This window comes from Aedes albopictus, chromosome 1 (genome assembly GCF_035046485.1).
Source record: "Aedes albopictus strain Foshan chromosome 1, AalbF5, whole genome shotgun sequence".
NCBI classification, from domain to species: domain Eukaryota; kingdom Metazoa; phylum Arthropoda; class Insecta; order Diptera; family Culicidae; genus Aedes; species Aedes albopictus.
Window position 1 is genome coordinate 201,657,080 of NC_085136.1, and position 72,089 is coordinate 201,729,168.

General features: G+C 41.1%; 1 protein-coding gene across 1 annotated transcript; it reads left to right on the plus strand.

Annotated features, from left to right (window-relative positions):
* The first annotated feature begins 46,176 nt into the window (after positions 1–46,176).
* On the plus strand, positions 46,177–50,024 carry LOC134285431 (uncharacterized). The gene is made up of 3 exons (XM_062846128.1): positions 46,177–46,577; positions 46,647–47,220; positions 48,194–50,024. Exons 1-3 carry the CDS (start codon positions 46,410–46,412, stop codon positions 48,586–48,588), a joined length of 1,137 nt encoding a protein of 378 aa, XP_062702112.1. The 5' UTR covers positions 46,177–46,409; the 3' UTR covers positions 48,589–50,024.
* Positions 50,025–72,089: the final 22,065 nt, after the last annotated feature.

Consider the following 72,089-nt stretch of genomic DNA (forward strand, 5'->3'; position numbering starts at 1 on the left):
GTCTACCCAATTTCCAGCGACACTGTAGTAAGTTTATATTTATTTTTTAGAAAATTTGGCAACTTTGGGTTAAGTTCACATACAATTTTTTTTGAAAAAGTTTCTTTCAAATCATGTTTAAAGTTTCTTTGACTTATTTGACACATCTTTTGAATGAAACCTAGGGTTTTGAAATCGGACGCAAATTGGCGGAGATATGGGCCTAAGAAAATGACATGTTTTTGAGGGGGTGACCCCAAACTTTTGATCGGGAGTGTATCTGCCTACTGGACACCTCCGGGAAACTGTTGGAACGAATCATTCTGTCGAGGCTAATGGTCTATACCGAGAAACCAGATGACTCTGGGCTCTCGGATAACCAGTTTGGCTTCCGGAAAGGTCGATCGACGGTGGACGCTGCTAAGGCCGGAACGGAAACGGCTGAGACAGCGATCCAGTATAAACGTAGAGGAATTCGTTACTGCGCGGTAGTCACGTTGGATGTGAAGAATGCGTTCAATAGCGTCAGTTGGACAGCCACTGAATGCGCCATCCAACACCTAGGAGTCCCGGATAGTTTACGCCGGATACTGGAGAGCTATTTACAGGATAGGGTGCTATTCTATGACACAGATGAGGGTCAAAAGAGGTACAGCATCACCGCGGGAGTACCACAAGGGTCAACCCTGGGCCCGGTACTATGGAACGCGGCGTACGTTGGCGTATTGAGGCTCACACTTCCACCGGGCGTAAAGCTGGTCGACTTTGCTGATGACATTACCCTCACGGTATACGGCGAGTCGATAGAGGAAGTGGAACTGACAGCGGCGCATGCAATTGGCATAATCGAAGACTGGATGAGGTCTCGTCAGCTGGCACTCGCATACCACAAGACGGAGGTGGTGGTGGTGAACAACCGCAAGTCTGAACAACATGCGGTGGTCACCACAGGCGGGTGCGAGATCAACTCCAAGCGTTCATTGAAGCAACTCGGAGTCATGATCGATGATAAGCTAAACTTTGGTAGCCACGTGGAATATGCTTGCAAGCATGGCGATTACGGCACTATCGAAGATTATGTCGAATAGCTCGGCAATAGTCTCGAGTAAGCGTAGACTTCTCGCGACAGTAGCGGTTTCCATACTGGTAAAGGTGCCGCTGCATGGTCGAGCGCGCTAGAAGTCAAGCGAAACGTAGAGCGGCTCGAAAGTACACACAAGTTGTTGATGGGCCTTAGGGCCATCAGCGCATACCGGTGTCAAAGGACGCGGTATGCGTGCTGGCGGGTATGATACCCATAGCACTTGTGGTGTCAGAGGACGAGGAGTGCTTCACGAGACGTGGCACAAGAGGCGCGAGACGGATTGCCAGAACATCGTCGATGTTGAAATGGCAGAGAGATTGGTCATCCTCCAGCAAGGGCAGATGGATACACAGGCTCACACCGAGCGTGTCCAAGTGGACGAGCAGGCCCCATGGCGAGATGAATTTTCACTTGACACAATTTCTGTCAGGCCATGGGTGCTTTAGGTAGTATCTGCACAGATTCGGACATACAGGTTCTCCTACATGTCCGGAGTGTGCAGACTGCGACGAGACCGCGGAGCATGTGCTCTTTGAATGCCCACGCTTCGTGGAGCAAAGGTCGAGTATGCATACCTCCGGTAGAGATATCACTCCCGACAACATTGTTGAAAAGATGTGTATGGGGGAGGACAAGTGGGATGCCGTTTCTTCCACGGTATCTCGAATCGTCCTTGAACTACAGAGATAATGGCGAGCCGAACAACAGCTAGTTGAGTTGGCTCCCCCTCCCCATCCAGGAGCTTAAGCCCAACGGGTAGTCTATGTACTAGCCAGGGCCCGAGCCTCCGGGGAAGAGCGAACAACTTAAGGCGGTAGCAGGTGGAACGCTTACCATTAGAGTGTACTCATTGTACGAAGTCATCCCCCCTCTCTCGAAGTCGTCCGTAACGGGCGTACCACGAAGGTAAGGAAGAATAGAGAAAGAGGTTTTAGTGTCGACCCCACATCACCTGAGGACCCACCTCTCGGGTATCTGTAGAAGCAGATTTCCTCTTTCTATAAAAAAAAGAGCTATGTTGGACGCTCTCCTTATCGACTCACCGTTTTGCAGCCCAGGTGTAATGGCTCCTACCGCGCAATCTCCACAGATGCTGGTGAGGATTAGCGAGTGGCTCTCTCCGCATTATGATCCGCGCCGTGTCAATTGCCTTCTTTCGTAGCATCGCAAGGAAGAGTACAAATGCAAATACAAATGATGAGAGACCGATGATGAGTCACAATGTGGAGCTGTAAAATCCCTTAGCGTAGGTAAGGCCCCAGGTCCAGACGGACTTCTGAACCAGGCCGTTAAAGTAGCTATTGCAGAGGTTCCTGGGATGGTCGGATCTGCTATTCAGAAACACCTCGTCGAGGGATTCATTCCAAAAGTTTTTAGGTAGTAGAGCCTGAAAGTGGTTAAACTATTACTGAAGGCTGGAAAACAAACCCTGTGATCAGTCGGAATACAGACAAATGCGCTTGCTCGACACAGTGGTGAAGGTGCCCAAGAAGACCATCCTCAACCGACTGTTGAGGCACACCGAGTGTGTGTAGATGATCTCTTGAGTAACCAGTTCGGCTTCAAAAAGGGGTGGTCGACCGCCGGACCGACCCTGTCACTTGTATAAGATTCTCGATAGCTACTGCTCGATAACTAATAATCGAGTGCTAGTATACGACCAGGGATTCCAGATAAATAAAAAAAAAATCAGTATTGCACTTTTCTAAAATTTGTATCTTATGTATATATCTTTGTCAGATATAATGTAAAATAGCCCCTGTAGCTCAAACATCTGTATTTCATATAAAACGTAATCTGTACGAATGCTCAAAAATCTGTATAAAAGAGATAAATCTGTATAGGGTATTGGTTCCCTTATTAGGCATGTGGCTCCCATTTTCATCCTACGAAAAACAAAGGATTGAAGCGCTGTTTGTTTTGTTTCTTATTTTTGTTTTTTTTTTTTGTTAGAAGTAGCACCCATGAAAACAAAAAAGAACGGAATCAATCGGTGCCGTAATCGCTTGTCTTCGAATGGGATGAATATGGGAGCGTGAGATTACTTATGGCACACATAAACAGAAAAAAATATTCATGTAAAATTCAGCGAGAAATCATGCACATAAAGGGAATGCTAGAATTAGTGCATATTTACATGAGATATCATGTAAAATTACGTTACAATCGTGTAAATTTCCGCTAATAGTCACGGAACCGGTTGGAGTCCATGATGGTTTACGCGATGGTTGGCGGAAATTTACACGATGGTAATGTAATTTTACATTATATCTCATGTAAAAATGCACTAAATCTAGCATTCCCTTTATGTGCATGATTTCTCGCTGAATTTTAATTACATATTTTTTTTCTGTGTACCCTATATGGCATCTCTGTATACGGCACAGAGGTGGTTCAGTGCTTTCCCATAACTTTAGGAGTTCCGCAAGGTTTTATCCTGGGTTCGGTGTTATGGAATGTCACGCATGACAAGGCGTTGAGGTTAAAGTTCCGGTGGGTGTGGCGTTCGTCGGTTTGGCGACAATTGGGACTGTTGTTTTGTGTTGTTTACTCAAAATTTTGCAATTATTTTGTTTATTGCAATAAAAACAGAGGATATTAGTATTGCATTCCATGATATATAACAGAAGGTATACCAAAGCACACTTTTCAAGAAGCAACTCTTTCAAATTGAAAGTGTAATATTAACAGTCATAAAAATTGACTCACAAAACAGCTTTCAAGGTAGAAGCTAGTGGGTACACGGACTGATCGACCGATGTACGCTCAAAGCCCAATCTTCCATACCTGAAGGGTTGCTTACGCGCTAGACGACGAGTGAATGAAAATCCCAGCTTGGATTGAGTTGTCTCGTCTGCGCGTCGACGGTCGTCTCCTCCAACTAACTATATACAATCTTGGCGAATTCCGAAACGAACCTAGCCGGACAGCATAATAGTCAATTAGTCACGATGGAAAATATATGGAGCAATTATTATTGTTGTAAATATTTTGCTGCCTTTCCATTCTCCGCTATTAGATAGAGCGCGATCCCGGAGAGTGGATCATTTGCAGTGGCAACGCAGTCACCAGCGACCATCATCATCGTCACTCGGACTCGGACGGAAGGCTTCCGCGCTGCTGCGCTTGCCGGTAGGAGGAACTCGAAGATGACGGCCGACGCTACTGCTCTACAGAAGAAGATATATCCGTTAAGTACAATGATGGTATTCGATATCAATCACTGGGCGCCATTGTGGCCACTACTGCGCTCCTCGGGTTGACCGTTCACGTGAGTATCATCTGAAGCTCTTATTTTTCGGATTTGCTTTGGAGTTTTGCCCGCGATCACGAGAAATCGTCGACCAGTAATGGTCCGAGGACGAGTTTTGCCTTCAGTCCAGTGGCAGGGTGGCGCGCATATACACTTAACGAGGTGATTGAAATTCCTGAATTTGAAATTTGTTCAACTGTGGGGCTGCTTGTGCTGGTAGTAGGTAATGATTGATTTTCCATAGACTCGGCATAAGGAGAATCCAAGCTTGTTGAAGGGTAAGAAAAAAGTTATGGGGATCATTAAAAGGATGATTGTTTGGGAATGAAGCTTGTTATGTTGCATGAAACGGAGTAAAATATGATTTGATCTGTGGATTCAATCAAACGTGGGATGGTAATAAAGTTTAAGATACGTATTGATATTATAAAGTTATGATAAGTTTTTACATTCTTTGTTAAAGAAAACCCTTGTCAATTTAAACTGAAGTGAATAGGAGCGCAAAATACAGGTTAGTTCCACGGCTTATCATTTTTTTTTTCTTACAATTCAAGTGGATCGATCAGATCATACGTTGAACATCCGCCAACAAAACGGAAATACCGAGCTGAGATAAAATGCCAGGCAACGCACGATTGGCACACGACAGACAGCGAAGAGTATCCAATTACACAAAAGGGAGACGGGATTGATGTGGTTTCACACATTATTATCTCATCAGAAGTTTCTCCCTGCGACCTTTCATTCCGCACCGTCTCCTGAAAATCGTCTCCTCTGACACATCGCTTAGTAGAATGTATATTTTATTATTTATTACAATTTTATTACCCACAACGGTTGTGATTGCATTGCACCAAAAGGAAAGCATATATGTAGGACTCGTCCGACTGACTGCGTAGGATGAGAGCAGAGAAGAAGAGATTTTGATTGCAACGTAGGGTTTATGTATGCTGATGTGGGTGTTCAGTTCATTTTCTGGGGTGTTGTGGATTGTAGCATGCACGGAATCGTTCAGCCAGAAAAGGGAAATGCCTCACAATTTCGTCTGTCTCTCTTTGTCAACGGCGGAGACGATGAGTGACGTACTATAGTATGAGGATCCGGATATTTGATATTTGAGATTATGTCATCTGAAAAAGTATGTGTTTCATAAAGCTGGGTATGCGAAAAAAGTAGTGAATTTATTTAGTTTTATCCGGTTCTTCATCATTTTATTTAATACTCTAGTGCTCAATGCATAACAAACCAATCGGTTATCAATAGTTTACTTAGCAATTTATGCAACAAATTGCAAAATTATGTTTTTTTTTTTCAGCAAATGAATGTTTTGTGTCTTCTCAGTCTTGACAAAATCTAAACGCTGTTATTTAATTTTGTTTGACGTTTCGGTCCGTTTGGGACCTTCTTCAGGAACTCAATAGTTACAATGTTCTCTTTCAGTGTGGTTCGAGTTTTTCCGCATAGTTACAGTTACAGGTTCTACCGAACCACACTGGACGAGAACACTGTAACTAATTAGTTCCTGAAGAAGGTCCCAAATGGACCGAAGCGTCGAACAAAATGAAATAACAACATTTTAATTTTGTCAAGACTAGGCAGCCACAAAACATCATCTTCCAATTAGAGTCGAGCACACCAACGTTGCACATTTGTTCAACTAAGCTTGTCGTAGTATTTACACAACTGATATGAGTCCTTTATATCTGGCAGACTAGATACAAGGCCTAATTTGGCCTAGTTAGTAGTTTGGGGCAACAGGAATGGTAGTCCCAGAGCTTGACAACACTCCCCCCCCCTTCTTGGAATGTTGCCGGCTAAGAAGAGGACTACTTTTTGACAATTGAAGGTGTCAAGCGACTCGTGCCGAAGAATGAATGATCCTTGTGGTGAAAAAGATGTTCGGTCGTTAACGGAGCCTGTGGAGTACCTTGGCCCCCCTCCCCACAGTTTCTCGTTCCTTACCGCGTTAATGCAAGCAGGGCTCTGGCGTATTGGACCTCTTTTCCCGTGCTACTTGTGAGATCTAAAATGAGGTAAAACAATACAAATCAGAAATTTAGTGGAAGTTTTGGTGAGGCTCACCTCTTCGCAAGAAGTGGGATGGCTAGGTCTTCGTTAACCTGCCGGAAGTCGCGCGGTTGACCACCCGCACCAGCACCACGCTAATGCTAAGTACAAAAAGCAAGATTTTTTCAAAGCGCGATCGCTCGAAGGTTAAGGAGAAGTGAGGAGTCAGGAGCAGCAAGCTGCGCACGCAGCTCCGGCGTGGGAGTTCCGATTCATTCTCCGGCTAGCCTGCCGGAGGAGATAGCAGACGGAGCGTGGTTGATGAGAAACATCAACCAAAACAAGACGGGCTGTCTGAAATGGAGATGGCTGTGCAACAGCTTGTCGACTTTCCGTCCACGAAGTAAAAACTGCAGCGATGGCAGAACCGGCGAAAGCATAGGTTACGAAGTCTACCCAGACGTGTGCCTTCGTTTTCGCAAGTAGCCTAAAAGAAGTGACGGATGTGACTATTTTTGATAAGCACTCTTAGTGTGTGAAGCAACTTTCAGGCGAGGAGCTGTCTGGCGGTGTCCGCAAGGCTAGACGGTTGCTAACCCCGAAGGTCGCTAACCAAGAAGGCGTAAGAAAGCAGGTGCCAAGCGCGAGAAAGTCGTCAACAAGACTGAACTGTCTTATTACTCGGACGTCTTGAAGGCGATGCGAAGCGACGCCAGGCTTCTGGGTCTGGGAGCTGACGTGCGTTGTATTAAACGCACTAGTACGGGTGAAAAAATCAAGCGCGTCAAGGATCGCAAGGATGCCGCCTACAAAAAAAAAACAGGCGGAAAAGGTCCTTGGCGAAGGAGTCGAAATGGGGCTCTTACAGTAGAAGCGACTCTGAAGGTGAAGAACCTAGACGAAATCACTGAAGTGGAGGAGCACATCACGGAACTGCGGCAACAATGCGAGGTGCGGGTGGCCACCGGGAGGGGCCGACAGGGACACAGGTAGCCTTCATGGTACAACTACCTGTGGCGGACGTAAACAAGTTCGTAAAAATATGGAAGCTCAAGGTAGGCTGGCCAGTATTGCCTTTCTGACCTTTCACGAGCCACTGGAGATTTGCTTCAAGTGTCTGGAACCAGGACACAAGTCATGGGACTGCAAAGTCCCTGACAGGAGCAAGCTGTGCAGACGATGCGGCTCCCAAGGCCATAAGGCACAAGCTGCACGAGTCCACCCATGTGTTTGATTTGTTCCGGGAAATCCGTGAACAACAGGCATCCAACGGGTGGGCCAAGCTGCCCGGCCTTCAAGAATGCCGTAATGAACAAATCACAGTGCAGGTGAGGCAACTGAACCTGAACCACTATGACGCAGCTCAGCAACTGTTTTACCAAGCGGTTTCTGAGTGGGGGACGGATATTGCCATCATAGCGGACCCATACCGAGTACCAGCCGGCAACGGCAATTGGGTCTCGTATGGATCCATAAAATTGGCGGCGATATGGACGACGGGTAAATATCCTGCCCAGGAGTTGGTGCCCACTACTTATGAGAGCTTCGTGGTCGCCACTGTAAACGGGGTCTTCTTCTGTAACTGTCATGCGCCTCCGCGGTGGTCGATCGAGCAGTTCACGCAGATGCTGGACTATATGTAGACCGTGCTGACAGAGCGAAGGCCGGTGGTAATAGCTGGTGACTTCTGGTCATGCTAGATGTCGATCTAGCTAATATCGATACCAAAAATACCTTTAGTCGGAACGGAGCGGAGTCAACTATCGGCGTTACTTTTTGTAGTCCTGGTCTAACGAGTAGTTCGAACTGGTGAGCAAGCATGGGAAAACTCATTCGCTCACCCGAATGCCGGCGATGCAAACTAGTAAAAAGAACGCCAAAAACCCAATACTGAGTGAGAGCACGGCGCACTAAGAACGAACGCAGCACGAACGGCTCGCCACCGACGCCAACGAAGCGAATCAGGAGAGAAACAAATAGAGAGCGAATTGAATCAGCTTGCATCGGTGTATACGAAAAGAACGTTCGCTCTCTCAACTACCGAGTGGCATTCAGCTGATTGAATCAAAACGCACTCACTGATTCAATTCCCAGTACTGAATGCTTCCACTGAACGCTAAATGAACGTTCCAAAACGAATGCTCTCGCACCCGACTCAGAACGCAAACATTCGTTCAATATTGGTTCGTTCGCCTTCGGCACTCAGATTCGGTAGCGATTCATTCGGCCGCCGTTGCTTGCGTCGCCCGGTGCTCGGCGATTAGAAAGAATGGTCAATGAAAGCGGAAAGATTCTGCTTGGCTGGGGGAGAAGCACACTCGCATCAGATTGTGCATGGATGTGAGTGAGGGATACGCAATATTTTAATGATTTTTTCCCATCCTTGCTGGTGAGTAGACGATAGCTACACTTACAGCGATCAGGTGCCGGTTCGCTATAGTATCGACTACAGCAAGAGCAGGCAGAGGGTAGAAGAAGCCAAGATCAAATCCTCGTAGGAGGATGCAGCGAGCCCGAACTGAGGAAGAGCGAAACGAACGGCGGGTGGTATTTGCCACTGCCAAAGCCTCGCTGAAGATTGAGATAAGGGCAAGCAAAACGGACCCAAAAAAAGCTTTGAGGGTCTCTGCCAGAGTGCTATTACCTACAGGATCGTGATGGCCAAGACAAGAGGTGTATTGGTTCCTACAGAGCAATCTCTACAGATGTTATAGGAGATCATCGAAAGGCTTTTTTCTCGCCATGATCCTGGTCCTTGGTCTTCTTTCGTAGAACAGCCGGGGACTGGAGCTGGCGATGAGGAGAGGGTCATCGATGAGGAACTTGCAGGGATAGCAAAGTCCCTTAGCGAAGGTAAAGCCCCAGGTCCGGACGGAGTTCCGCACAAATGTCCCAAATGGAGGATAACGTGCCTCTGGAGCCGGCCATCTGATGCTCAATAGAATGTTGAGGTACACTGAGGGTGTAAATGGTCTCTCGAGCAACCAATTCGGCTACTTAAACCTCAGGGGTCCGGCAAGGCTCCATCCTGAGTCCGGTTTTATGGAATGGCGTGTACGACAAGGTGTTGAGGTTAATGTTATCGATGGGAGTGACACTCGGCGGCTTTGCTGACGACATCACGGTGGAGGTCTATGGTGAATCGATGAAGAAGTGGAATAGACTGCAGGCTCTACTTTTGAAAAGTTGATGATTGTATGATGATTTCTTGAAGCTTTCGAAACTGCTACAGGAAATTTAATGTAATACGTTTTTGATAAATATCCAATAAAAAATGACAATAACATATTCTAGAACCCCGATTTCATACGCCGTTGAACGGTATGTTTGTCTCTTGATGCTTTTAGATTTGACAATTACCTTTTACGTTTATGCCGCAGTTCTCTCTTCTAAATTACCCCTCCCTGTTCTATCACCTATCTCTTATTTATTATTATTAACATCATTCACTGACGACTAATATATACACTGTGGTGCATAATTGATCGGACAAACGCCGATTTTCATACAAAATAGCCAAGTTTGAGATGCTGTAACTATGGTTTGCTTTGATGGATTGAGCTCAATGTTTGACACGGAATTACAAATATGCTGAATTTTGTGTATACAAAGTATAAAATGTTTTCGTTCACAGGTCTGGGCGTGGCAAGGCGTTGAAAAAATTGCAAAAGTGATCGGACAGCGGCACCCGTGTAAATCAAAGGGGTACCGCCTAGGGTACCGCTGTCCGATCACTTTTGCAATTTTTTCAACGCCTTGCCACGCCCAGACCTGTAAACGAAAACATTTTATACTTTGTATACACAAAATTCAGCATATTTGTAGATCCGTGTCAAAAATTGAGCTCAATCCATCAAATCTAACCATAGTTACAGCATCTCAAACTTGGCCATTTTGTATGAAAATCGGCGTTTGTCCGATCAATTATGCACCACAGTGTATGTGTATATAAATACAAAAAACAAAAACTATATTTGAAATACAAGGCAAAAAATGCGAAACAGAAAAGTTCAAATACAGTAACAAAAAACCCTAATTAATCCACCTAGCGGTGATGGTGCCTTTCTCGTGCTTTAAAATATCCTCTCAACAAAACTCGAGCGACATGTTGATGACATTGACATAAATACAAAATGAAAATTGCTTGCTAAATCTACTCAATATGGATACATTTAATATGTATTAGCATAACATCCAATATTCAGAAAATATAAGACAACGATCCAAAACTCAAACCAAACAAGTGTCATGAAGCCGCAAAATTTTGAAACGTCATTTTAGATTTTCCGGTCATCATTTTATGACTCCGGATATCTACTCCAACTAAACTAACCGCCATCTTGAACATTGAGACACCATCTTGGATGTTCTGGTATTCATTTTTGACTCTGCACCTAAAATTACATAAAATAGTCGCCGTATTGAATTTTGGCATGTCGTTTATGATTTTCTGGTTACCAGTTTTGGACGAACACCGGCATTCTTCCCCATTCAAACTATAGTCATATTGCAGACCTTGTGAAACAGCGCACAGCTTGGGTTTTCTGATTACAAATTTTGAACTCTGGACATATTTTCATACAAAATACGCCTATAATGCAAGAATTAAAAATCCTCTAAAATAGGCACTAACTTGAATACTGGGCCATTATCTTGGAATTTGGACCACTATCTTGGATACTCTGGTGGACACCGAACATATTTCCCATACCAAATACACTTATTTTACATAGTTTTAGAGCTCAAAATTCCTTAAAACAGCCACCATCTTCTGTTGACGCAATCAAATTCTTATTTTCCCATTCAACGTTGACCCATCCTGCTATAAATTTACATCTTAGGAATCTGAAATGGTACGATTTGATGAGATCGCTTTAGTTTTGTCTATATTTTGATCTCATATATGAGAACTTAGACCTATTCGTCACTGTTGTTCATACCTAATGTTTATCAGGCCATTAAACAAAGCCACGATTTAACCCATATCCGCCCAGCGTCCTATTTATAGGACAGATGCCCCGAACGCCCAGCGTCCTATAAATAGGACAGTCCTTTGGATGTGAATATCTCCAGAATTATGCAAAATTTTAGAATAGTTTCTTCAGAGAAGATGTTCTCCACACTCATACCTTGCTCATAGTGGATAATATAGTATGTGACTGGTTCACTAGGTGGCGTAAACGATGCTGCAAAGAATGCATATTGTCACGATCTGTGAGCATAATTTCCAATGCGAAAAAAAGTTATTTCCCTGGAATCTTGACAATGGTTAATAATTTACAGTTCATTTCTTCGGCAGAGTTGTTAATCAATACATACAAAAGTCGATGTAAGTATGATTGTATGTGTATATGCTTGTATGTTTAAATGTTTGTATGTTTGTTAATTTGTATGTTTATATGTATGTATGTATGTATATATGTGTGCCGGAACATAGGCATAACTCTGGAATGCGTCAAGAAATTTCGATCAAATTTGATATACACATTCCTTAGGATGTGGAGGTGGTAGCAAGGATATTTAAATTCAAGATGGCGGCTTAGGTTCCAAGATGGCGGTCAAAACTCCAGAATATACTTTTTAACGACAATGCTGCTTCGGATAATATGCAATATGGGTATCTATCGATCGGGCTTCACAAGAAGAACTCAAAAATGAATATCCGACGCCATTTTGAAATCAAATATGGCGGACCATATCCAATATGGCGGCCATGAAATGGCAGTTTGATCTATAATACCATGCAATATGGGTATCTATCGATCGGGCATGATGAGTAGAAGTAAAAAATCAATATTTAACGCCATTTTGAAATTCAAGATGGCGGACCATATCCAAGATGGCGGCCAAGGAATAGTAGTTTAATCCATAATACCATGCAACATGGGTATCGATCGATCGGGCATGATGAGTAGAAGTAAAAAATCGATATTTAACGCCGTTTTGAGATTCAAGATGGCGGCCCATATCCAAGATGGCGACCACAGAATGAGAGTTTGAGCTATGAAACCATGCAATATGGGTATCTATCGATCGGGCTTCATGAGTAGAACACAAAAATGAATATCCGACGCCATTTTGGAACCCAAGATGGCGGACCATAACCAAGTTAGGGTAGATGGTAGGGAAAGGGTAGAATAGGGAGTAGGTTTGAGGGTAGGAAAAATGTTAGGGTGAAGAGTAGGGTAGACGGTACGATTAAGCACAATATAGACTAAAGAGTACGGTAAAGGATTGTGCAGTGGTTATACTAGAGGATAGTTTAGAGGGTAGGGCAGATGGTAGGGTTGAAGGTTATGATAGAGCGTAGGATAGAGGGTTGGAATAGAGGGCAAAAGAAGACAGTAAGGTAGAAGCTAGAGAATAGGGTGAAGAATTGAGATGAGATTAGATGAGCTGAGGTTCTTTTTTGAGATACCTTCAGGAACTCTATCCAGGATTTCTTCAGGCATTCGTTTCGAGAATCTTTTCAGGTTTATTCCCGAGATTTCTTCATATATTGCTTCCGAAATTGCTGTATGGATTGCTCCGGAGTTCTCTTCAGGGATTTATGCAGGCGTTGTTTTGGAAAATCCTGAAAAGATTCTGTTAGTTTTTCTTTTCTGCATTCTTTCAAGGATTTGTGCTGGAATTCCTTCAAATATTCCTTCCGTAATTCCTGCTGTTATTTCTTAAGGGATCCATTAGGAAAAAAAATCAAAAAATTTTGTTTCTTCCGAGATTGTTTTCAGGCAACCCTAGATCATAGAGACATCTTCTATGGTTCTTGCAGGAATGCCTGGCATTCCTGCCATGATCTCTCTATGGAATACATCAGGTATTCTTTACGGGACAACTTCAGGGATTTCTTCCAGAATTGCTTTAGAAAATCCTGCCAGAATTCTTTCAGAAATTTTACCCAGCATTCTTTCACGGATTTCTTCTGGAATTACTTCACAGATTCATTTTAGTATACTTTCAAAATGTTCTGTCGAAACATATTCAGAGAATCTTAATGGAATTCTTTCTATGTGCCGAGATACTCGCTCGGGATTTATACAGCAATTTCTCCCGAGATTTCTTCTGTGATTATTTCAGGGATTCCTACCAAGCTTTCAATTGAAATTCCCTCAGAACTCTACTAGATATGACTCTCAGAATTCCTTTTGTATATCCTCCCGGGATTTATTCGGGGATTTCACATTATCTTCTCGATAGTGCCCAGAATAACACCATTAAATTCACATATTGTTCACGAATAAACAATCATGGAGTAGTACAAACATGAGTGGAGAAGCCGTGAAGAGTATTTACGTATGGTGAGTACGTAAAGAGTTTGTGGGGTGCTGAAGGAAAAACTCAATTACTTTATTAAAAATAAATATCTGTGTAAAATCTAACTTCTAAACAATTTTAACGTTTTCTTCTGCCACACATAGTGAGCTCTCTTTATTTGATTTGTGTAAAAAAATGAGAAATGTTGAACACTGCAGTCGAAACTACATGAAATTACAAGAACCATGCATTGCATACTTTTAGGCGTTTATCGGGCTATATTTCTGCCCCAATTTATAAGTCCTTTTTCTATTCTTTTTGAGTGGTTATCATCTCTCTCACTTGTTTAGAGCTTAATTTTATCTATACGGATCAGAATATAACGAAAGCGTAGAAGTTGTGCTGAAGTAGAACTCGAGAAAATTATCAGATATTGAGGACCTACAATGAAGATTTTTTTGGAACTACACCATAGACTTCCACTTTTTTCATCAAATCATGCTTATTTTATTGGAACTTGACCTTTGATAACAAATTCATTTGAAGATTTGAATTGTGAGACACCTTGGGCGTTAACGGGTTAATTTTTCACATGGACGTTGGTTCTGCTACACAACAGCTACTCTCTAATGTGATCTAAGGCTATTTTCTTGCTAACCGTACATTAGATTATCAAAAAATCTGTGATCTGATGCGTCGTATGTATGGGTTTGGTTCATTTTTATATTTGGTAATTTCCGGTGGGATAGCCGGATCTGATTCCATGAGTCATGGACCATGACACTACCGGTTGTCCCAATTATGGTCTGAGAATATTTTATTGCTATTTATTCACCTTTACCTAATCACCGCAATTTGATATATCGCATGAATGGGTTTTCTTCACTTTTACTTCTAATCACTTTCGAAGCCACAGCTAAACCCGCAACACTACCGGGAATCTAATGTGGTCTGACCCTATTTTCCCATCAGGTTGTCGAAGGTTGAACAAAAATGTCAAACGAATGCACTTCACCACGATAGCGGCTTCGGGAGACGGTTCGGCTTTTGTTATTCCTGTCTTCTTCCATAATAAGAGCTATGTTGCCCATCTGTGTGTCGTATTCAATGCAACATGCAATAATAAACTAATATTAACATTCATAATCGGAAGTGGCTGAAAATCTATGCGTAAAGCTAGAATTAGACATATGTCATCGTGTCAGATGACATTGATTTGACCCTTTCTTATGTTTATTGATCTTCGTTCTACTGCTCGTGTTATGTGTAGGTAAGAGGTAACGATAGCGCACGAATGTAACAAAGCCGACTGACACCCGACTGCGGTAACGAAATGAAGGTAGTAAAAAGTGTCGAATGTTTACAAGACTGGTCGTGATTTGATGTACCGCATCCATGGATTTGGTTAAATTTTACATTTTACTACCCGGATCTGATTCCGGGTAACTACCGGCTGAACCAAATATGGTCTAACATTATTGTCTTGTTAACTGCTCATCGGTTACTTAACCAAAAACGCTGCAAATTGAAGGTGTCACATGCAGGGTTTGACAATTTCGACGGGACTCTCGGAACCAATTCCGGAACACTACCAGTTGTCTTTAGTGTGACGTAAAACTATTTTCTAGCTAACTGTTCATCAGGTTATCGCAAAAGCCACGATTTGATGTGTCACATGCCTGGATTTGGATTACTTTTACATTTGGCCTCTCCGGCCACTCAAAACAGATTCCGAAACATTTGCTGGCCGTTCATTAGGTAATCCAAAAAGCCGCTATTTGATGTGACGCATGTACGGGTTTGTTTCTCTTTCAGATTTAACCACTTCGGCGGGAACCCCGGAACGGGTTCCGGAACACTACTGGTTCAGATATGGTCTGAGATGGTTTTCCTGCCCATTGTCCATCAGGTCATCGATAATGCCGTGGTTTGATGTGTCGCATGTATGGGTTTGGTTCAATTGTATATTTGGCCACTTCCAGCGGGACGCCTAGAACCGGTTCCGGAACACTACCGGTTCAGATATGGTCTGAGATGATTTTCCTGCTCATTATCCATCAGGTCATTGAAAATGCCGTGGTTTGATGTGCCGCATGCATGGGTTTGGTTCACTTGTATACTTGGCCACTTCCAGCAGGACGACTAGAACCGGTTCCGGAACACTACCGGTTCAGATATGGTCTGAGATGATTTTCCTGCTCATTGTCCATCAGGTCATCTAAAATGCCGTGGTTTGATGTGTCGCTTGCATGGGTTTGGTACAATTGTATATTTGGCCACTTCCAGCGGGACGCCCAGAACCGGTTCGGGAACACTACCGGTTCAGATATGGTATTAGACTATTTTTCTGCTTACCGCTCATCAGGTTATCGAAAATGCCGTGGTTAGATGTGTCGCATGCATAGGTTTGATGCATTTTCATATCTGGTCCCTTCCTGGGGTACCGTTCCGGAACACCTAAATGGCCATATCTCCGGAACGGCTGAACCGATCCGAACCATTTTCAATAGGAAACAATGGGACCAGATTCCGCGTCGAATGAACCGTCGGTCATTGAAATCGGATGAGGTTTACTGCCAAAATGTGATGTGAGTTTTTTTGTACACACACTTACAGACACACACACACACGCACACACATACACACACACATACACACACACAGACATCACCTTAATTCGTCGAGCTGTGTCGATTGGTATATGTGATTTGACCCTCCGGGCCTTCTATCAAAAAGTCATTTTTGGAGTGAACATATAGCCTTTCCAGTACACTTAGTGTACGAGAAAGGCAAAACATATAAAATCACAGTTACTGTTTGTAAAATATCTATGGAATATCTGGCGCATCGTTTGGCGGGACAAGTGGAAATCGAGAAGGTGGCCAACGCAATCCACCACGTTGCAATCCAGTCAGCGACGTATGTTGACCGTAATTGGTTCATCGGAAGGGCAATCTAAGCATCGCGTTATTCCGAAGGGCCCTAGGACGAACGTTCAAATTACGAATGGCATTATTCCTATCCAACCTTAGAAGTAGATGATTAACTAGCAAATTATGACTTAAGCATTAGGTACTGGTAGAAAGTTTCATTGAACTTTCTCTCATTATTATCCTTCTATAAAAATATCATTAATCAAATTCCTTTTTTGTCACCACTGTCCTCCTTGAGCGGAAACTTGAGAAGAAATTGAATTTCCTGATTGAGTAACCTTTTCCTCGGCACAAAATTGACCAACTCATAACTAACTTCACAGCTTCCCCAAAAATGGCACTTTGCCTAGCACGTCGCATCAATAAATAATTGCAGTTGAACATTGAATTTCCTTCCGTCCTAAACGCGCTGAGATGTTCTCCCTATTTACTCACCACCACGCTGCTACTAGGACTAGGAGAGATATAACCCCCGACACACTGAACGGAGGCCAAATGCGATTATGATGGAGTTTCCCGGACGGCCACCACCGCCACGCCAACCGACCGTTGTTGAGGGGTGTGTGGTGATCAAAAAACACATACTGTTTGTCTAAACTAAACACTGTTTAATGGAAATACGATACGGGAGACTTATGTTCGAGATTAATCGGGTGAAAGAAATTAAATTTATCAACATGCGAGGGGGAACTGCTTGCTCGGTGTGCAATGCAGGCACGGGTTCAGGTTTTTTATGATTAGAGGTTTGGGAATGAGCCATCCTAAGTTCAACTCTGCCATGGTCTGAACCAGCATTGGGAATGACACAGACAAAGCCATAAAGCGAATGACATATTAATCTTGTGTCAGCATTGATTTTTCTATTGTCGCTCTCGAGGGTCGTGCAACCGTAGAGTATTTATCCCACGGGGCTATTACTGTCGATTAGAAGTTTGGCCGTAGGCAGATGTCCACCCTCCTTCGATAGAGAATGCTAAATTCATAGCCGGTGCTAGCGGTTGGGCTTGCAATCCTGGCCAGCCCTTGCTTCAATTGTGTAGAGAGATAATATCCGTTTAACACAACAATCACACCGAAATTAAGGTGCCACTCATCCTTTTCCTCTCGGTCATACGTCTGATTGGCCTGTTGGAATGAATTCTGCTTGTGCTCATAAATAGGGACACGTGACCGGTCTGTCCGAAGTCGTTCGTCGGGTGCGACCGTAAATTATATTAAAAAATTAATCCTTATTTTATTCATAATTGGGATTTTTGCTTAGTCTACCCATCAGATCTAGGGCTACTAACGTGTGTTATTCGACAAATACAGAATCATGAGCAACTTTTTCAAAGAGGGTGTATAATTCTACGACTGTGGCGTGTTCAGAAACTGGACGATTTACTTGCCTTTGGCATTAACCGCAGACTCTGCATCTTCCAAGCATTGGAGAGAAGACTTCAGATAAGTTCAACGCCCACCAACTTACGAACGAGAACGGCCACCTGAAGATCTTCTTTAGTTTAGTCTTTAGGTTCTTTAGTGACCGTCAGTCAAAGTAGACGCGTTTTTAATTCGGTCCGAGCCGCGCGCTTAACGTTGTTGTTTTTTTATATTTATTTATTTGTGCATACCCGCGCGTATCGTTTTGTTTGCCGTTCAATTAATTAGTCAATATGAGCTGTGAAATTTGCGCCCAAGACTCTGTCGTCGATTCCGTAATGTGGACCTGCGTGGGATGTTCGCGCATATTTCACCCATCCTGCTTGGGCTTAACTACTCAACGCATCTCATTGCGAAAAAAAGGAGAAAAAAGTGGACGCACAGTCTTTTGTTCTGCCTTGCTGCAGTTCGTGTCAAACACTTGTATCACTAAATTTTGAATTCCACTCGCTAGTGAAGCAGCAGGCGCAGCTAGCTGAATTCGTGCATAACAACACAGAGGTTACCCACCGCCTCAGTCAGCAAAACAAAGTTGACGTGTTACACGACGCAGTCGATCGCATGGAGGGGTTGCTCATCGACATAAAGAAAAAGTTGTCGATGCAAACTTTAAATGGAAATAAAGGTGCCATAGCCGCTGATGGACTTGGAGATTTAAAAGATCTTCTAACTTCCCCCGTTACCACATCAATAGAAGAAACTAAGCGGCGAGTTGAAGATTATTTAACAAATATTACCAACGATTTGTCGCACGAACTTAAGACTATATGCAGCGAAGTACAAAATTTAAGCAGCCTGACTATAGAGATGGCTGCTCATTGCAACGAGCATAACTCAAGCCAGTTGCAAGCCGCACAAACGGTTGAAAGCGACGTTTTGAAGGAAGTAAAGTCGCTTGCTAGAGCAATTAATACATTAGACACCAATATCTGCAATGCACGCTTTTCTTCATCGACGAAACCCCCTAGTTTGATGGACGAATTAGCTCAAACTTCGGTGGAAATGGATCTGGCCCAATCACAAAATGCTGAAAAATCTGGTTGGCGCAAGCTAGGTTCCAAAAACGTCTGGCGATCTGACTGGACAGATTATGATGCTCGTCAGCAGCGTCGCGAAAACCAGCAAAAAGCAAAAGATAAGGCCAGAAGACGAAGAAAGGCTAGAAGACAGCGGCACATCAGTTCGGTATATTCAAACGGTAATGCACGCCCCAATTTAAGCGATAAAAATGGTTACAATCACTTGAGCACTAGCAAAAATTCTAAAATGAGCAAAAACAAAAGGGAAAACACTCCCAGCTGCAGTTACTACAATAGGGCTCTGCACGAAATTTTTTCCCTCTCTTTCGCTCTTATTGAGATTTTGTAAACAACAAGGCCAAGAAATGTCAAAATCCCATACAAAATCAAAACAGTGCAGTGCCCTATTACAACAACGACAGCGTTCGCCAACCAGCTACTACGTTTCTACCTCCGGATAAGGATTTACTCGCAGCTGCGAAAGTTACATTCTCCAAGCCACCAGTTAAAAAACAACATGGGATTAGGTTTCAAAAGGGTGAAACGCTGAATCCATATCCGGTTGATGACCAGTTTCCACAAACGAGCCCGACATCCACTTCAAATTGGACATTTGGACCCGCCTTGAGGAATTCTTTCTCCCAGCACTGTACCTCGTGTTCCTGTGAACGTTCGTGTTTTCCCACAATCTGACGCACTCATCAGAGGCAGACCAAGACGAGCCGGACACAGCTGGTAATAAATCGTTATTAATAATTGATACTTATCATGAAATTGACAAACTACCATCGGTTACTACAAATTCATCTGCCACTGAAATCCTGATCTATTGTCAGAATTTTAATCGTATGAGTAGTGCACCAAAAATTAATGCAATATATAATAATATATTAGGTTCAAATTTTTCAGTCATACTGGGCACTGAAACTAGTTGGAACGATGGTATTAAAAATGAAGAAGCTTTTGGTAGCAACTTTAACGTGTTCAGATGTGACCGTGATTTAGTTTTAACCAAAAGACAATCTGGCGGAGGAGTAGTAGTCGCAATTTCTACCAAATATAATTCAGAACAAATAATTTCGCCTAAATTTAAGGAGTTCGAACATGTGTGGGTTAAAGCTCATATTAATGGGGAAACTCACATTTTTGCTTCAGTGTATTTTCCACCTGATCTAGCATGTAAATCAACATATGAGAAGTTCTTTGAAGCAGCTGATAAAATTGTATCTCAGCTTCCTCCTGAATATAAAGTACATGTATACGGAGACTTCAATCAGCGCGGTGCAGACTTTATTCCTGATGCAGAAAATGAGAGTATTCTTCTGCCAGTCGTTGGTGATAATGACACATTACAATTTATTTTTGAGAAAATTGCCAACTTGGGACTTCACATTTGTAACTTGGGACTTAATCAAGTAAATCACGTAAAAAATGGACAAAACTGTTTCTTGGATTTTTTGCTTACAAATATACAGGAAGATTTCTGTGTGACTGAATCTCTTGATCCTTTATGGAAAAATGAAATATTTCATACGGCAATTGAGTACTCTGTATTTGTACATAATAATTGTAACCAGTGCTGAAAAATTCATTTCGTCATATCTAAATTCAATCACCTACAGCTCATTTTAGAAGCTGAACCTGAGAATATGGTATATGAAAAACTTGTGCGGCTAGACCAGTTCTACAAGAAAGTCACGGAAAAAACGATATTTTTCGAATATTTAAGGTAAATGTCACGGGCTACCTTCGAAATATGCCTAATGATATTCACGGTGAATATCATTTGGCATTTTTCAAAGGTAGTCCGTGACATTTACCTTAAATGTTCGAAAAATAGCGGTTTTTCCGTGACTTTCTTGCAGAACTGGTCTAGCCGCACAAGTTTTTCATATACCATATTCTCAGGTTTAGCTTCTAACATGAGCTGTAGGTGATTGAATTTAGATATGGCGAAATGAATTTTTCAGCACTGATTGTAACCCCTTTGACTGTGAATTCGAAAATGTAATGGATTTTAATAAAGCAAACTTTGACAACATTAAGGCTAAGTTAAATAGGGCTAACTGGCAATCCGTTTTAAGGAATCAGACAAATATTGATTGCGCTGTGGATGTCTTTTATACAATTTTATCAGATATCATTAAAGAAGAAGTTCCACTCATGAAAAAGCGACGCAATTACAACTCCAAAACTCCTGTTTGGTTTACCAAACAAATTCTAAATTTAAAGAATCGAAAGCAAAAGGCTCATAAAACCTACAAAAAATGCGAAAATCAAGATAATTTGGCGAAGTGTTTGAATATCTGCAATCAACTAAATACAGCCATTTCTTCCGCTGTTTCAGATTATAACGAAAAAACCGAAAGTGAAATCAAATCCTGTCCAAAAAACTTTTTCAATTATGTAAAGTCTGAACTTAAGTCAACAAGCTTTCCCTTCAAAATGACATTAGACGAGAAAGATGGAGATAATTCAGAGGATATTTGCACTCTATTTGCATCATTCTTTCAAGAAACCTACACAAATCATACTGACAACGATCGCGACTTTGAATATTTTTCATATTTCCCTGATTTTCCAAATGATGTAGGTGTTAGTCACATTAACGTTAAAGATATTTTAGATAAATTAAATGATCTAGACACCACAAAAGGATCAGGTCCAGATGGAATTCCACCATCATTCTTAAAACCATTAGCAATAGAACTTACAACTCCATTATTTTGGTTATTCAACATGTCGCTGGAAGCTGGAAAATTCCCGCTGGAGTGGAAAAAATCTTTTTTGATACCTATCTATAAGTCTGGTAAAAAATCCGATGTTCGAAATTATCGTGGAATTGCAATCATTTCATGCATTCCAAAACTTTTCGAATGCATCATTAACAAAAATATTTTCTCTCAGATAGAATAGAAAATAGAATAACTATTGCCCAACATGGTTTCTTTAAAGGTCGCTCAACGGCTACAAATCTGCTGGAATTTGTCAATTACTCTTTAAATGCAATGGATAATGGTAATCGTGTTGAAGCACTTTACACTGATTTTAGCAAAGCATTCGATAGACTGGATATTCCTATGTTGATTTTCAAGCTCGCAAAAATGGGAATTTCGACTAGGCTCCTCGGCTGGATTGAGTCGTATTTGACTGATCGCCAACAGATAGTTCGATTCAATGATAAAAAATCAAAACCAATCAAGGTCACATCTGGTGTTCCCCAAGGTTCACACTTGGGACCCCTGCTTTTCATTTTATACGTTAACGATATTTCTTTTATACTACATAAACTGAAAATTCTCATATATGCTGACGACATGAAACTGTTCTTAGAAATTAGAAATAAAGATGATGTCCATACATTTATAAATGAAATACAAATCTTCCACATATGGTGCTCTAAAAGTTTGCTGAAATTAAATGTTAAAAAATGCAATCATATAACTTACAGCAGAAAACGAGGTGTATCATATGTTTCAATAAAGTTAGGTAACCAAAATGTTGAAAAATGTGATAAAGTAAGAGACTTAGGAATTATCTTAGACTCGAAATTAACGTTTGTCGAACATTATAATACAATTATTCACAGAGCAAGCAATATGCTCGCATTTATAAAACGTTTTGGCTATCACTTTCAAGATCCATACACTATAAAAACATTGTACATTGCTTACGTTAGGTCAATATTAGAGTATTGTAGTGTTGTTTGGTCTCCTTACATGAAAAAATATGAAGAACGTATAGAGTCGGTACAGAAGCAATTTCTTTTATATGCACTGCGTAAGTTAGGATGGACAGTTTTTCCTCTTCCTTCATACGAAGCTCGTTGTATGTTGATCAACATTCAGACGTTGAAAGAACGACGAGACTATGCTATGGTTTCATTTGTTATGGATATTGTTTCACAGAGAGCTGATTCACCTGAATTATTATCCAAATTGAATTTTTATGCTCCCAGCCGGCATTTGCGAGATAGGAACTTGTTCTCAGTGGAACATCATCATGCAGATTATGCTAAATATGGACCGATAAATCAAATGATGTCCACTTATAATCGAAATTGTGAAACAATTGACGTGAATATGTCTCGAACGCAGTTAAAGAAATATTTCCATAACATTCGAAATGGTAGAAGTTAAGCAATATAGGGCAATTTTTCTATATGTTACCATTATTTGTGAAATGATTATAAAAAAGGAATAGATGGAAGAACAATAACATATTATTATAAAAGATTTTCACTAAAAATATTAATGTATATGTTAAGTTGACGATGTATTTTAAACGGTCTACATTTGATTGACGGCAAATAAATAAATGATCACCACAGCAGACGGAATTTCAAATCAACCACGTTCTAATTGACGAACAGCACTTCTCCGACATCAGGACCGATTGTGGTGCTAACATCGACTCTGACCACTATCTGGTGGTACCGACGGCCGCCTTTGTATAAACTGGAACGACTGAAGCAACCGGAAATCGTTATCGCTTACGCGCAGAATCTCGAGGCACCATTCCCAACGAGGCGCGCTCAATGAAGGCCTCAACGAAGACTGCTGGAGTACGATAAAACCAGCCTGCCATCAACAACGCAACTGAAAGCACCGTTGGGTATGCGTAACGGAGTCGAAGGAACGATTAGTTCGGCAATGATTGTAGAGAGATTTTGGAAGAGAAGAACGCAGCGCGGACGGTTATGCTGCATGATGGGACTCGGTAGAACACGGAGCTAGCAGACCCGTCTTTTTTGGGAGAAAAATCGCTGCCTGGAAGAAGCGGAATTCAAACAAATGAAACTGACGTGCTGTTCACAAAAAAAAACACGGCAGTTCTACCAGAAACTCAATGCATACCGCAAAGGCTTCGTGCTGCTGGCCGAAATGTGCAGAGATAAGGACGTGAGCTGATCAATTGGTGGAAACAGCATCACGACGAACACCTGCATTGTTCGGAGAGCGCAGACATGGAGGATCAAGGCAAGGATGGTATCGTAGCTGAACTCATTGAGATGGACCCGTAAAAGTTGGCCACCTACATGCACGAATTAAAAATTCAGATTTGGGAGATCGGCGTGCCCCTCCGTAACGCTTGTAATTTTTTGTATGGGCCGTAACGCTCGGTCGTAATCCCCACTCCCCCTAGAGCGTTACGTAATTTGTGGACGGCATCATACTGCAACCAGCTCTCGTCAAGAGTTTGAATTTCAACTAGACGGTGGAGCTCAGAACAGATATTGAAAAACCATCCACATTAAAACGCTACGTCCTTAATGGACGGTCCCAGTTGGTACCTAGGACAGTTTAACATGCTATTAATTCCTCGGACCGTCAAGTCCTAATCTTCAAGAAGAACCCTTCTCGGCGTGGCCAATACGGTCTCGTCCGTGGCCCGTCGATTGTTTCAACAAAGAGAAAGCCACCCCAGGCTACTTCCTTAGCGATACGTCATTTCCCAATAAAGCGGTGTGAGGTGTGAGAGGACCAATCCACTATCAGACCATCAGAGGACCAATCACAGTTTTTGCGTCCGTTTCTTTCGCGTAGCACCTCCGGAATACCCAGCAGCATGCAGATCCTCTAACTGACTATACGTCAAGCGTCTGAAACAACTTTTGACCCCGGGAGTCGATCGCGCAGGCCCAGAAGGGGTTGTGCCTCCCCAAGCTGTTGGTACAGCCAACAGCAGTTTCTGGTTTTAGGTGGGATGTGCCCTAAAAATACAATTGATTTGAATTATTGCTGACTGCACCCCAAATTGGACTGACACAATAGTGTGCACACATCTTCAAAGTGTGATTACAGCGCAGGGATACGTCGGATCGAATTGAGGTCTTCGGTGTACTTATTCCTTGTAAATGCAGGAATAAGTGCATCGAAGACGTCGAGACGATCCGAGGCAAATGTGCACTTTTATCACACTTTTTAGGCGTACCAAAAAAAAGTGTGATAGTCCAATTTGAGATGTAGTCTGCAATACCTGAATGGGTCGTCGTGTAGCTGTAGGTGAAGCGCCGGAACACGATCACGTCATTCGTGTCTTCAGGGGGTTAACCGGAAAGCGATACCGGATGAGCGACCGGGTTGCACCGTTCTTTCGGGTCCGAGGCGGCGTGGGCTTGCTGCGAGCTGTAACTACCGACTAGCTCAGGAGGGGAGCCTTCCTGAGACGCCCTGAAACAACACCTCTGGGTCGGCATACTTCTCGACCAGTTATTCGCGGGCAGGGAATATTCGCACTGTCGTACAGAAAAAACTCACGTCATTTAACATTTTTACACATTTATTCCCGGACTTTCCCGGCCTCTTCTTCTTCTAACACTTTCCTCTTTCCCACATTCTTATATTCTAATCTAACCTGTTCTTTCACTTCTTTGGGGCCCCTTCTACCTTCCACCACGCACCACACCAGATCCTAAACGATGGCGGCCTTACGTACTCGGTGCCCCAGTAGCCTTCGGGGTAGCGATGGCGGCATTTCGTAGGCCCTTCTTGACTTCGGGCTGCCACCGAGTGTGTTGACGGACTCAATGGACGACGGAACTCTTCGGATCGTCTCAACGTAGGGGGGCGGGGCCTTGAACTCCTACAGAAACGTAGTTCTGTCCAAAAACAGCGGGGTTCTGTGTCCTTCTCCGTTTCCTCTCTATCCTCTTCAACTCGTCTCTATCTTTCAATTGCACTTTTCACAAGCTCAGTGTTTGGCGGGTAACTTGCCGCATAATACACTACTTCAACCTTTTGAGTTGGCGGTTCTTTCTCTAGTCTTCTCGCCTTATAGAGTGGAGTCTATTTAGGTCACTGGCCTTTGGTGTTCGGACAGTCACCCGAGACATCGCTGCTATTATCGTGTCCGTTAATCCGTTCATGTGCAGTCGTCCTTCCATCTTGGTTCAGCGTCGGAAACCCCTTTCAGGGTACCAAAAGGATTTCGTTTTCCTTCTGGTGGTGGGTTTCGGAAGTAGCGTGGATGGTGGCGTAGTACGGTAGTCTACTAAACTATGGACCAACAGTAACTAACGGAGAAAACTGAACGACACTTACGGACACTACATACCTGCACTATTTTATAACAAAACACGATACAAATTCTAACATAATCTTAAAAACACTCCACACTGAACTGCGAACACTTACAGAGCCGACACGAGTCTGGCCGATTCCCTAGCACTGGCGGGAGATCACCCGATGGAGCGGAAATCTTCTTCGGAGGCCGCCGGGGCCGGCGTGAGGTGACAGTCGGAGGCGGCATGCGAGCGGTCGTGATGCGAAATCGATCAGTTTGGCGGGACGATGAATGATGGGCCGAGCTGCAGCGTGGCCGGCAGGACGTAACGTTTTGGTGGATTGGTGCACGAGAATTCGGCCCGCTAGCCAACCAAGGCAGTGGGGTGGTGTGGCGTGTCACGGTCTGCTAGTTTGGCAAGATGGCCAACGAAAGACCGAGGGGTGACGCGGCCGGAAGGCCGTAGCAGTTTAGTGGATAGCGGTACACGTGGGCTGCGCCTGTCGTACGCACGGTCAGGCGATCGATGAATTCAGGCCACGAACGCATGAAAGAAATCCTGTTAGCGACTATGGGCCAGGTTTTTCGTAGAGGCTTGCAATCTCCAATCGTAAGATGGGGCCTTGGCTTTGGCGAGACTTGATTCCAGGACCAACGGTGCCGAGTTGCGTTGATTACCGGAGATATTCTGGAAAGGTTCCAGTACTAGCAAGTGCGGTAGTTTATCCACATCACTAATGACTCTATTGCCCACAATAGTGGAATTTTACCGACTACTTGCACCAGGCCTAACAACGTGGAAACATCGCATACTCCTCTCCTCTAGCACCGTCACTCACAATCTACTGCTCTCCGAGGATCTCTCATCACCTGTCTCTCAGTACCATTGCAAAGTGTCTCTCTCTTTCTCTTAATTGTCGGTGTTTCTGTCCACATCGCCACCCACTTCAGGTGATTGATGAAACTCATCATGTCTTCATTGCGCTTTGGCGCAGAGTGGCGCGCATTGTGATGATACGTACGACGCACATAGGCGTAAATGGGCCAAATTCCTGGGCATAAGTCGAAACTTTTTTTTTCGGGGTTTTCCATAGGGGAGCATCCATTAAGTACATCACGCTAAAATTGGGAATTTTCGACACACCCCCCCCCTCCCCCTTCGTACGGTTTTTTTTTTATACGTAATACATTGCTTGTCACACTTTCACAAACCCTCCCCCCCCATAGGACCGTGACGTACTTAATGGATGGCCCCTACCATAATTTTTTTTTTTTTTTTCAGATAAATTAAGTAATGCTCCGTCATGTGGAAATCAATAAAATAGTTTGGGATGCATATTTTTTAACAACAAAAAAATGCTGGAATTAGACGATTTTTTCAACTGTTTTTATTTTTTAATTTTCATCATAACTCATCGACAGTTTGAAAAAAAAAACTGAGTATGAAACACAGTTCTCCTGATATAGGGTGTCCCAGAAAGTATGGGCACAACTTTGCAGCTCTGCCATTTGGGAATGGATGCATAAACAAACTTTATTTTCACACATATCCTGCTTTAATATATTAACATCAAATGCCAATCATTAAAATTTGCATTTTACACTTCGTTCGGATGCGGTGGAGCATTCCCTAAAAGACCTTTTAAAGCTTCTGCACAAATTGCTATATTTTTCAATAACATCGCTTAACAAATTGTTTTCTACGCATGAAATTAAGCTCGATAAAAATTTAAAAAAATATATCCGTATATTTCTACATGCGTATTTATTATACAACCCTTAGTTTGAATTGAAAACATATATTTTTGAACCTGAAAAATGAATTCAAACACCAAAATCGATATTTATGAAAACCCGTTTTTCTAATAGTTGAAAACAAGCTTCTAAATATATATCACTGCATGCAGAAAGCTCAAATTAGATTTCACTATAAGTAAAATAAATGCTCTAGCTTTATAAAGTATAGATCAAATTATTGTTAAACTCGTAAAAACATGTTTTAAAACTCGAATGTTTGTGGGCATGTCTTATCCAAAAATAGAAAAGGCGAATTTTTCAGTTTTCTCAAAATTTTAAAATACCCGTGCGCACAGACAACCCGTATTTTTATGAAAAATTCAAATCAACTATCTGAGGAAACATGTTTTCGAATATATCATGCGAAAAAAATTCGAAAAAAATGTTTCAAATTTGGGTATTTTGTCAAAACCGTAAAAAAGTAGTTTGTGCAGAAATTTTAAAAGTTGTTTTTTCATTTTAAATATTCTGCATACAAAAACTCTTTTTAATGAATAAACTTTTTACAGGTATCAATGAAAATACTTTAAATAAAAATACAAAAATATAAAAATTGTCGTTTGTTAAGAAAATGATTGTATTTTCGCTATACAAAGTTGTGCCCATACTTTCTGGGACACCCTATAAGGGTGTATCATTTAAACAAAAGTCTGCACGTGGTTTTATTTTTTTGCTCTCTTGCAGAAGAGTTTTCAAAATCATGTTTTTGTCAACTTTAAACCATTTTCAGTATTCAAAAAGTTTTCAGATTCTGCAGCATTCCGCGATCTGGATAAAATAACAATAAAATATAAGACATATCCTTTGTGAATCGCAAGAGAACTCGTACCAGAGAGTGCCAGACGAGAAAATAAATCATTTCACACCTTTTGACTAGTTTTAAGTTACAGTTTAGGTTTACTTTCGAAAAAGCAACTTCGTTTCGACTACTTTTTCAATAAATGGCCACTTATTCTCGGCAGGTAGATCATAGCAGAAAACAAATCTGGTCTTGTATCTCTTAACAAAATGTGTACCGTAATCCGGGGTATCATTGATCAGCGGGGTAACATTGATCGGCTTGACCCACCTCATAAAATCTTCAAACAAGCATTTTACATTGAATCAGTTTCTACTATGGAATGGTATATCGTAATCTGCTATCATTTAGCTATTAAATGACATGCAATTTATGAAAATTGAATTTCATAAGCATTGAATTAAATTGATTTTTCCATAACTGTGTTTCGTAACGCAATGAGATACACTGTCAAACATTCATGCTTGGCGTGAATACTAGATATAATATGAGGTTCGAAATCACTGTATTACTTCAATATGATATCCTAGAGTTGGATTTAATAAACGAAACTTTTATGAAAATGCTATTTTTCAGTAAAATTTACGATTTATTAAAAGTCGACTATCAACTCCTTAAGCCATTGCCTACCTTTAGGCGTTATTCGTGGTTTAGAGGATTTTAAACCTAAAATAACTTAAAAAGTACATTATTTGTAAGAATTTAGACAACATATTCGAAATCAGCGACCCCGAATTTAGTAAGTAAGGGTATTTTCAACACAAATGAACATTGATCACTGACATGATCAATGTTACCCCAAATCAACACAATCAAAAATTAGATTTAAAAACCCTTTTAAACATGTTTTAAAGTTTTACAATACTTTTTCGAGTAGCTTAACACAAACTCAGAGCGCCAGTACTTCTTTTAAAAATATAAAACATGTAACATTTGCTTTAACAAGAGAATTATTCAAGAAAGATCGAAAATTCTGATCAATGTTACCCCGGATTACGGTACATGTGAAATTCTGTTTGATTCAACAATCCAGTGTTTTATGGCGACTCTTGTGGAAACTAACATATTTCTACTTTGTTTCTAACTAAGTTTTGGCGGAAGTTGGTGCGATTCGAAACAACCTTTCATTAAAAGAAGGGTCATGCGTCGATATGTGTGTTAGTTTTTTTTGAGTTCTCTGCACAGGTAATATAATGAATTCGGCAAAATATGGAGAGTTTCAGAGAAAGTGCGTCGTTTACAAAGGGCGCTGCCATAGTGACGCATCAAGCAAAGTGCGTGTATGCGATACCTGCAAAGCAGAATATAAGCAATTTGAATTCCTTTGATCGCAACGCGTTCACGACCGCAAACAGACTATTTAGTCATCGGCGAGAGGATATCGGGCATCCAATTTGGATATTTGGTGAGATCTTTCTAATTTATCTTTGATTTAATGATATTTTTCGAACAAAGCACTCTTATAGAAAATGTGGCCGGTAGAAATCATACGGCTTACTATTGTTATTATAATATAGGTTATTTAATTGAGCCGGGGAAGGGATCGTTATATATTCTTTTCGTTTCAGAGAGCAAGCAATGGCGCTTAAGCCTAGGCTTTCGAGCCAGGACATGAGGAGCAAATACCTATGTCCCATCCCAGGAAGAGAAAACCCAACGGAGTGGCATTAACCTTCTTAGCAACGTCACTTCCAACGTTTTTGCTTCACATTTATGACACGATACGGAGCGGCTGACGAGATGTCGCCATTCCATAGTTTTGTTCAATTGTATTCAATGACGCTGCACAGTAGGCCTGGCCGCTTCATTACTTGTAATACATCTCCGATGCCTTGCAAGTATTGATAATGAATAGAAAAACGGTAGAAGTAGTCGATTCTATCATTTTCCAGGATTCTTTCAATGAATGGCTGTGTATGTGTAGACTAGACTAGACTAGACTAAATATCATCGGAAGAAGTTTACATTTCAACAGGCATTATTCGCTATTCATACCAGCAACGAAACGAAGAAATGGTTCAGGGACCAAAATACGATTTACTCGACTGGCCGGCGTGTGCACCTGACTTAAATCCAGTCGAAAATCTTCGGGGGATCGTCAATAATCGTCAATAATCGAAATGGCAAAGCTACGGATTATTGAACTTACAATATGGCATGGTACACAAATTACGTAACTCTAAAATCAGCGATTTCAGACTCCCCCCTCCCCCTTGTAACGCTTTTTGTATGAAAACCAAAAATATGTTGTATGGCTCGAAACGTTAAGCTAGACTCCCCCCCTCCCCCTATAGCGTTACGTAATTTGTGTACGATGCCTATGTTGATTTTTATAATTTTTAGTTTATGAAAATGTCTAATATTTGAAATGGTTTTATAGAAAATGGACACCTCGAAAATATAAAGTCTAATTGCAAAAGTACCGTAAATCGTGGTCAAATTGATCAGCGGGGTGAAATTGATCACTCGGGTACTACGTTGTAATTGGGTTTTTAAATTAAGAAAAAATCAATGATTTTTTATTTTTAAACAGAAGATCACCTTTTCTGAGCCGCTATGATTTTTTTTAGATTTTTAGAACTTTATTTTGGTACCTAAAATCAATTTCAAAGAGATTTTTTGAAATCACCTTTTGACAGCTGGGCAACTGCTTGACAGCTCCGTTCAGTACAAAATGCGACAAGGGGTGATTCGACAAATCGCTCCCATACAAATTTCAAATTGATTTTTAAATAGGTTCCCGGGCACCAAAATTGATGAAAATTTGGATTTCGGCTAAGTTTGGCATGCAGATTCAGAATATGGAATTATCTCAACACCACTAAAGAAGCCAATTCCATACTAGGAACTCTTAAGCGTAGTTATGATCTTAAACTCATTACGTCATCTGATTCGTAGATGTCTAGAGATGAGTGTAGACTTCTATTTTTTTGGAAAAAGTTAGTTTTGCCTTATTTTTAAAAGAAATTTGCAATGTATTTCTCATTTAGCTGAAATCATTGCTACTAAACAATCAATTGATAATAGGACTTCCCGTAAATTCTCTGTTTTAACATTTTTGTTGAGCCTTGGCCGGAATGTTATGCAGCTAATCACAACATGAAATAGTTATAAAAAGTTCATTTTATGAGGAAATACTCATTTATTGTGATAGAAATTACTTATTTCAAATGAAATTGCCTACCTTTAGGCGTTCAATGTGAAATTTCAAAATTTAATTTTGCATTTAAAGTATTAAATTCACTAGTTGTAAGATTTTAGACGCGTTATTCGGTTTTAGAAGAGCAAAATTAAGCGGAGAAGGAAATTTTTCTTTCAAACCGATGCTTAATTGTATACAGGTCGGACTTGATTATCCGGAGTCGGGTTCTATCGCTTCCCATAATATCTCGCAAAAGGTATGCTGTAAGAAGCTGAAATTTTGACTGGTCACTAATCAAAGTTGGCTTGGCAAAATGTCAAAATTTCAGATTCATAGAGCATTCCGTCGCCCAGATATATGTTTGAGAAGCATCCGAACCCGACTCCGGATAATCGAGTCCGACCTGTACTGATAAATTTCGCCCCAAAGTGGCATTTCCATTGCATTTCCAATATTTTGATATTTTGAGTTATTTAACTTAAAGTTTAATGTTGTTAAACAAAATTCTGTAACATGGTTCCATGGAGGTCCACAGGGTACTGGTTTTACAGAAACTCTTTTGGCAATATTTGAACAGACACTGATGTTATCCGCAAATTTGTTTTAAAGTAATCAATTTTACCCCGGATTACGGTAACAGAAGGAATTTTTAATCAAAATAAATTTAAGACAAAACATAACTTGCATTATGCAATTATACGCACATTGACCCGAAATTGTTATTATTATAGTTGACTTGAAACAATTTGAGGGTGGTCTAATAGAAGTTGGACAGAGTGTAGTAAGGGTATTGCTCACCTGTCGGGTGCTGGGGACGTGCTGTTTTATGGCCAGGAAGCCGCCTCGATGCTGCGCAACTGCTGGTCGATGTCTTCGCTTGTGTTGAGAACTGCCTTGTAGTTGACGCTGTGGTAGTTCCTCCGGGAGATCGACTGCTGGTTACCCGAGGATGCAACTCCAACCATCATCGAAAAATGATCCAAGCTGAGATCCTGGTGGACGACCGGCTCGGTGATGTTGCCTTCGATGTTGATGATGGATATGTCGGTCGAAAGTTGAGTGAGCCCAGATCGGTTCAACCGATCGTCCAGGTCCTGCTGGAGAGTTGTTCCGTGCCGGTTCCAGCGGGTATTTCCCCATGCTTCATGCCGCTTCAGTCGAGCGTTGAGGTCACCACCAATGCTTAACTGCCCCTAGGCAGCATCCATTTACTACGTAACGCTAAAATCGACATTTTTAGACCCCCCCTCCCCCCTCCGTAACGCTTTTTTGTATGAAAATCTTAAATTTTTTGTATGAGCCGTAACGCTCGGCCGTACTCCCTCCCTCCCCCTAGAGCGTTACGTAATTTGTGGACGGCGCCCTATCGCCGAGTAAGCTTGTGGAGATCTTAAAGGACGCCACCGAGGCGTCGTGAAGTTTTCCTCCTTTAAAAAAGTTCCTCCGACTACAGCAGGAATCGAACCCAGACTCCACGAGACTCACATTGCGCTAAAACGATTGACTCCGCATATTCACGAGGTTTACATAAACAAAATGTAGAGCACTATTTATTAAACAATTTTCATCCAGTTATGGTCTCCGTCAGGAGAGGTACGTTATTCTGCCGCCTGAGTTTCAAAGTAATTAGGTACAGCCGCGGAACATCGTTTGTGTAATTTGACAGAATCGTTTTTCACTCGAAAGTGAAAATTAAGCGCTCCTTCGATGCGCCTACCCTCATAACATCCCACCGAACCCACATGGGCGTCAATAATGGAAACAGCTAAATCACGTTCCCGTGCAGAGAGTGTGTAAACAGTTGTTAGTTTGGAACAAACGGTTTCTAATGTTTCACACGCCCACACTGATTTGCTTCCATCTCAGTTCCGAGGCTGAAATCATACGCCGGCGAAGGAACGCACCGCTGGCTGGCTGCAGCCGGCTGTGATTAATGGCTTGATTTCCAAACAGTGGCTTTCCTCTTCTCATTCATCCGCTAATGAGCCTCCGCCTCCGCCATTTTTGTTTTCCTATACATATAGCTGTGGCACAGCCATTACCGTGACAGCTCCCGCGAGGACCGATTGCCATCACCACAGTGAAAGACCTTAATTGATTCTAAATTACTTTTATTTGCTTTTCTGATTTGAAAATTTGATCACCTTCCCCGGCCGCGGCGGCGTGGCATCCGATACGGCGCGATCAGAGACCCATCCCGAACGCAAACAACACCGAATATGGCGTTTCCTTTCATCGAGTTTACATATTTATTCAGGATTACCGCCATTAGCTGTCAAATTTACAGCCGCTGGCTGCGCCACCATATTTTCTATCTCCACCCGGCTAGCAGACTGTGTGTATTGGGGGAGTAGAGTCGGATGTGCTTCCTGAAGAAAATACTCAGTTTTGGTTGAGAATTTTTGTTCATGTGCGGCCATATTAAAATCTACATACACATCTACTTACATGTGCTTTGTTTTTGACGCAGTCACCACCAGTCGACTGCAGTCCAACCTTAGTTAATCCACATTTCAGGTGGGTGTACAGATCTGCCAACATTCGAAATGTTCAGACGACAGTATCCATGTCGTCTGCAAAGCACACAAATTGACCGGATTTCTTGAAAATCGTACCTGCACCAGCTGTTAAGCCCTGCTCGTCGCATTATTTATTCCAGGGCGATATTGAAGAGTAGGCATGAGAGTATGTTGCCTTCTTGCCAGCTCCAGCGAGATTCGAATGAACTGAATAGTTCACCCCAAACCCTTAAGAAGTTTTGCACATCGTCCATCATTGCTTAAATCAGCCTATCAGGTCAGCTTCTGAAGGTGATGCATTGAGACCTCGATCTGGTTGGTGTTCACGGCATTTCTGGAGGAAGGCCGCACAATGAAGATAACTACTCACGAATTCCTTAGTTTAAGGTGTAGAACAAAAGGTCAAAAGGTCGAAGGGTAAAAAGTCGAAGGGTCAAAAAGTCGAAATAAAAAAAAGTTGGAAAAAAGGTCTAAATGACAAGATGTCAAAAGGTCGACAAAATTTCCCGTTGGGAACGGGAGTCGATTCTTTAGTTTGGGCTTTGTATAAAGTTTACCTGGTACTAGTTTATTGAAGAACATACATCCTTTTGAACAACTGAAAAACATTGGGCTGCCATATTTTGCCTTCTTTAAAAATAAGTGGTTCTTTCGAGTTAAACTATCACAGCCAGAGATGCCAGATATACATATTTTTCTGTATTATACAGGTTTTAGGAGGTCGATACAGACAGGATACAGAGTACAGAAAAAATACAGATTTCAAAAACACGATACAGATTTTTCCTCCACATATTTGTTTTTTTTATATAATCATTTAAAAACTTATTCGTCCATATTTTTCACATTGAACCTCAATTGTAAAACAATTTTGAATTTTTTGGAATACTTTCTTCAAAATTCACAAATTTATCAAATCTCAAACGCAATTAGCATGGATTATGGGCGATTTAATCATTTATTTTTATGTAAAAAAAAACTTCACTTTAGTAAACAATAATATTGAAATCATTCGTCAAATATTTAGTCTTTTTATTGTTTTCAAAATCAAAATCGATCAAACTGTATCTTTTAGATATTTTTGTTTGCCAAAAACTGTCAAAAATCAAACCTGAAAGGTAATAGTTTGTTCACAAGTTTTCTTCAAACAACTAAATTGGCTTTAAAATTGTGTTTAGGGTAGATCGATAGGAAATTATTGCTGACAACATATAATGTTAACAGAAAAAGCGAAAAAATAAAAAATAGCACATAATTTATTTATAATTTTAGAAATTAAAATTCTCAATCTAATGGTCCGAAAAAACAGAATTTTACCTTGGACATAATAATCATCCTTGAAGAGTTAAACTAAATCTCAAGATTTCTAAAATAGAATAGTAAGCCAGATTTTCTAATCCGGAAATCCGATTACGTAGCCATTGCGCGCATCTGAATCTCAAAAGTTTTACCTAAAATTTAGAGATTTTATTATTTAAAAAAAAATCTCGGACACGTTTAATGCTTCCAGTGAACTATTCGCTCTTTGAAGGTAGCACGACACTAGACAACGGACTAGCATGCAACGCCCAGTGGCACAGCCGAAAACTTTTCCTGACAGCTGCAGCGGGAATCGAATCCGCGCTCCTCAGCATGATGCGACTAAGTGCTTGGTGACACTAGCCGCACGACCACGAAGCCACACGAAACTTGAAAAGCCACACAAATTTGAATATTCAAGAATTTTTGAATAGTTGAAATAGTATTATAAAAGTCAAGATTTTTTTAAATATATCAATATCCATTTTATTGTTCAAATATTCAAAGTTTTAAAAATACAAATATTTCCAAATAACATCGCAACGGTACACCCTAAACGGTTTTGGCAAATAACCAGCAAATTTTGCTGATTTTTGGCGTTTTGGAATTTTCTGAAACATCCAGCCATTTTTGCTGATTAAACACAAGTTTGTGCCGGATTCCAGTAAAATATTGCTGAAAATTCAGCAATTCGTTCCATAAATATTTACTTAGCTGCTTGCCAATATTTAACCAAAATCTGAGATTTCAGCAAAAACTATCGAGTGCGACAAGCTGTCCATAAATCAAAACGCATTTTTCATCGGAAACCGGTTATACAAAAAATATATGTTAAAAATACAGATAAATACAGATTTTTAAAAACTCTGATACAGATTTTTGATAAAATCATCTGGCATCCCTGACACAGCAGCTATTTTTAATTTGACTTTAGATTTTTCCAAAGAGATCTACTTCAATGATTTACTTACATATCGAAAGATGTAGATACGTTTTGTTTTTTTTTTCAGTGCAACAGTTAAACATTAGCCGGGCCCGTGGCGTAGTTGGTCACACGTTCGCTTCATATGCGGATGGTCATGGGTTTGATTCCCAGCCCCGGCACTTGCAATTTTTCGTCAGTCGCTTTTCACCCAAGAGCAACTAACACTGACCCTCTTCTGAGCCCCATGGCTCAAACGGACCCGGATACCTGGATATCGGCGAACTGTTACTCATAATGGACCCCCAATCGGACTGGAAAGGAACAACGACCATCCATCATCATCCTTGTGCTCATCATTCTACTAGGTATAGTAGAAAAAGTGAAAGCAGCAGAAAGGCAACCAGTTCGATAAAGTAGAATAGAATCTAGGCGCTGTACAAAATGTAAGTGCAGCTGTCAATTGAAATTACTCACGTAGTGCCCCAGTGGACAATAGAGATGTAAATTAGGTTAAGTGATTAAGAATAAAAAAAACAGTTAAACACTGCATTTTTTTTCGAAAGCACAATGTTTGCGCCGTTAAACTTATAGAACGATACATGAAAAATTGTCAAATGATACATTGATATCTTTTTGAAATTCCATACAATCATTCCAGAAAACCATAAAGCAGTCATTTAAATCCATGAAACATTTTCGAATGCTCCCATCTTTTCGTAAAGTTTCCCAATAAAAAGTACAGAAACTGTTTTTGATTCCGAGAAAATATGGGGAGAACAAGTATCCCCAGGGATCAAGTCTCCCCTATGTTCTATGGAATATTGAAAAGATTTCAATGGATCATTTGACAATTTTTCATTAATCGTTTTATAAGTTATATTTTCTATGGTTCATTTTCTATTTTTTTTATGGATCGTTTATTATTCTTTATGGATCATTCTATGGATCGTTTCGGCCATTTCATGTGGCGGTTCATGAAAATCTGGATTTTTTTTGCTAAATTTTACGAAAAGAAGGGAGCATTCGACAATGTTTCATAGATCCCAATGTCTGCTTTATGGTTTTCTGATATGATTCAATGGAAAAATGAAAAATTATCAAAACTCCTTTGAAACCTCATGTTACGTCCCCTGAAATGTCCTGAAACACTCTGAAATCTTTTGTAACATCGCGAGATCATCCTAAACTTTCCTAAATCCTTCAAAATCACCCCTAAGTCTGAGACCCCTCGCAACTCCCTGAAACGTCGCTTCGACCCCATGGAACTCTCCAGAACCTGCTGAAATCCTCTAAACACAAATTCTGAGATTCCTTGAAATACCTCTGGCAACCTTCAGAAATGCCCCTGGGTCCCCCTGCAGTGATCCTCCGAAAGCACCTTTTTTTTCTTCTAAACCATAGGGGGATAATCTGCTCAACAGACACCCTAACAGAAGGTTAGGGTAGTGTAGGTCTGAGGCCGTCTTCTACAACAAAAGTAAAAGCCGGGACTACTTTCTCCTCGTACCCACTAAACCATTCCTATGGTAGCCAAACCCTACGTCTCTCCGGAACCACCAAGAAGGTATTGCTTCAGAGAGGGGCTAGTGCACATCGCACCCTCAAGGTTAGCTGCGTAGCCTGGCAGCAACGAACATCGATGACTCGCTCTGGAGAGTCCATCACGGTAGCATGCTGGCGCTTAGCCAGTTTCCCGAGTGGTCCTCGCCCATGTCCTCGCCACTCCCTTTGTCCTCGGAAGGCGGGCAGGGTCAACCCCGCCCGCGCCCAACTGCTGAGCGGACATCAAGAACTGATGCCCACGTGTAGGGTAAACAGGTATAATATGCCCCCCCTAAGCAGAAATGGCAATATATCTGAAACTGGCGCCTTATTCCATCTATTGTTCACTGCAAATCGTTGTTACTAAAGTTAGTGAAGTGTTGCATATGAACTTTGCCTTTGGAGAGGTGGCTTTGGAAGCTTTGAAACGTTTTTCGAAAACGTTCCAAAATTTGCCTTTTCAAAACAAACGGGGCAATACGCCCCATCAAAAGAAAAACGTCCAGCCCCGTGATAAAACTGTCCCAGGGGATAATTCCACCACATGCTTATTCTAGGAGAGTCTTTCAACAAGTGTTTAACTGCATAAAAGTTGCAATGTAACACAAGCGAACAGAACTAGCTTCGTTTACAATGAAGTCAGCTTACAAGAGGTAAAATATTACGCCAAAAGCCTCGATGTCAGACTTTTTGATATTTTTATTGCTTTTCTGTGCCAATCCACTAACGGACCAGCTTGATGGCAATTATTCTTCAATATTCGAGATTTCTAATCGATCACGCATGCGAAAAGCGCTTGAATCGCTAGAAAATGAAGGGGGGCGTTTTGCCCCGGTGGGGCGCATTATACCCTTTTACCCTAACCCGAACTGACCTGCCCGTAAGGAAGGGTATCACTACCCTTCAGGCCCTATCAGATGCACCCGTAGGTTGCAGACAGCAGGATCTCCAGCAGGATTCCGAAAGCACCTTGGAGACCTCGAAACGCCACTGAGACCCCGGAATTCAAAATACCCCCTAAAACGCCTATGTTAACCTCTTAAATGCCCCTCAAACCCATTGAAACATCTGAGACTCTTGAAATGACTCTGGAATTCCTCTGATAACTCCTGAAACTTCCCTGGGTCCCACTGAAGATGACCAAAATTAGGACTATGTGGTTAATCAACAGCTCCTTTCTGCTCTCTCATAGCAGTTCAACTGCTTAACTGTCCTAAATTAACACTGATCTGTTACTGAAGTTGCGATGCGTGGCACTTCAAATGAACGATCTATTGGGCCTTTAAGCGAAGAAAATCTGTACAATACATCCAAAATGGCATAAACTACCTCTTTTTAAAGCGCAGAGCGAAGAAAAGGAAAAAAGGGAGTGAGATAGTGAGATAGCAGCGGGAGAAGAAAATGTAAAACTTTAAACATATTTACGGTTCAATTTTCGATAGTCTGAGAATAAGTGTGAGTGATAAGCATTTTATCAGCCATATATTGGTCTGAAATCTGCATTTAAGCAGTACTTGAAGCGCATATATGGCTAATTTTCATTTATAGTGACCTAGTAAAGGCGCATTTCAGCTGCTTATTGGATCATCGAGGGACTTTTTTCGCGTCATGATCCTATTCATTGGCCTCCTAACGTAGGACAGCTGGGGACTGGACTGGAGCTGGCGATGAGAAACTTACGGAGAAAGTCTCTTAGCGTAGATATTGTAGATAAGGTCCCAGGTCCGGGCAGAACTCCGCACTTGACCTAAAAAGTAGCTATTGCAAAGACTCCCGACATGTTCAGGTTACTTATGCAGAAATGCCTGGACGAGGGAGTTTTCCCAGAGGATTGGATGCAGCAGAGCCTGGTTTTATTGCCAAAGGCGGGAAACCACCGGGAGAGCCAACGCCATATAAACTAGCTTGATCGACACGGCGAGGAAGGTGTTTGAAAAGATCAACCTCAACAGACTGTTGAGAAACACTGAGTGTGTAAATGGTCTCTTGAGTAATCAGTTCGATTTCCGGAAGGAGAAGTCCACCTGGTAGTGGTCAGAGTCACTGTTAGAGTGCATGTTGCCCTTCTTCACGATGAACGTTGTTCTCTGCTCGAGCGTGAATCATTATCTCTAATCGGCCGAATCATAGGTCTTGTCCATTACAACTCAAGCAGTGCTACGATAAGGACTGTTCATTTTATAAAGAGGACAACTTTGCAAGGCTATAAAAAGAAAACGCGTAGTTCAAATTTGAGCAGCCTTGGTTAGTTGTTCAGTACATTATATTAGCAGATAATAACCATAAATAAATTGGGTTAAAATTATTAAACTTCATAGAAATGTGGCAAAGTGTTTCGAGAGATCAATTTTTCAATTCCCAAAAACTAAAGATAAACACAAAATTTCTGTAAAACATCGGTGTATCGTTTTTAATTGCATAAAAGTGTTTGCCATGCTGCAGCAGTTTGAGTGATACATATTCTGGCAAATTATAAACCTAATCGGAATAATGGTTGTTGAGATATTGAAGTTACAAGTTGGACTCGATTTTCAGAATAAAATTTATTTGTTAAACAAAAATGTATAAAAATATTAAATTTTGAATGTTTTCAATGGATCTAGTCGAAAGTACTAATAATGCAATTTCAAATGCAGAAAACCGTTTCTTGATAGCATTGTTGGCTTGGTTACTGTGCTTCATGGCAGTAACCGGAGATAAAACCGCTTCGTTCTTTGAAGGTTCTTCTAAATAACGATGTACTCTATTGCAAATACAACTTAACAATGATGTCGAAAATAAAAATTAACATGTAGTTATTTTCAAATAAGGTATATAATCACATAAAGTCAGACCTTGCTGAAAATAAATAATAATAAGCTTCTCTAGAATCAAAAACATGCATTTATGGAGCAAAAAGTATGCAATTTTTCATTATGGCCATCATTAAGTATTAAATTTTTGATGAAGAATGTACTTTAATGCATATTTTTCTTCGGTATCATTTAGAATGCGATTCTCTTCTATACTGGACAAATTTTTAACTGATTGCGTAGTGTTATTGCATCACTGGATTTATATAAGTATTTTTTTTTATCAATTTCATTGATAACAAGGCAACTCACTATATCAAGCTGTATAATGCTTGGTGCATTATTACTGACCAACTATTACACTCTACCTTTAGAAGAATAGTATTAGATCCCAACACATTGATAAGTTCATGAAAATTTTATAGTTATGTATGTGGAAAGTTGTGTAGAATTTTGAGAAATGGGGTTTTATTGAGTTTTAACAAAAACCGCTTCAGTTCCATAACTAAGGACACTTTGTAAAATGTTATATTTTTCCTACACTGTAGAATAGCTATGGAAATTTATGCAAAAAAACGATAATGATTTTATTGAAAAATAAAAAAAGATATCACACAAATAAGGTGTCCTCTTTATAAAATGAACAGTCCTTATCGAACCCGCGGTCCTTCAGTAGATCGGCGAGTATGCGAGTGCTCCCGATGAAGTTGAGCGATGGACAGTTCCACATACCGAGTTTCCAATCGCGAGTCCTTTTTGTTCGTTGTAACCATCTCATTGCTATCGGTTTGTATTATTGCTAACTTTCGGTTGGCTTACAAAGTCCGCCACCAACCTCCTAACTTTCTGAAGGACCAAGGTGCACAGATGGATTTCACTGGCTCTTGGACGTTGTTCATGAAAAGCAGACCCAAATATGAGTCACTCCTATTTAGAGAACAGACGTTCAGGCTTCTTCAGGTAAATTCTTCTCGGATATAACCAACGTCCGCACATACCGCAGTGCGAATATAGATTCGGATCACTACTTAGTCGCTGTATGCATGCGCTCAAAACTTTCGACAGTTATCACCACGCGTCGAAGTCGAACGCCGCGGCTCAACATCGAGCAACTTCGTAACGTAGAAGTGGCTCAAGACTACGCGCAGCAGTTAGCAGTGGCCCTACCAACGGAAGAGCAGCTTGGCGCAGCTACACTTGAAGATGGTTGGAGGGACATCCGATCCGCCATAGGTAGTACCTCGGCTACAGCACTAGGCTTCGCGACTCCGAATCACAGAAACGACTGGTACGACGGCGAATGTGAACAGTTGAAAAACGAGAAGAATGCAGCATGGGCGAGAATGCTGCAACACCGTACGAGAGCGAATGAGGCACGTTACAAACAGGCGCGGAACAGGCAGAACTCAGTCTTCCGGATGAAGAAGCGCCAGCAGGAAGAACGAGATCGCGAAGCGATGGAAGAGCTGTACCGCGCTAAGGACACACGAAAGTTCTACGAGAAGCTGAACCGCTCGCGCAGAGGCTTTGTGCCACAAGCCGACATGTGCCGAGATAATCACGGGAATACACTCTGTCCATTTTCTTTAAGACCAGATCATTTTTGATTGCTATTTCTCAGGAAGCAAACACATCACTTTAATTTATACCACGATATGTTTGTGTGAGTGAAACCTGTGCCATGCATAGGAATAATCGTGTGTGTGCGAACACACCAAGCAGTAACTACTGTTTTTGCGATTTACCGTGTCCATTTTGTATAAGACCACTCTCAGATTCGCGTGTTTTCATTTTGCTGCATCAAAATGCCGAAGGGTAAAGTGCTCACGGAGAAGGAAAAGGGAAGAATCGAGGCATTTCACCAAGAAAAGTGGGAATTAAGGTCCGTTTAGACATGACAAATATTTGGTCAAACAAGCCCAACAAAAGACCAATACAGCGAGAACCGTAGCAACCTTGGATGGATGTCCGGCTTCAATAGCAAATGTTTGTCATAATAACAAACAGCCCGGTCCCATCAAGCAATGATCTCGCTGGTCCTGAAGGGTACGATTGGAATCAAAGGTATCTGACGGCGAGAAGAGAACGGGTAGAATAGCTTAGAACTCCATTAAATCCTTGATGCAAATAAAGCAAACTTTGAATTTAAAGGTTTGCCTGGAGACAGTTTCAAAAGTTTTGATAAAAAACCCGCATATTAAAAGGGCAAAAAGGATTGAAGCTCCTAACCTTACAGCTTCTAATATTGAAAAATAGCTGAATTTTACAAATACTCGCATGAATAGGCAGTGGAATTTGATAAGCTTTTGTTAAATGTTATTTTTCGGACCCCTTTTAATATTCCAATATAAATCTGAAACTTGTAAAATATTCTAGATTGTTTGAAAAAAATTTAGACTATTTTCAGTGACGAAAAGAAGTTCAACTTAGATGGTCCAGGCGGCTTCAATGGATACTGGCGGATTTAGGGAAGGAAGAATATTTTTTTCAACTCGGAACTTCAGTGGTGGCTCATGCATGGTGTGACCATGCTTTTGTGTAATCGAAAGCTGGTTCACGTCTTTCAAAACGAATAGTAAGGACTGCATCAGTATTTTTGAAGGACTTCTCTGCCGTGTGCATCATAGTTGTCCCATGTTAAAAGGGATTCCAATAGAACATGGGACAACTATGCTGCACACGGCAGTTCTTCTCCCTTCCTTGCGCAAATATTATCGGAAGAAGTTTACATTCCAATAGGCATTATCCGCCATTCATACCAGCAACGAAACAAAGCAAAAGTTCAGGGACCAAAAAATCGATTAACTCGACTGGCCGGCGTGTTTACCTGACTTAAATCCAGTCGAAAACATTTGGGGGATTTTGGTTCGTAGGATTTATACTGAAGGAAAACAGTATGTCACCGTTGATGAGTTGAAATCCGCTATAACAACAGAATGGGGCAAAATTGAGAAATCTGTTCTACTGAATTTAGTAAACAGTATGCCAAATCGAATTTTCCAAGTCATAAATCTAAATGGTAAAGCTACGGATTATTGAACTTACAATATGTTGATTTTTATAAGTTTTACTTAATGAAAATGTATAATATTTGAGTTGGTCTTATAGAAACTGGACACCTCGAAAATATAAAGTCTTATTACTAAAGTAATAGAAGGAACTTTTAATCAAAATAAATTTAGGACAAAAAATAACTTGTAATGCATTATACAATCATACGCACATTGACCCGAAATTGTTATTATTATAGTTGACTTGAAACAATTTGTGGGTGGTCTTATAGAAGTTGGACAGAGTGTATTCTCACGAGCGAGCGTGAGGTGGTCGAGAGGTGGCGGCAGCATTACGATGAGCACCTCAATGGCGACGTTGCAAGTACCGAAGGTGGCGTGGTAACAGATCTAGGAGTATGTGCACAGGACGAAAGACTTCCGGCCCCTGACCTTCAAGAGATTGAGGAGGAGGTTGGCCAGTTGAAAAACAACAAAGCCGCTGGAGCAGATCAACTACCAAGCGAGCTTCTAAAATACGGTGGAGAAGCACTGGTGAGAGCACTACACTGGGTCATTACCAAGATTTGGGAGGAGGAAGTATTACCGGAGGAATGGATGGAAGGTATCGTGTGTCCCATCTACAAAAAGGGCGACAAGTTGGATTGCGGGAACTACCGCGCGATCACACTACTGAGCGCTGCCTACAAGATACTCTCTCAAATTTTATGCCGCCGTCTATCACCGATTGCAAGAGAGTTCGTGGGGCAATATCAGGCTGGATTTATGGGTGAACGCGCTACAACGGACCAGATGTTCGCCATCCGCCAGGTGTTGCAGAAATTCCGCGAATACAACGTGCCCACACATCACTTGTTCATCGATTTCAAATCGGCGTATGATACAATCGATCGAGAACAGCTATGGCAGATTATGCACGAATACGGATTCCCGGATAAACTGATACGGTTGATCAAGGCGACGATGGATCGAGTGATGTGCGTAGTTCGAGTATCAGGGACACTCTCGAGTCCCTTCGAATCTCGCAGAGGGTTACGGCAAGGTGATGGTCTTTCGTGCTTGCTGTTCAACATTGCTGTGGAGGGTGTAATAAGAAGAGCGGGGATAAACACGAGTGGGACGATTTTCACGAGGTCCGTTCAGCTGCTTGGTTTCGCCGATGATATTGATATTATTGCTCGTAAATTTGAGACGATGGCGGAAACGTACATCCGACTAAAGAGTGAAGCCAGGCGAATCGGATTACTCATTAATGTGTCGAAGACAAAGTACATGATGGCAAAGGGCTCCAGGGAGGAATCACCGCGCCCGCCACCCCGAATTCATATCGACGGTGATGAAATCGAGGCGGTTGAAGAATTCGTGTACTTGGGCTCACTGGTGACCGACGACAACGACACCAGCAGAGAAATTCAGAGGCGCATTGTGGCAGGAAATCGTGCCTACTTTGGACTCCGCAGAACTCTACGATCGAATAAAGTTCGCCGTAACACTAAGTTGACTATCTACAAAACGTTGATTAGACCGGTCGTCCTCTATGGGCACGAAACATGGACCCTACGTGCAGAGGACCAACGCGCCCTTGGAGTTTTCGAACGGAAGGTGTTGCGTACCATCTACGGCGGACTGCAGATGGAAGACACGACTTGGAGAAGGCGAATGAACCACGAGCTCATGGGCGAAACTACGATTTTTTGTCAGGGGGTGCACTACAAACAAATATTCATTAGTTCATCCATTCATCATTCATCGCCCTATATCTCACAGCAATGCATTCAAATTCTAAGGGGTGCCTGGCACCCCCGGCACCCCCAGTAGTTTCGCCTATGCACGAGCTGCATCAGCTGCTGAGAGAACCAACCATCGTCCATACCGCGAAAATCGGGAGGCTACGGTGGGCGGGTCACGTCATCAGGATGTCGGATAGCAACCCGACTAAAATGGTTCTAGAGAGTCATCCGACCGGTACAAGAAGACGTGGAGCGCAGCGAGCTAGGTGGGTCGACCAAGTGGAGGACGATCTGCGGACCCTACGCAGAGTGCGGAACTGGAGGCAAACAGCCATGGACCGAGTGGAATGGAGGCGGCTACTATGTACAGCAGAGGCCACCCCGGCCTTAGCTTGACCGGTAAGGTAAGTTCGTTCAGGCTTGCAGAAGCAAACTCCTCCTACCCTGTCAATCTACGACCGAAGTTCCAACCGGAACTGGATACCCGATCTTTCCTAAGGTTGCTCGCAGCCCGACCGGTGGAACGGGGAGGTAGTTATAGGGCCAAGAAGTTGTTGGGAAAGACTAATGCCCTCAATGGGTTATGTATATTTTGTTGCTGAAGCTGTTAGTTAGCAGAGTCAAATATTTGTCAATGCTCAAACATCTTGCTTGACTCCAAGGTTGTTAATCGATAAATTATCGTTATCGTCGATAACGTTAATTGTGTTCAACGTTATCGCTCACTGCGATGATGATAAATTATCACAGAATCTATCGGCGTTCGATAATTTAACGTAAGTTAACTAAAGTCAACTTGGGTTAATTTTGATCACGGCAATCTCAGACGCAAATACTTGACTTTTATTCTCACAAGTTCCACAACTCGACTGTGAATGGTGTGCTGCTTCGTAAATTATGGACCATAATTTGAACCAACTTCCTTGGAAGAATTATGAGAAATACTTCCGCTTCTTCAGGCAAAAATCTGAAAATTTTGAGGTGACATGTTTGCTGTGCCCCGCAGACGCAGCAAGCATAAGCTGCGGATACTCATCTTCTGCGAATTTGAGAAGCCATTTGTTGGTAAGTTGGTATTGATTTTTTTCTTATTCTGATTTTATTGACTATAACTGTTTTTTTTTTTCATGCTAGCGAAAGCATAAATGGAACACCGATATGTTCCGGATGGAGTTCCATACTCAGAAGAGACAGCGCCACGATAATGACAGCGAAAAGTCGATCATCACCCAGATGGACGTGCACAATATTGTAGACAGCCTTGTCATCAACGAAGGATTGCACTTCAGTATTGCAGACTCACCGTACTTCAAAAGGGCGATTGAGCTGGGATTGCCGGAGAATCTTTCAGTTGGGTGTCGCCAATCACTAACGAAACGGATGGATGCAAGATTTAACGAGATGATCGAGAAGCTTAAATCAAAACTGATGTCGGTGCAGTACGTTGCCACCACTGCAGACTGCTGGACCAAATTTCGAAGAAGCTTTTTAGGAATGACTTTGCACTGGATCGATGAAAGCACCATGGAAAGGATGTCTTGCGCACTGGCATTAAAAAGGATTAAAGGAAGACATACGGCGGATGCCCTTGCCGCTGCAATCCATGGTGTCCATGCGGACTTTGACTTGCTTTCAAAAGTTCGTCGATGCACAACTGACAGTGCAGCAAATTTACGAAAAGCTTTTCGTGAATATGCATATGTGGATGGTAAGATAATCATGAAACTCAATCAGGGATGGGAACACTTACTTTCAAAGAGTTACACTCACTTGCTATTTTCTCAGCTCAGAAGCGTGCAATTAAGAAACGATGTATGGACGACTTTTGCATTGTGGTTTTGTCTAAAACTTTGCCGAATAAAGTAGGAGTCGAGGACGTATATCAAAGTCGTGACAGAGTTGTAAAAGCGACTCTCCACGAGGTGAGTGTAATTTACATTCACCTCGTGGAGAGTTGCCTTCGCAGCTCCCTCACGACTTCGGTATGCGTGTGCGACCCCTACTCTATTTGGCAAAGTTTTAGACAAAACCACAATGCAAAAGTCGTCCATACATCGTTTCTCGATTACACGCTTCTGAGCTGAGAAAATAGCAAGTGAGTGTAATTCGTTGCAGGTGAGTGTTCCCATCCTTGAACTCAATATTCCTGTTTCTATAGAAATCGTTCATTTTCATCTTTGATCAATAATGTCACTTTTAGTCTTAGCTACCTAAAATTATCAAAAATTTGGGCTAAACTATTTTATTCTCGGTACGATGATAATAAATGGATAAAAATAGTTTATATACAGCGAATCCACATCCTGAATATTTAGAGCATAAATTGCACAGATAGCACCAAAAATGATTGTGCTGACCAGTCAATCATTTTTTCAATGCAACCATTATAACATCTTCAGATTCATGCTCTTAAAAATCGAGGTGTGACCTCGTTATATGTTTACTTTAAAAGCCATTTTTGACACAAAAAGTTTCATACAAATTTGAAGAAAGTCTCAGAAAATAATTAACTACTCGTCTTATTTTTATAGCCTTAAAAGGTTGTCCGTTTTATAAATTGAACAGTCCTTATTATTAATTTTAAAACCCAATTAACATATTCCCATAATGTTAGCTTTTTTTCTGTCGAGTGTATTTATTTTAAATACATTACTACAATAAACGAATAAAATTTTTTACAGGTTCCGAAGAAAGTGATAACGAGCAATCAGAAGCGGATGGTGTGGAATTCGGTATCGTAGATGTAAACACATTGTTGATGAACGATGAAAACATGGAAAAATATTACCGACTACCACCCCATCAGAGATGTGCAAGTCACATTCTCAATCTTGTTGCATCTAATGACGCACAGAAGACTGAGGGCAAGAAATACAATCAGATGCGCGAAGCTGTCTTGAAAAAATTGAAGGTTTGGTGGAGACTGCAGAGCAAATCGTCCGTTGTGGCAGATACCATCAAGGATTGCGTTGGCGTTTCCCTAATTATTCCTGTTAAAACTAGATGGAATTCAGAGTATGATTCGATTGCACAAGTAAGACTATTTCTTTTTTATAATACAGTTAGTTTATTCTAGAATATTTTTGCAGATTTGCAATCTCATGAAAACAGTCCCGGAGAAACTTGAAACCGCAGTGCAGAAAGCAGGACTGCAGAAGCTCGATGCCCAGGACCTTTGTTTTCTGAAGGAATACGTTTGGGTTACCCAGCCCGTTGCTTATACGCTCGATCTGCTGCAACGGGATAAGTATATGTTTGCAGGCTTTCTTCTCCCGTCCGTATACGGACTCCAAAGAAATTTGGAGAACAGAAAGATGATGGACGACAAACCCTTGAAATACTGCTTACCGCTGTTGTTGAAGCAGATTGCAGCATTAACAACAGATCGCCGATTTGGAATAATGCTGAACGAAACAGATCTAATAGTGGCAACCTGCCTGTTGCCGCAATTCAAATTTGACTGGAATGGTGTAGCGCAACCCGAAAAACGAGACGAAATTCGACAATTAATTTTGAAAGAAATGGAGAAAATTGATTTGAATGAGAAGGAATCTGAAGATCTTGCTGCCGAAAATGCGATGGAGAAGTTCCCGGATGAGAACGAATTGGATGAAGAAACGGACTTTTTTGGAATTCTAACACAAAAATGTCAACCAACATCGAACTCAGTGGAATCTTGTCAGGAGGAATTTGATAGATTTTTCAACAGTCCGACAAATCTGTCAATCGCAGCGTGTTATGGGGCGCAAAATCCTAAACCGTTCCGAAGACTACGAAAACTCTTTTTAAAATATAATACAGCGTTACCTACAAGTGCAAGCGTTGAAAGGCTTTTCTCGCTTGTTGGAGCTGTTTTCAGTCCAGGAAGAGCAAACCTAAGCGACACCAAGCTGGAACAGCAATGTCTTTTGTCAGCAAATGCTGAAATATTGTTTTGAAGTTTTTTTTGTTTATAATGTTTATTCTAAGGCGCGTTGAATTATAAATAAATTGTTTTAAATTGTATTTGGAATCTTTATTATTAGCTTGTTCTGGTTATAGGAACCTGCTTTTGAGTAAATCACGAGTTAGTCTCAAGTTCCCCAATTCCATAGTTGGCAGTTTTTCTGAGTAAGTCTTGAGGTTCAATTCTAAGCTATCGTGTTGTGGGTGACAAAACGTCGTGGTAATCATATGCTCTGGAATTCATCCTCCTAAGGTATAACAATGAACGGTTAATTGGTAGAACAGTTAGATTAGTCCCCGACTGGTGTAGCACATTCACACTCTGGTCATACAAATTGCGTAGAAGCTTCAAATTCTACAATAAAAATGTCACATTGAATGTTTTTTCATCAGACATTAAGTCTTGCTTTCAACAGTTAACTCGATAATTTTCGATAAATTATCGAAAGTACGATAGCGATAACGATAATTTATCGCACTGCTTACCGTTATCGACTGATTATCGAAAAGCCGTCAACGAAGTCAAAGTTGGCGTTAAATTATCGACGATAATTTATCGATTAACAACCTTGACTGGAACGAATTTTCATTAGTGTCAAACTGATGTAGTTTCTTGAGGTCTTTCCTTGTCAAATATTTGACTATGTGTATTTCAGGCCTTAGCTTTTAAGTTCCCATGTTTATTTGTGCATTTCTGTACTCATTGTACATTCAAGAGCTTTTTTACTCCAACAGTTCATTTTATACCGTTCTCCTCTGCACCCACTTACCCCTGGAGAAGGATGTAAATCGAAGAAGCTACTCTAGCAGCAGCAACCGGAAATTTCAATTCAATTTTTCGCCGGAGGCAACAGCAGAAGCGATAAACCGAAATCAATTTTCCTTCAGCACGATTGTTGAAAATTTTCCCTCAGTCCAATTTTATATGCGCAAACAATATGGCTGTTCGGTTTCGCTCGGGAGTGAGAGCAGGGCGTCGAGTCGAGAAATAAATTCGTATCAAATTTCAATTTCGATTGAAATTTTGTTGCTTCCCTTACATCTTCCTTTCGCCATCGAACCCCGATTGCGCCGAACGTAGCGCTGAAGGTAATTGAAAATTTGCATACTCCTTGCAGAAGAAATGTCTTCTTTAGGAACGAGGTCGTTTCTCCTCTTGGATTCTGTTCCTCGTATATTGGTGGCAAATTAAATTTGCCGTTTTCTTGGAAACGAACGGAAAAATTGAACCCCGAAGTGTGCTTGCCATGGCGCTCACAGGAGTCACGACAACCCAACGCAGGCAGGCTACTCGGTGTGTGAAGGGAGAAGCCAATTTTCAAATCAGGAAAGATCGAGCGCAGGAGCGAGAAATTTGAATATGAATGGATGCCAATTCCATAAACTAAACAAAGTTTCGATTTTTATGTGTCAAGATGGCGCAGCTTTCTTGAAGAAGGTAGGTACGAAGTTTTGTACGTTCTTTGCATGAAATTTTCTATTTTTTTTTTTTTTGGCAGGCTCCTTAGGAGAGCAGTTCCAGACTATTGTTAGCGAATAAATTAGAGATTGGCTTTCAATTGATTGGCAAATGGAATTAGCATACAAAAGAACGCTGGTTAAGCTACGTTCAGGAATTTTAGATGTATAGCTTTAATAGTCAAACACGTGTTAAAACGCCATAATAAAAATTATTCAGCTGACTACTTAAAATTCCATTTGCAGACAACATTCATCATACTCAAGTGAAATTTCTCACCTCATTTTCCATCAAAACACCTCACGGCTAGCCGATTTATGTATTAGCAAAGAAGTGGAACTTAAGGCATGCCGTGTTCTCCATTCGTAGCAGCGAAAGAATTTTAAGCTCAGTAGTGAACGCTTCTTGAAAAGACTATACTATAAATCCATCAAATTTTTGACAGCCTGTGGCATGTCCGTGGCGCGGTGATTCTATCGGTGGTAGCGGCGGCGGCGTCATGTGCTGCGTTGACCGTTAATCATATAGGAAGCTGACCTGTAGGATATATATATATCTGACGAGTCAGGAACTCATTTCAGTTGTTTTTATCTTTAGGTGTTGGAGTTTGCACTTATTGTAATACTCTTTGTTTACGTGCGGCAAAATATCAAAAAGTTTGGTTTCTTGTAAATGCATGTAGTCATATCATTATTGAGCCCTTTTGTTATTTTGCGTAGTACCATGTACTTTTCCCACCAGTGCGTAGTAAGTTGGTAAGAATTACTTGTTACTACTTTCAGTCCTGAGCACCCACGGTGATGCAGAGGGCTGAGTTGAAAGATCTCCATCCTGGGCGATTGCCAACCCTCGTCTTGAGTTATGGCCAGGTCAAATATATGTCGACTTGCTTGATTTCGTTGTTGAGACTCCGTTGCCATGAGCCTCAGGGTCTGCCTCTGCTGCGATGTCATGCTGAGTTCCAATCTAACGCTTGCTTGCGGATTTTGTTTCCGCCCCTGCGTAGAGTGTGGCCGACTTACCTTCACTTTCGCTCCCGAATTTATGTCGCAGTCGGCTTTTGATGACATCGACGATGGAGCTCCACGTTGGAGATCCAATGGGGCACGTTCGGTGTAGTACTAGATTTGTAGTAATGAGCTGAATTTTTGTATGGTGAGAAGGTCAATTCTCCGTTTCTGCAATGAAATGGTGCAAAAAGCGTGGGTATTATGATTCCTTGCCTAAATTGATGGTAAGGAATCATAATACCCACGCTTTTTGCACCATTTCATTGCAGAAACGGAGAATTGACCTTCTCACCATACAAAAATTCAGCTCAATACTACAAATCTAGTACTTCACCGATCTGTCCTATTGTGAGGCCACCATGCACGAATTATATACCGCAGGCATCTATTGATGGGGACCTGAAACTGTTTAGTGTTCTCCACTGATACATACCAAGTTTCACTGGCGTACAGCAGCACAGATTTCACGTTTCACGTTCGAGTTGAAAATCCGGATTTTGGTGCATTGACATATCTGATTGTTTTTCCATACATTTCATGAACTCGCCAAGGCAGCCCTCGCCTTCTTGATCAGTGCACCTATGTGCACACCTAGAAAATATCATGTAATTTTAAGTGTCTTGAACCTGACATATACGAGCATCTTCAAAAACACAAATTTAGAGGTTATATCATGTAAATTTACGTCTTTCAAGACACCCAAAAAAATATCTTATTTTTCTTAGCGTCTAGCAATCGCTAGAACCGATTTGGCAGATAAAACATAGAAATGTAAAATAACGCCTTGCATGAGATTCGAACACCGGATCTTCTGATCGCGAGCCATATCTCTCACCCCTCGGCTATTTCACCGAGTTAGAATGTGGCTGATGAACGTGATACTAATGTACGTTTCGGGTGAAACAGATTTGTTGACATCTAACCCACCAACCAGCACTTACATGACGCGCGTAAAATTGAGTCCAATTTGTGATTCAGTCTTAAAAACGTTTACGTTTTTTGGTGATTCCGTTTCGTGGAAATTTCAGAATTGCTAAGTGTGTGGATCTTGGTGCCACCATCGGCCGCCATTTGGCTATCAAGATACTGGAAGCTTTCAACATTCTCCACTGATTACCCAGCTATCGCAAAGCTGGAAGGGTTGACCTGTTGACATTCAACGATTTTGTCTTGTTGACGTTGATGGTAAGACCTGCTGCTGAGGAGCGATTGGCAAGATCATCGAGCTTGCTCTGCATATCAGAGCGCCGTTGAGCTAGGAGAGCAACGTCATCAGACAGTTCGAAGTCATTTGGGTGCTCCATGATATGACCTACCACAGCAATCCACAATGTGGTTCACGGTCAATCGTACTTACCAGGATCTCGTCGATTACGATGAGGAACAATAGCTGTGATAGTATACATCCTTGCCTCACTCCAGCAACGACCCGGATGGGATCGGACAAAACACCGCTGTGCAGTACTCTGCACGAAAATGCCCTGTACTGTGGCTTCAATGAGGCCGATGATTTTCTCAGGGACACCCTTGCGCCTAAATACTTTCCACATGTTTCCATGATTGAGACGGTCGAAAACTTTTTCGTAATCAATAAACACCAGGTAGAGAGGCTCTTGGAATTCATTGACTTGCTCCAGAATGATACAGAGCGTGACAATATGTTCGACACAGGATCGTCCGGCACGGAATCCTGCTTGCTGCCGTCGGAGAGTTTTTTTTATCGGTATTAACGAGATATTTAGCATTAGGCTAGTTCATCTCGAGACCCACGCTTTACTTCCCGAAGGAAGAACTCACATTTTGTGAGTTTGTCGGGAGTGTTCTAACCATCCAACCAGGTTCGCTCCAACATCAGAGAGTTGCGTCAATCTTCTCCTGTATCCGGTAAACCCTCTTTTGGCATTAGTGTCATATGTGACCCAAACTGTAGACTAAGTCAGCGAGCTGCTGCCAACGTGATGCAAAAGGAAGGTGAAGGTTCACTTTGCAAAGGACTTCGAGAATGATACGCAGAAGCATGATGCCCCGCCAATTATCACATACAGTCAGGTTACCCTTTTCGGGTACCTTTACTAAGATGCCTTGCATCCCATATATGGCAGAATAATTGATGCAGCAGTTGTATGGACCGCTTTGAACATCTCCAGCCGATATGCGATGGACCAAGGGTGGCCCTGTTTGATTTCATGCTACGGATTTGTTTCTATCTCCTGCACTGATAAAGCTTCGGTGTTGATACGGGTAATGCATCAAACCCTTGGCCGATCATGCTGAGGTGTTGATGGCGTGGCCGAAACTTGAAAAAGGTTTCCAAAATGCTCGAACCAGCGTTTCAACTGGTCAGCCGAGTCGGTCAATAACTGTCCAGACGTGTCTTTCACGGGTATCGTAGCATTCATCTTGGTCCCACCAAGGCGACGTGAAGCATAGTAGAGGAGACGAATGTCGCCAGTGTTTGCAGCTTTCTCGCCTTCGTCGGCTAGAGAGTCCGCCCACGCTCTTTTGTTCCAAATACATGAGTTCTCGAGAGCTGAATAACGCTGACGGGCTTCGGCTTTGGCTCCTCGTGTTTTCGCTCGCTCTATTGCGGTTTTGACGTTCCTTCGCTTCTCTATCTCCCTCTAGGTATCAATCAATGCTTTCTCAGGGTGCGTAGCTCACCCAAATTATTCTCGCCGGTGGTGATGAAAGCATACTTGATGGCGCTTCATTGTTATAGGGTATGTGTACCGTTCCTTGGCCTAATATGCCAGCCGCCTTGACAATTTTGACCATAACTCGTGAAATAATAGCAGTATAAATTATGTGTTCACTCTATCACGCACTCTAGGCAGTGCATGCTTCTGCAATTGGAAGTATACTAGCGTAAATATTCAAGAATTTACTTAATTACGTTGAAAAGATTCGATGCGATGGTATGCAACGTTGGTCTACGGTACGAAAATTGGCCTATTAGTGGATACAACGTTGGCCTATTGCTTTCCAAACGCTAGAACCACTTATTCTATAATTTTTGATTATTTCTGCTGCAGTATTATCACTGTTTGTTCACCAATCTTGCTTTCAAATTACAATTTCGGTGCCAAATTTTCACATAACTATAAATAAATCACTTAAACTAAAGTTCTTTCTTTATTTAGTAACAATAACAATGCAACCATATTATTGTGTTATATTTTTACAGTCACCGCACACAAAATATTTCTTCCCGTTCGTTCTTTCTGGTTCATTCGCAAGCAATGTGGTTGACGTCACTTTTTCGGTATTGTTGACGTCATTTTATTGGTGGGCCAAGATTTGGGTACATGGTGAAAAAAATGTCCTCAATATTCGGCCCACATTTAATTTGTAAAATAGTAATTTTTCGTTGAAAACAAATATAGAAGATCAAAATAGCGTCTTTGACCGTCGCATAAAATGTTCAGTTATCGAAAAGTCAATTCGAAATGTTCCAGAATCAGGCCATTTATGATCATGTGTATAGACTACCCACTAAGCCGAAGAATCATGGCGTCTACAAAAGCTAAACAAAATGACATTTTCATTCAATTTTAATGCTCCAAAATGCTAAAATAGAAACGAAATGTTACAGTTGTTTGGCGCATGGCTTTTCTGATCTCCAGTTATGCGTGTTTGTTTGAGTTTTTGGTTAACGTTAAGATAGGCCGAATGAGGGGACTATGCCAACGAAGCATCCCGATACCCTACTACGCTTCCATCCTCCGGAATATCCGCAGCCCGGTTCTCTAGCTCCTCGACGAAGGACCTTTTCATCGCAGTGCCTACAGTCGGCGTGTGTTGAACCGTTGTCCGATTTTCTCCTCCTGTCAATGCACAGCAGGATCTCGCCGATTAGGAGATGATGATCGGACGCAATGGTGGCGCTAAGTTTGTTCCGCACCTTGAACAGGCTCCGTCTCCATTTTCGGCTGATGCAAATGTGGTTGAATTGATTTTTCGTGACGCCATCACCGTAAAATTACGTCACTTTGGGCAGTAGTCGATGAGGAAAGAACCATCCCTCAATCACCATATCATTGTTGCCACAAAACTCTGTAAACAACTCTCCGATCTCACTCATTTCTCCGAGACCATGGCGTCCCATGACGTGCTCATAGTCCGAGTAATCGGAACCAACCTTCGCATTGACGTCGCCCATGAGGATTTCGGAATCCTATCTACGACAGCATTCAGTTGACTGTATAAGTTCTCATTGTCTTACATTTCGGCAGCATCAGTTGGAGCGTAACATTGAACCATGATGAGGTTTCGAACCCGTGTTCTTAATCTGGCTACAATTATTCTCTCATTAATAGGTTCCCACTTCATGAGCGCAGCGTGGCCGAGAGAGCTGAGCAAGAAACCAACTCCACTGTGGCGAGGACCGTGTTCCCCTCGTAGTCCAGAGTATAGCACAATTTGACCCGATGCCATTCTTCACAGTTCGCCCACCGGGCTCCAAAATTCGGCCAACGGACTTCGCTAAGGCTTCATAGGCCGGCATGCCCCATTGGGTAGTTGTGTCAGTATACCCTGCTGGGTTAGAGTTAATAATCCCAATTCTTGTTCGTTGTTTCGCGCTTAAAGTCGTTGCCGATGAATCAGATCGAAATCTTTCATTTTCGAATTCTGAAATGGTTTTGGGGTTTCGGGAACAGTAGGTTGTTGACCTAAGGTTCCTTTTCCACTGTTGTGGGGTTGCCTTCTTAAGTATAGCTGTGGAGCAGCATTTCATACTCAGCCGCTGGATGCTATAACAGACGCTGTTTGCATCGTTACTCCTTGGTGAACAGACGTTTTCGGTGAGTATTAGAGGTATGCATGCTTTTCATATCGTAAACAGATCACAGAGGGAGATAAATACATATCAACATCGTTCAAATTATCACGGAATATCTTCATCGACGAAAATGAACACAAGACTTGATCTTTTTCTTGACGTAACGTCTCAACAGGGACGAAGCCTGCTTCTCAGCTTCTCGCAATAATTGATTCCAGTGACAACGAAATACAATTCGCGGATAGGTTTGGAAAACTCGGAACTAATGCAATTTTGTTTATACGGATATGTAGTTCAAAAGAAGTTTCCGTATGCGTGAAAGTTTGTTTCTACGCCGCATTGCAAGAGATATAGATTTGATATTTCCTACAGACAAGATGAACTTACCTACATACTTGAAAATTCTGAAATTTGCACGTGACGTAAATCATCAACGTACATAAACATGTTATGACTGAATGGTAAATATGGCTAAATTTTACATCTATCCTGTAAGTTTGAATTGGTTGCACAAAATGTCAACAAACCTGTCTGACCAGGTACGTAGAAACAGTTTCATATTTATCGTTTAGCTCTCAACTCGGTGACACAGCGGACCAGTGTTCGAATCCAGTTCAATATTTTACTTTGATATGTTTTATCTATTGATTCGGTTCTAGCGATTGCTAGACGCCAAAATAAAACAAGTTTTTTTTTGGGGTGTCCTCGAAAACGTAAATTTACATCTTTTGACCTCTAAATTTGTGTCTTTGAAGACGCTCGTTCAGGACACCTAAAATTACATGATTTTTTTTTGTAGGTGTGTAGAGAAATGCCGAAGTAAATCTCGTACAAAATTCCAAAGAAGCTGGAGCAATCTCTGAATTGACTTCTAAAGTAATTCCTAAGTGTACTCGAGTTCAAATCCTTAAAGGAATCGCTGAAGGAATTCCTAAACGAACTCCTGAATAAATCCCTGAAGGAGCTCGTGAGGAAATCCCCGGACAAACTCTTGGAGAAATCACTGGAGAAACTCCTGGAGGAATCTGTCCGATCACGGACACTGCACAGAGGGTGGCCGGCTCTTCCCACTGAAGAGGGCCGCAGGTACAACTGCTGCAGACGATAGCACGACGACGTAACTTCTGACTAACTCTCAAGTGTTAGCCTTGTAAAAAACTGAAAAAACACTACGATGTCTTAACTAACGATGTTTATTCTTCAAAGGTTATACAATGACTGACTCTTCATCCAGCAATTGCCATGACTAACATATGATACCACCCTGCATTCCCATTTAACCATCCACCAATAAGCGCGAGCCTCGCTCGCATTGGTTGATACCCAGAATCGAACATGTTGTGGCATGTTCTTGGCGTCTTTTCTCCACGTATGATGCAGGAATGTTCTCGAATCGTGTCCCGTTGGTGGCGGCGTCGACGCAGGGGTGAAATGAAGTGTACAGGGACTTCGCTTCGAGAGCGAACAGAATCTGATGGAACTCCTACAGAAATCACAAAGGAAATTTCAGGTGGAGTCGCTGGTAAACTTTATGAGGAACCTCTGAAGAAACTCCTGGAGGAATTCCTGAAGGAACCGAAGCAGGAAGTTCTGGAATTAGTTTCTTGAGGAATCCCGTGATGGAGTTCATGGAAGAGTACCTGTAGAAGTTCCTTGCAAAATCTTTTATTTTTCTGAAGGTATTTCGCAGGAACATCTAGAGGAATCTTAGAATAAACTCTTGGAGAAAACTCTGACGGATTTTCCAAAGCAAACTCTGAAGGAACCTACGAAAGTCATGAGGAATGGCTTACGAATTTCAAGAAGAAATTCGTGGAGGAATTCTTTGAAGAGCCCGGAATTCTTTGCTGGAGGAATCTCAGAAGGTGTTTCTGGAAGAATCGCTGAAGGAGTCTTTGAAGAAGTTCCTTGGATAATCTCTCCAGCAATTCCAGATGAAATTCCTCAAAGAATACCAGGGAAAACCCCATCTTCTTGGAGGAATCCCTCAAAACATCTAGAGGAATCCCAACTGAGCTCCAAAACTCCAAGAGAAACCCCTGACGGATAATCTAGAGGGATTCCAGAAGAAATTGTTGAGAGATTTCAAGGAAAAATTCCCGGAGAAATCACTGGAAAAAAATCTGAAGAAATCCATGAAAAACTTGCTGAATATAATCAATGTTAATACTCCTGGAGAAATTCCTATAAAAATTACTGGAGTAATCCCTTAATGAATTACAGGAGAAATCGCTCAAGGAACTGAGGGTCTTCCTGAAGGAATCCCTCAACAAATTTCTGGAGGAATCCCTGGAGTCCTGGAGGAGTTTCAAAAGGAATCCCTGAAGAGTTTTTGTTGGCGCACCTGAAGATGTTCCTTGATTTCCCTAAATCAGTTCCTGTAAAAATTCCTAAATTAAGCCCAGTTTCGTATTTTAAAGAAATCACTCAAGAAAAATCTTGACCGATTCCATGCATAAACTTTCTACAGTGACTGCCATTTGAATTGTCATTTCTTCGCAACTGCGTACTGCGATCGAAGAAAGACGGTTTCTTGGGCGATTCACACAGTTCGAAAAGATAGTGAAAATTTCTGTGGCATATACTGCCGTGAATCGCATGTCAGTCCCATCTGTAAAAAGTAGGCATTGAGAAAATGGACTCTGAAGTTTCCAAATTCAATTTCTATGTAAAACTTCACAAAATCGCCATTAATTGAAACCTTCTGCGATCATCATGAAACTTTCACACATTGCTTCAAACGTGAAAACGTAACAGTGAAAAATATAAAACTGGCTAAAACAGTGTTAGGTTTTGTACCGAAGGGTACACTAGTTCACAATGGGACTGACTTGCGATTACATTTGATTATGGGACAATTTGACTTCGTGTTGTTTTTCAATTTTACTGAACAAACTATCTATTTTTATTCACGCAGATGAAAGATAATCAGAAAAAAGATCAAAATCGGCCATTAACTCATTTTTGCCCAAAATGCAGATGGGACTGACTTGCGATTCACGGCAGTATAATGCACATGTTTGGATCGTGGGATTTTTCAGAAGTTTACATGACATGTCATGTAAATCTCATGAAATAAACTTCCGTTAAATGTCATGTAATTAAGCATGACTCAGAGTTTTTACATGATATATAACACAAGATCGGGATTAAGTTAGGCCGAGAAACTCCTTCTGATCTGCAAACAGCCCTTTAGTTTGTGGAGAAATCACTAAAAGAATTCTTGCAAAAAACCTTAAAGGTATTGCAAAAAAAATCCTGCAGGAGTTTCAAGAGGAGTATTTGAATGCTCGATAAATATAAATTTCGAAACTTTGTATGGACATAGGTTTACGAGGGGGAGGGGGTTGTAGAGATGGTCAACCTACGTATTTTATGGACAGCATAGAATTGTCGAATGTCCTTCTTCTTTATGGCTCTACGTTCCCACTGGAACTTGGCCTGCCTCCCTTCAACTTAGTGTCCTTTGAGCATTTCACAGTTATCAATTCAGGCATTCCTTTGGCTGCCATTTCATGAATTTGCATATTGTGGGGCAAGGACAATGATACACTATGCATAGGGAGTTGAGTATTGCCCCGACTGGAACGGGAATCGAACCCGCCGTCTCCAGACTGGCGATCCATAGCCTTAACCACTAGGCTAACAGGAGACCCAATTGTCGAATGTAGAGGTCTCTAATAAAAACACATCTGCAATCATTATCTTTTTAAACATGTATTGAGCAGGCCGATCCTACTTTAAAAATCAACAATGGCTTTCCGAACATCTGCAGCAACGGAGCGGCACAGCTCTCTTATCTTCAGGTGACATGACCCGATCCCTGAGCTGGTGTTTTATCTGCCGCCGAACAATATTTTGCCCATGTATGACAGAAGGATTAAAAAGGATTCCCTTCACAAGTGCACCCGGTGAAGGCGATAATCTAATCGCAGCTTCTTTCAAAAGAAACCAAACAAACCACCGTTCCTACCAAGGAGATACCGCCGACACCGCCACCGCCTCACCGAAACCATCCGACGGCATTTGTTTCTGTACTATTGATTCTGTGTCGCCGCCGCCGCCGCCACCGCCAATGACTGTGCCGGTGTCTTTTACTTCGCAGGATAGGTAGGTGCACACGCGGAAAAGCGAAAACGAGAGAAAACAACAAACGGAACAACAGGGCACCTTGCAACGTTTAGCTCTTAACTCATTAACAAGTTCTTAAGTGGTCCAAACAGAAGGAGCCCCAGAAAGGGTCAGGGTAATTGAGATAAGAGCGCAAACGACAACTTAATTCTACGGCAAAGTCTGGCTGGAACAAAAGTCAAGTTGATTTATTTCTGCAACCAATGGGCTGAGTGCTACTGCCACTGCTGTCATCAGTCACAGTAGGCGGCGTCTATAGAAGTAAAGTAAAAGTACGTGTGACAAACGTGTAACAGCTGTCAAGTGGCGGCGCTTGATTCACTTTAAACACCAATAATTACCTATTTTTGTATTAAATTTGGTAAATAAATTGTGACAGCTTCATAATTACATCGCATTCTATCATGAAGTAGAATAAATGGAGGCGATTAAGATCGTCTGAGATCGCACCAGGAGGTCTTAATCGCAAACTGACAGACGTATCACTTGGAACAAAATTCGATTATAATGATCGTCGCGAAAACATAATCGCATTTTTTGGGGGTTCGTTTCGAAGTCCGTTTTGACAATTCTTGCGTTTGCAATTACCCTTCTTTAGAATCATTCCACATCCTTGGCTAGGATGATGCAAACAGGGATCATCCCATATGTTGGAGGAGAGTCCTTGACGGTTTAGTAGTGGACTGTAGTATGACCGGTATGACTTAGATTCCCCTTTCTGCCTGGGTAGCAATGGACATAACTCTCCGGATTACACAAATTATAACTCGCGACGTAAAACTAGTTAACCGTATTTAAACACTTTATTTGACACGATACATATATTTACAACGGATGCTTATATTAAAACACGTTAACCTATTTACATTATGTCATGATTTTATCGGAGCAGAGGCCAATCTCCTACTGGCTTCTGTTCCCTTATATGTTCTTTACTATACCCCCCTTATAATTACGTAATACTCTTTTCTTCACCTGATTAGTTGTGGTAGTGTCCATGTACAGTGGGGTGAAATATTTCCCAATTGCATCCAGGGATGTACCTCTGGGTGGGCAGTGATGCTCCCGAACATCCTCACCCACCCAGAAACTGCATCAGTTTCTGTATTATTTCCTATCCAAAACGTTGAATTTCACGCTCATGCATTCTTCATGTATTGTTGGCGCTGCATATGGATGAGACGAAGTCATTCTCACCCACCGTGGAAATCCTGGGTGATCGTTATACCTAGCAGGATATGCACCACCGCACGCATCCACATTCCGCATGTCCGAATCTTGGATGTCGAATTTCCTGGAGTAACCTTGGTGCATATTTGGCAATTGAAAGTAGCGACTATGAAGCTCACGCTCCGGATATCGAAGTAACCCTGCTACTTCGACGGTTCCAAATCCGTTGAAACCTTTGATAAACCATTGGACCGCAGTGCCTTAGAAACCGTTGGAGCCCGTTGCTCCGGATGCCGAGATAACCATTGGCTGAAAATGTTGACCACACTCCTGAGATCGAAGAAACTGTGACGGTCCCAAACCCGTGTTGGAAGCTTGGTTGAACCAGTAGAGCCCAGTGCTCCGTGTGTAATTGGCTGGATATGACTTGCGTTTGATCGAAAAACTACTGCCCTTGTTGTTGTTGACCGATTAAATCGATGATTGGTTAAGCCAAGTATGCAAAATTTTGGAGCCCAGTGCTCCGGATAAAGTGTTGATTATCGTCGCCCCATGACGACATCCTCGATAGATCAGAATACAGTGTTCCAACTGCATTCAAAGCACACACATATGAAGTTTAGTCCATGGAGTGGTGATTGTGCCAACCCGTTTAAGCCTTCTTTCTCTGTTGTATACCTTGGAGCTTGAGTGTGTGGTGAATTCGGACCCTCGAACCTGTTCGCTCTGTTTACATTCTCCTGAACGCAAGCTCGAACGTATCCGATATGCTCTGTTTGTTCGAACCAGAAGGTGTTGGTGTTCGATCTACTGGTTCACACATCTGCGTATCCGCACTGTCCATGTGCGTGTTGGAGATGATCCAGACGAATGCCTATCGCTTGACGTTGGATATTGATATTCAGGTAGTCAAACTGTTGAACATTTCTGCTTTTTACGTTTGGTTGGCTGGACTTCGATTTGCTTGTATGGTAGTAGCGGCTGCGTTTCTCCACATTCCGATGCAGATACCGACAAGTGAAAGAAGGTGTGTAGTGAACCAATGTGGATCTAGCTTCGGCAGACATATACTGCCTTATCACTAACCTGCACGAATATGTGTTGCGCCTTCGCCGAAGCCAGATTTGGGGATGATTTCCTTCACGCAAAACAAGAAAAGCTACCAAAAATTGCGATATGCCTTTTCTACCAATTGATGTATTAAAAACGTACAGAAAATGTGATAAATCATAATCCATTCGTTGTATTAAGATGCGCTACACGGTTCCATAGCTTCCATACCACTACACACAAACACCTCCATTCAAACCCGAGAAGTTGAACCGGGTTGCGTCTAAAAATAACTTTCGCTTCGCTGCTGAGCTTCGCGTCCTATTGTCTACATGGAATTTTCCACTTGCAAACAGCAACCTGCTGGATGCGGGCTTTTCAGTGCACAATGGGTCTAGAGCCGTATTTACGAAGACAAAAATGTTTCTGCCAAGTTCTGTCATTTCTTTTTTTTCATCATTGTGAAATGATTACGGTCAATCAAGTGTGGCTTATCCAAAAATCTGCTGATTAATTATTCTCTATACAATATCAGAATGTTTTACAAAGTTATAGCAAATTTACAAAAATAAAACATTCGATTGATTTGCTTGATTTGTCTTTATGTAAGAGACTTTCAGCCCTTGGATAAAACATTCGAATCATTAGAACTTTTCGAAAAGTTTTCAATAAATTGCAACTTTTTTGCATTTGGTCATATTTTAGTCGAGTCCAACGATACATGAAGACCAATACATTAGTCACAATCTTTCAAAATTTAACTTGATTCGGTTCGCCTATTCCTAAGGTACAGTATTTGATAAACGGAAGTCAAAAACTAGATATAGATAGAAGGGCTCTAATTTCGTGTAAAGTTGAATAATCAATCAAACCCAAATTTGCTCCAATTAAATCAAACTCGTTGAGGAACAAGTAATCAAAATTTGAATAGTTTTGGTGGACTTTATAAAAGGATACAACTTGCTAAAAATGTTTTAGGCAATTTTTAAAAGTTAGCATGCTTTTGTATATACCACTAGGCGCCCAAGAAACAATTTTTGCTTTAAGAAATGTTTCTCAAAGCAACTTTATTAAGCTGCTAGTCGTATTATATTTGAATAGCTTTGAAATAAAAATGTGCTTCAACTCTTGTTCGCCCAAAAATGAGAATCTATTCAACATCAACCGTTCTATAAGCACGATGAAAAGAATGTTTATCCAATGACCGTTCATCGGTCGTGAAACACTTGTTCAACGTTAGAACCATCAGCTATTTACACAACCGTCATAAACTTTTCTTCAACGTTTAATAAACAATGTTATATGACGCTATTTGTTTAATCGTTTGAGAATGGTTTTAGAAACCGTTATTCTGCATTAGCAGCATATTGCGTAATAACAAGCTTTTTTCGACATTCATTCCACCATAATATAATCAAAACATGCTGGGGCCGTGGTACACCTCACGAAATTTATTTCTATTAATAGATATGGTTTTACAATTGCTACGAAAACGTTTCTTAAATGTTTCTTAAATATCATTGTAACAATAAAATTGCGAAAATGATTTAACTTTCTACATTTCTGCATTTGTTTTAAATCTGGAATATCTCTCTCTTCTGATCATATAGCCACAACCTCTCCATTTTATTACATTTTTATGAAACAAATCCCATCAATGAAAGACTCGAACTCTGGACCTTTGGATTCACACTCGTCTGCATCTGCTCTGCTTCAATCCGAATTACATGAATAGGCATATTTAAAGTAGTATATAAATATTCAATCCCTGAGTCGAATACATTCGAATACATATGCTGCTTAAACATTGCTTAAATATGTTATTCAACAAATTGGCTTCATAAACATTGAAGCTGATCAATGTTTGAATAATTGTAACCGCAACGTTTAATCATAAGGCATGCATGTTGATTGTTTTGCTAGTCCGTCAGTATTCACGGTGTTGTGTTGTGAGGTTGGTGACACTTCGAACTTTTCTTTTATTTAAACGCCCAAACAAGTGAACTTATCAGATTATTTTCCCCGCTCCTGTTTTGTGTCGAGAGGAAAATGGGTAACGAGTGTGTTTATCTCCAAGCAGCTGAAAATATGAACATAAGGAACCTGAGCCCGGTTTGACCGGTGCCACCATAGTGGGTAATCTAACTCGTCAATGTCAAATAGAGGAGCCGCCCAGGATCCACAGTTGCATTTTCTGGTGTTTTTGTTGCTGATGCTGCTGTCGTTGGAGCGTGTAGTGTAAAAGGTGAGTCAGAATGTTTTTAAAAGTGTGATATTTTGAGCAAGATGTTTGTGTGGGCTTCAAGCTTGTAGCCGGGGATGCTTTTCTTAGACCCCTAATCAGCAATCGTGTTTACAAACAGGAGCAGGGCGAACAACGATTGTTAAGTGATACAGTACCACTTCTAATCAACATTGCTTGAAAAAAAGCGTAACATTTGTATTAAAGAAACCTGATTACAACTAGTTGTTAAACAATGTTGAATAAAATGATCAAGCAATAGTTATTAAACTTGAGATAAACTACTTGTTCCATTGTAGATCATATGTGGAATAACGGCATCCAATACGTCGGAAGCAGCTTGTATTCTATCATTATTAGAGCACTATTAGACAGATGATGTGAACACCTAAGCAACTGTCTTTAAACTTCTGTACGATTAGTTATTCAATCAGCAGAAATATATTTAACAAACGTACAGTTTCCACTGCATGAAACATTTATTCGCCATTTTGTTCAAAACATACTATTGTTCAACTGTCGGCGCCTTTGTGGAACATTTAATCAACTGGCATGCTGATTAATGATTTTGAATTGTTACTTGGGCGGTGCTAGAGGTCAAGCAAATTTTAAATTTAATATATCTCAGAATTCTGGTCACTTACAAAGTTGGTGTCTTTGACAATGTTGTTTGGTAGGTCAAGGGCTTACAGTTAATGGTCCACTTGTTTCGAAATTTTGCCACAAGGAAGCGCAAGTTACACATTTGCAAAATTATGGAAATGAATGTTTTTTTTCGTAAAGCAATCAAAAAGCTGTAATTTAGTTTTCTTTGAACATATTTAAGTCAAGTCAAAGGTTTTTCAAAGAGCTATATATTAGTCATAAATGTGCAAAATTTCATTTCATTCGGTTCACTTAATCCAGAGATATAGCAGTTTAACGAAGAACACTCAAATATGAAACATTTTACTATAAAGCCTGTATCCGCAATAATCGGGACACAGAAATACAGCTGTAACTCTGCAATAGATACATTAAAATTGTTCAAATTTAGCCTAATAACATCTTAAGTGGTGTTCATTTCACTTACAAAATTTTATGTGAATCGGTGCAGTACTTTTTGTTGTGGCAATGAAAGAGTAGAATGTGCGCCATTGAATTTTGTACAGCCCCTAGTTTTGCTTGTCAGTGCTGCAACTTTTGAATTTGGCAAAGAAAATGGCTGAAATTTTGAACACAAACCTCTTAATCTACATTTGTTGCATAGACAAAATTTCAAAAAAATCGATGCACTATCAAGAATTTGATAGTCGAAACATGTATTGGGACTGGACGTGATTTTAGCCCCTCAAACAGCAATTAGTCAGCACCCTTTATTGTTTCGATTGTACTACTTAAAGTATTGCACCAATACTCATCAAATTTTGCAGGCATTTTATACACATAATCAACTACCTTCTGTGAAAATTTCATGAAAATTGGCAGAGAAATTCAAAAGTTATGAATAGACAAACATTGCACATGAAAAACACGAAAAATTTTCACTAACACTCACCCCTATGAACACCAGTAGCATTCAAACCAATTGATCAATGTTGATTAAATTTTGCAAAAAAGTGTCTCTATAAGTATCATAACTGCTAACGAAATTTCATAATTATCATCACAAAACTTTGAACTGTAGTGCAAAATAACCATCTGTCATGCGAATGAAAATAGGTCATGATTGTACAAAATGCTTAAAATCACGTCTGTTTGTTTTTCATCCACAGTCAAAAGTAATGCATCGATTTTTATGAAATTTGGCACTAATAATGAACATACACCAAAGAGTTCTCAACCAATTATTTGGCCAATTTTACCGATTCATTACAAAGCTACAGCCATTCTTCTGTGTCCCGAATATTGCGGATACAGGCTTTAGTCGCTCCAACTTCATGTAGAACTATCCATTCGAGCTCACATTTGGACCATTTATAGCTAATTAGTTGTGCAACTAGCAGATAAAATTTGAGAATATTCCCTACACATTATAGAAAGTTACAGGTTGCTGAATATATTCGAGATAATAAGTAAAAGATACATGCTTCTACTAATTTGCAACTAGCGCCGTCTACTGGCAGAATCCTGAACCATTCAGCTAATCAACTGAAACGCCTTAATAAACCAAACAACATTGCCGAAGAAACCAACTTTCTAAGTAATCAGAGTTCTGAGATATATGGAATATAATAATTAATTTATCGTCAGCGCTACCTAGTGGTGGAATTTTAAATCAAACGGTCCATCACCAGTAAAACCTTGGCTGGCCTAACAACTTTGCCAAGTATACCGAATATTTAAGTAATCATGGTGCTAAGGTTGAATTTCGATTCACTGCTCAGGACTCAGATCACTTAGAAAGTTGATGTCTTCGGCGATGTTGTTAGGTTGGTTACGGCCGCTCAGTTGATTAGCTGATTGGTTCAAGGCTCTGTCAGTAGGCGGCGCTAGTTAATTTAAGCATGCAACTTTAATTTATTATTTCAAATATATTCAGCAAGCTGTAACTTTTTCAATAATGCACCAAATATTCTCAAATTTTTCCTGCCAGTTGCACAACTAGTAAGCTATAAACTGTACAAATTTGGGCTCGATTGGATAACTTTACATAAAATTGGAGCAACTCTAATAAAGTAGTTCATATTTGAGTGTTCTTCGTTTAATTGCTATATCTCTGGATCAAGGGGACCGAATGAAATGCGACATTGCACAATTATGACTAATACATAGCTCTTTGAAAAACCTTTGACTTGACTTAGACACGTTCAAAGAAAACAAACTTAAAGCTTGTTGATTACTTCACGAAAAAATATCAATCATTTGAATGATTTTGCAAATGTGTATCTAGCGCCGCCTAGTGGACCATTAACTTTAAGCCCTTGACTCACTTAACAACGTTGTCGAAGACACCAACTTTCTAAGTGGTGAGAGTCCTGAGATATATGAAATTTCAAATTTGCCGTTTATTGGTGGAATTTCTAATTAAACGATCCATCAGCATCCATCATGGCATCGCAAATAAAATTATTAGAAAGGAGATTTTTGAATCAGTTCAACCAGACGAACCACCCTAACATAACAATAATAGGGAATAGGGTCAACAATTGAAAATAAACTTTCTAAAACACAATATGTGTCTAAAAACTTAAAGCTGAAGCTTAAACAGTTTTGTCTTCGCAAATACGGCTCTGGACCCATTGTGCAGTGTGGCGGCTGTATCACTTCCATCACCAAGCCACGTTTGTGTTGATCATGATGGCTTTCAGCCTCTTGTCTGTTCATATGTAGTTATAGGCGTGCTGGTTAGAGCGCAGGATACCGTGTATCACCATGATAGTGTCTCGGTTCGATTCCCGCAGCCGCCCGTGTTTTCTTTTTAAACATGTATTGGTATTTGATGCCGCCGCTGCTGCCATGATCAGTCTAAAAATAGAACAAATAATGAGAAACCAGTGCGACGAGCACACGCACACATGCGAAATTTTCCTTTTCCAGATTCTAGAAAGCCAATACAATTTTTGGTATACTACCACCTACCAATTTTTGTATTTGCAAGGCCCTAATACAATATTTGTATATGTTTCATACCCAAATGTATTAGAATCTGCCAATCTCAGGTTGCGTGTTCAAAACGAGTTGAGCGGATGGTTGTTTATATTTCGATCCACCTTGGAGACATCATATAGATTGCAGAGCATAGTCGGAGCTGCTCCACCACCTGAGTCATCATGCTTGTATCGCCATCGATAGTGCAAAATCCCAGAATGGCAAGATGAATCCATACCAACTTGCGCCGTCAGTTAGCCATTGCAGATGATAAAGCCAGTTTCGTCATATAGTGATCGTCCATGTGCAGAATGAAGAAATTCCAATTAGGGTGTGCGTTATCTGTTGTCGTAGCTTCGGAAAGGCTGGACATATTATTCTGTTTCACTCACCTAGAAGGGAGTGTTTTGGTGCTCCCTGATTTCCAGTACGCCGATTCGTTACCCAAAGTAATCCAATTTGAAGCCCAATATGTAACATTTACGTTGGCCTCCGGCTGGAATCCCCATACTCGTTCGTCAGCCTTTGATGATTGGTGCTTGGTATCGGATTTGCTTGGATCTCGTGATTTTCCTGCCGGAATTGCAGAACGTCGAATGGTTGTCATCGGAATCAATCCAACTAATATTGATGGAATCTGGTTCCCTTCCTTGTAAAATCCATTAGATGTCCAAATAACGACGTTCGATCGGATTGCGGATTATTGCTCCGCGATTGTGCTTGACTTCGCAATGGAAAGAAGCGCTCGGATCGATTCCATAGTGACCCTTCCGTCTGATCCAGTGTGAGGTAATTAGGTAATTAGGTGTTGCTGAAGTTGCAGGAAAAAATGATACAACAACACAGTTATTCAAACTTTTGCTCAAATAGCATCAAATTAGCCAATAAATCATATAACCTACGCTGTTTGCACCATTTCATTGCAGAAATGGAGAATTGATCATCTCACCATACAAAAATCCAGCTCACTACTTTCAATCTAGTACTTCACTGATTGCCTCCTATTGTTCTTGCTCAGTGATGTCTCCTGGCCGCGCAGCCCTAATTGAATCTGATCTAGTTCTTTGAACACGTCAGCTAGCCCCAGACAGGCAGCAAGGAGGGTGCTGAACCTTTAATTTCACCACTCTAGCGTGCGCAGCTTTTCTTTTTTCTTATTCACTCTTGTAAACAAACACGAGTAAGAGAAAGATAAAAGTGGGGGCACTTGCTAATGCTTCAGTTAGTCCCTCAGAATAGCAGCTCCGCGGTCTTCTCGAAGTGCCTCGAAAAGGGTCCAATTTGTTTGTTTTCCACTTCCGTTTATAAGTCCTCTGATTAGTGTTGGGCAATTTGGAATCGATGTTCGCATACCCATATATTTCAGGTTTCTTGGGCAATCCCTCCCCCAAGTGAATCTTTATAAAAATTCTGTAGAAATCCTGCTTATGGTCGAGAACGCCTCTTCCAGAATTCTTGCTCATCCTTCTCAGGTTTCTAGGTCAGTCCATCTCTGGATTTCGAACATTTTTGTTATTGAGAATCCCTCTCAGGATTCTAGATAAATTTCCCTTAATAATGTGGAAGATCCCCAGTTAGAATCCGTCTCAAGATTCTTGGGCAATCTCTTTCAGGTTTCTAATGGGATGTCTTTCTATACTGCAGGATAATTTCTCTCAGGATTCTAGGAGAATCCCTCTCAGGATTCTGGAAGTGCTGGGGATATCCGAGTATTCTGGGAGAATCCCGAGGACAAACTTTTCTTGGGATTCTGAGACAATCTCAGAAAACTGGAGTAATCTCTCCCAGGATTCAAGGAAAATTTTAATAGAATTCAGAGATAATTCCTACTATAAGAGTCTTTCTCTCTTTTCTGGGATAAGGTCTCTCAGGATGCTGGTGTGATAATTTTCAGCATTTTGAAGGAATCTGTCACAGAGTTTTAGAGGAATCCTCAGAATTATGGAAGAGTCTCTTTAAAAATTCTGGAGTAGTTTTTCGCAGCAGTATTATATGGGAATACCTATATGAATTCTATGGAATCTCTGGATTCTAAGGAAATTCATTTCAGGATTTTGAGATAATCATTACCAAGGTTCCCTACCAAGATTGAAATCCCTTTCAGGATTCTAAGAAATTTCTGGATGATCAGGGTTGATTCCTCCAAGGATTCTGAAAGACCCTTACTTAGGATCCTACTCAGAATTCTGAGGAAATTTATCTCAGCATTCTTAGAAACTCCTCTCAGATTTCTCGTAGAATCATACTCACGATTCTAAGAGTTGTGGCGATATTCCTTTCAGATTTCGGGTGGAATATTTCTTTTGATTCTGGAAGAATCTTACACTGTATTCTAGTGGTACCCTTCTCAGGATTCTGCGTGAAATCCTTTTGAGATTCAGAGGAAAAATATCATTAATTATTGCGCGGGCACCCTTCCTAAGATTCTCTGAAAATTCGGTTTTCTGGGGTAATCCCCGTCAGGATTCTAAGGAAATTTCTCTCAAGATTCTGAGGTATTTGCCTCATGATTCAGGGGAAATCCTTGGGATTCTTGGGCTATATTTTCCAAGGTTCTAAGGAACTTTCTTTTAAAGTTGTTAATTATTGAAGAATCTTCCACGAGACTCTGGTCAGAATTCTCTAGAGAAATTTGGATGTTGAAGAATCCCTCGCATAGATTTTGTGATTCTTCTAAGGGAATTCAGTTAAGTTCTGTTTTCTATATTCTGCAGCAGTTGCTCTCAGAAATCCCTGCCAGTAATCAGGGGAAATCCCTGACAAGATCATAAGAAGATTCTCTTGAAGTTCTGGTGTAATAATTTCAAGTATTTTAAGCAGAATGTAAAAAAATCGAAGATTGAAAGTGAAGATTGACATTCCCATTTTTTCATTCGAATTTGGCCACATTCATTGTCAGCTGAATGCCTTTCTTTTTTCATTCAATTCTCTGTCACGAATATTTTTTCGCCCGTCGTAAAATGTCCAATTTCTGTTAACAGACGCACAATCTGACTTAATGTACAAATAGAGAAGATAATTAGTATTCTAAATAACTACTATACACAAGTTTTGAGGTGTTTGGAAGTATAATCAGGAGTTACGGTTCAGTTGTATTTCTCAGTGATAATTGCCAGTGACAGAAAAATGATTGAATAAGTGAGAAAATTCATTCACAAAAATGAATTTTATTTTGATCCCTCAGTTGAGAATTTTCAAAATTCACGTTGAATTTCACTCG

Bases quoted from the DNA above. Each gene is read 5' to 3' on its own strand.
- LOC134285431 (XM_062846128.1), top strand. From the start codon at position 46,410: ATGGACCATAATTTGAACCAACTTCCTTGGAAGAATTATGAGAAATAC. The intron at 46,578-46,646 runs GTAAGTTGGTAT...TTTTCATGCTAG, and splicing joins ATTTGAGAAGCCATTTGTTG to CGAAAGCATAAATGGAACAC. The intron at 47,221-48,193 runs GTAAGATAATCA...AATTTTTTACAG, and splicing joins TGAATATGCATATGTGGATG to GTTCCGAAGAAAGTGATAAC.